Source organism: Eleutherodactylus coqui, chromosome 2 (assembly GCF_035609145.1).
Source record: "Eleutherodactylus coqui strain aEleCoq1 chromosome 2, aEleCoq1.hap1, whole genome shotgun sequence".
In the NCBI taxonomy this organism is placed as follows: Eukaryota; Metazoa; Chordata; class Amphibia; order Anura; family Eleutherodactylidae; genus Eleutherodactylus; species Eleutherodactylus coqui.
This window is the reverse complement of record NC_089838.1, coordinates 205,056,614-205,128,702: the sequence shown is the minus strand read 5'-3', so window position 1 is coordinate 205,128,702 and position 72,089 is coordinate 205,056,614. Positions and strand designations below refer to the sequence as shown.

Genomic DNA, 72,089 nt, shown 5'->3' with positions numbered 1-72,089 from the left:
GATCGCTGGGAGGGCACTGTCGGTTATCATTATAATGTAGGAGTTTAAAAATACTTTCAAAGCGTGTTCTCGACATCGCCATGCGGAACATAGGTGTGTGGTGCAAAATATCGATAGTCCAGTACGCCCTGATTGTTGGCTTCTTTATTAGCCCCATAGTTGGTATAAGCCCCCAACATTTGTTTAACTCAAGTGCATCCACTGGAGTCCATCTATCGGGTCTGGAATAACTGGAATTGGGATTTTCTTCTATAAAATTCTGGGTATACAAATTAGTCTGGGTGACAATGTGGGCAATAAACTCTTCTGAAAAAAAAAACTTGAAGAAGTCCTTCCCTGTGAGCCCTTCCGTATTAAATTGAATCCCTGAGTTCCCAATAAAGTCAGGGATCTGGGGATTGAAATCTTCAGGGGTACTCCAGTGAGCATCAGGTACATTAGGGTCAGTGGCAGGCCTTGGACGCCTTCTCGGGGGTACAGGGAGCTCAGACTCGCTTGATAATGATGATAATGAGGAGACGGAAAATGCCAGAAAAGTAGGGTCATCACCACTATCTGAGTCTGACTCTGATGCAATGATTGCATACGCTTCTTCTGCAGTGAACCTCCTGCGGGCCATAGTAATATAGAAGTTTATTGGGCACACGGAAAAAAGTTTTATTGGATAGGACACTGCAGGATCACTGGGAAGGGGTGACCACGGGACGGGGTCAGATTGACAGCGGAAACTTATGTGGTGTATTTGACACTGAACAATACGCCAATGCTGCACTGAGCACACGCAGCACTGATTGAGCACACGCTGTTGTTTTTTTACACTGACAGACTAAACGCTACACAGACTAACTACACGCAACGCACTAGACGGACTAACTACACGCTACACTGACTAATGACGGCATAGGTGACGAAATGGGAACAGGAACTTTTTTTGTATTTTTTTTTACACTGACGAAAACACTGACACTACACGGACTAACTACACGCTACACACTAGACAGACTAACTACACACTACACTGACTAATGACGGGATAGGTGACGGAATGGGAACAACAGGAACTTTTTTTTTTTTACACCAAGGGATACACTGACACTATACGCTGCGCTACACTACACTGCTGATCGCACACTACAGGTCACAGCTACACTACACTTCTGATCAAACACTAAACTACACTACAGATCACAGCTACACTACACTACAGAACACAGCTACACTATACTTCTGATCACTCACTCACTACACTACACTACACTACACTTTTGATCACTCACACCCTGCCTATTCTACACTCTAATCGCTCTTTTTTTTAACAGATTATACAGCAGGTGCTCTCTCTACAAGCACCGGAAACACACTGCAGTGCTTGCAGACAGAGCCTGTACTGTAAACAGCGCGAACTCCGTTGCCGCTCTGTGATTGGTCAGTGAGTTTTTCACTGACCAATCACAGCGATCGTGGGTGAGGGGGCGCTGTGATTGGTCCTCAGCCGGCAAGTAGTGATTGGCTGCTGTATATCTCAGCAGTCATCACTACTGTGTCACCGCGGCGACACTTTAATGACATGACGTAGGGGTACGTCATGTTGAGGGAAGTACCCCACTACCATGACGTACCCTTACGTCATGGCGAGGGAAGGGGTTAAAGAGGTGGTGAGTATTACTGCAAGCTACTCAACCATGAAGCATACTGGAAGTCTCTTTTTCCTTGAATCATAGAATGGTAGACTTGGAAGGGACCTCCAGGGTCATCGGGTCCAACCCCCTGCTCAGTCAGGATCACTAAATCATCCCAGACAGATGTCCGTCCGGCCTCTGTTTGAAGACTTCCATTGAAGGTGAACTCACCACCTCCCGTGGCAACCTGTTCCACTCATTAATCACTCTCACTGTCAAAAAGGTTTTTCTAGTATCTAATCTGTCTCTTCGCTTCCAGTTTCATCCCATTGCTTCTAGTCTTTCCTAGTGCAAATGAGAATAGAGCTGATCACTCTGCGCTGTGACAGCCCTTCAGATAATTGTAGGCAGCTATTAAGTCTCCTCTCAGCCTTCTTTTTTGCAAGCTAAACATACCAAATCCTTTAACTGTTCCTCATAGGACATAATTTGCAGACCGCTCACCATCCTTGTAGTTCTTCTCTTAACTTGCTCCAAGTTGTTGATGTCTTTTTTAAAACGAGGTGCCCAGAACTGGACACAGTATTCCAGATGAGGTTTGACAAAGGAAGAGTAGAGGGGAATAATCACATCATATTGTCAGGGTAATAAAATTCTAAGTACAGCACCAATCAGGCCCACCCCACTTGCCCGCTGCCGGCGGTAAAAAGAAAACACCACACACACAGAGGTCTGGTATAATTCCTCACACGGGACATGGCTGCGCTTTGCCGACGTGCTTTATTACAGATTACATGAGATCTTATACCCTTTGTCCCATCACCAACAAGGGGTGATGGGCTTATAACCATATATGGGCAGTCCGGATTTCCGGCCTTGCTACGGCGCCTCTGGCTTATGTACAGAAAATCACGTATTCAATTAACTCCAGTACAAAGAATCACCCACTCAATTCTAAGAAAACGGCCAAGCATGCATTCTCCATATATGGGAAGTCCGGATTTCCGGCCTGGGACAGTGAAAGTTATGTACATTTGAACATCTTGATATCTTGTTCCAGCGCTTCTGGGAAAACGGCCAAGTACACGCGGCCTTGTGTCTGGTTCCGTATCTTCTCTGAATTTCTAGAACATCTCTCTCAGCCTTGTAAAGCCTTGGAATATCTGATGTAAGGCGACATATAAGTTTTTTCTCGTTTGGAATTGAATAAAACTTGCATATAGGTATAAAAGTATAAAGAACATATGGCAATATATATATATATACCCTCACAAACCCCCCTAAAAAACTTAATATGGAGATCAAGCATCAGACTTTGCACTCTTCCTCGGTCGTCTCTCCCTTGCGTCAGGGTTTCTCCACTGCCCGTAAGTCCCTACTCCTAAAGGGGAGGGATCCCTACCTCACCTCAGAAGGAGGCCATGGATTCCCTGGGCTTATTTCCGGGTATCCATACCCTCTATCTGTACGAGTTAACACCCCACAGGGTGTGCCCTCGCCGGAACCTAAGGTCTTCTGCACTTTCCCTAGGCAAATGGGAATTCCACTGACAGTCCATCTTATGAGACCGGGGCAGGCGCAGTACTAGTCCATCTCTCCATTCTTCTGGTAACGTACGTGGTTGGCATTATCGGAACTGGCTCTTCATCTTTTTCAAACAAGGGAAATTTTGGTGTCATTATCCAGTCCCTTACTCATACTCTTTTTGATCAAAGGGATAATACACATACAGGAAATTACATACCCCACCTCTTTCTGCTAAAATCATATCCAGGGCTACTCTAGGGCCATGGATGCAGTGGGCCCTAACTGGTCAGCTAACCCTTGCAAAGCATCCCTAGTGTAGTTTACAAACCTCTGCTGATTGTAATAGATATAATTCATCCAATCTACATTATTATTAACAGTGACAATAGCAAATAAGGACTCAAAACCTGCTTTAACCTGATCTCTAGAATTAAATTAATCTGGCACCCCCCTTGGCACTCCTATTGCATCTATATATACATGTGGATCAAAGTTACCACCTGGAGCGTCAATGTCTCTCTTAGCACAATGCGGAGTTGGATTCTCACCCTTAGTGTACTCTTCATATTGCACATTTGATTGTATTTTGTTCTGATCTCTGAAACAGGGGGCTAGTGTACAGTAGTCAAAGGTGTGTGTTAGAGGAATTGTACCACATTATAGCATGTAAAGGATATGCAGGATCATTAGTTTTTTTCAGTGCGAAGTGTGGATCCAAGTGGGCTTTCCTTCGAGCTTGACTGCAGTTGGGGTGGTGAACAACATCTGATAAGGACATTCAAACCGGGTTTCTCTCTCAAACGTTTTGCATAGACCCTGTCACCTGGTTTTAGATTGTGACACTCATCTGTAGGACCTGGGAGAAAAGCAGAGACTGCAGAATGCATTATTGACAATTCCTTGGAGAAACCTAGGACAACATTAACAAGAAAATCATTTCCCAAACTCAGCTACTGAGGCATGTACCCTCCTGGAGAAAAAGAAAAACTAATAGAAGACACTCAATTCAAAATTTACCCATTTCCTCCATTGCCTTTTGTATCTACTTTCCCACTACTCCGCGGATGGTAGGGTGTGTGAAAAGCCTGGAATATACCCAAAACAGACAATGTGTTGCATTATTTCACCTGTGAAGTGTGTACCTTTGTTTGACTCAATCACTTCCGGTACCCCATATCTGCAGATTACCTCATTCATGAGCTTCTGTGCGGTTACCTGCTTATTTACTTTGGTAACAGGGGAGGTCTCCAACCTGAAAAGACATCAACAACAACAAGCACATATTCATGCTTCCCAACAAGTAGGAGCTGAGTGTAGCCAATTTGCAATCCCTGAAATGGGTAGAGTGGTCTAGGCAAGTGTGATGTGGCAAATTTACTTCTGCCCTGTTGCTTTACGGCAAAGATCATGCAAAATTGGACAAATGATGCAGCAGCTACAGAAAACCAAGGAGCCACCCGTCCTTGTTCAAGCATAGACATCATTGTTGCTTTGAGAGGTGCGTCTTTCCGTGCGTCAGCTGGGCCATCATGGGGCACAGGGACCGTGGTAGGCAAGTGCTGTTGACTGTTCACCATATGCCGTCCCTTTTTAGTCCATTTGTCTTTTCTTCCTTGCTGGCTCGTAACTGTAAAGTCTTTAGCATATCAAAGTTCAAATTTTTATCAAAGTCCAAGATTTTTATCAAAGTCCAAGATTTTTATCAAAGTCCAAGGTTTAGTCAAAGTCCAAATGTAGTCAAAGTCCAAAGTTATTATCAAATTCTTCTTTTCTTCTTTTCTTTCACGGCTTGAGGGCCGCTGCCTTTGCTGTGTGGCCTGTGATGGCGTTGCCTCTTGCTTCTTTGGTGTAGGAATTGGTGTGAGCTTTCCACCTTGTCAGGTAGAAGTAGGGCCTCCATGAGACTGCACCGCTGCATCATTCTTAATTGGCTGTCCTGCTGAGGTAAAAAACTGTCTGGCCTTCCATGTTGGGCCGTAATCATGAGCTATGCCAAATGCATACCGGGAGTCAGTGTAAATGTTTGCCGTCTTACCTTCCACCACTCTACACGCCTCAGCGAGTGCTTTTAATTCCGCTTCTTGTGCTGCGACATGCGGAGACATTCTGCTTTTAAGACATCTTGTTGTGTAACCACTGCATATCCAGTGTGGAGTCGTCCATCACCCTGGTACCATCTATAAAAAACAACTCAAAATATGCATTATTAACAAGGGCTTTCAGTAACTTTTTAAAACTTAAATTTTCTTGTTGCATCACTGCTAGACAATCAGGCTGGTATTCTATTTGAAAAAGATAAGAACCTTGTTGCAAAAAATTTTAAAAATTTAAAAATGGCTTGCAAAATTTTTTTAAAAATGGCTGAATTTAAAAATGGCTGACTTGCAATACCTAGATCACCTATGCCTTCTCCTCCCCCCCTTTAAACTAGGGTACTCAATTGGAACAATAGTACCCGGTTTAAGGTAGTACAACATTGTAAAAAGATTTGATGGATGCAGATAAGGCCTGTAAGATGTTCGCACCAATAACAGACATGAGTTACATCGGGGCAGAATAATCTACAAAACATCTACTAATATTGGAAATGTGATATCCCTTTAAGTGAATTCATTATTAGTCTGATCCTGCCTGCAATATCTTATAAAATCTGAGACAGGAGAAAAAAAAACCAAAACAAAAACTTTTACTAGCTGCTCAAGCTCCTCACCCCTCCCTTGGACAAGAAGGATGAAACATTACGTACTATTACATCATCTAGCTCCACCCCTTCGATATTGGCACATTGCGTCTGTCTTCCTAGCTCCATTTCAGCGTAACAGTCTACACGTCCACATCTCAACCAAGCAAAGTCCCATGCATGGGGAGGACTTTTATCCCCAGTCATTATCCACATCACACATTCCACCACAGCTTGAACACGGGTCACTAACTCTCATCCATCCATGCTCTCAAGTCTGCTCCGTCACCCCCTATTGAAGGTGTACCAGTACATACAGATGCACGGACAAAAAAGTTTGACAAACATACATCATCAGTTGAAAAACATTGAGGTGAGTGCTATCATTTTATAAAGTACATGATTCTATTGAGATGAGATTGTGAATGAGCGCTATCTTTGACAAATTATGTGAAAAAGTTTGCTGAGTGACTGAAATATTCTATATTTCTTATCTACTGAAGCTATTATATGCTGTATTAAACGCTGAAGTATTTTAGAATCTCTGGGTATTTTTCAACCCCCCTGCCTTTCTTTCTCTGTATTTCTCTGTATTTGACCCTGAACAAAAAATGAAGTCTGAAAGCCCCCACCTTTTCAAAACAAACTGTTATCTCTCCGCGAATATGAAACACAGACTGCACAGCCCTGCATTTGAACTCATAATTAACACATATGCTGGGACCTTGCAACATTCATTTTCAACCCCTGTATAAGTAAGAATATAACTTAGAAATTGCTATATTTCTTGCCTACTAAGACAGTATAATTAATTAAATTTATTTCAATTCATTTTAAGCAAGCAGAGATATTATCCAGGGTTATTATTGCATTCTTTCTCTCGCTTCGTTATCTCTTGACCTTGAAAAGCTTACACAGACTCGCAGCTACATGTCAACAAAACTCTTCTCCCCTAAAAGCAAGCTCAGTTAACTATTTGCACATACAGTATATACATATATACACATATATATCCATATCTATTATCTATCTTGTATTATACACATTTTTCTTCTTTCTTTGCCAACAAATCACATGCATTGTAACTTTCTTATCGACTTGCTTGTTTCTCATACTTCTCTCCCTTACCTAACTGCCAATATAACCTTTAATAGACACTCTCCTGACGCCCTCTTGATCACTTACTGTACTTTTCAACATTTCACTTACGGATACTTTCTTAAACAAATAATGTGTACATACAACTTTCTCTGACTGTCTCTCTGCTTCTAGCAAACCTTGGTCTTTCAAGGCACCTCTCGGTCCTAAAGACCTCCCTCCCAGACACCATTTTGTAATCTGCCGTGCGGGTCGGTGTCACACATTTTCATTAGAGTTTTCTTACATTTTACAGATTCATCCACACGGCGGCAGCCCTTGAGGGGCTCTATCTTCTTTAATAAGATCTTACGCATATTAGAACAACAACAACAATAATAATAATAACACGCTCCATAGAGTGCATCCTTCTGACCCGAATTGTCAGCCCCTTATATACCGGCAAGACAACCGAAGGCATCTTCTTCCATGGAACCAGTCCCAAAGAGTGCATCCCTCTCCTCAGCTAAACCATCAACAACTAAACTAAACTAAAACGGAGGGTTCCTTTGTCTATAGGACCTGTCTTACAGAGTGCTTCCCTCTCCTCTAAACCATTAACGACTAAATAAACTCAAACGGAGGGTTCCTTCGTCTGTGAGACCAAATGAAAAGTAAGAGAAAAAAAAACTTCTTCAGATAAAACAATCTCCACTATTATTAAAACTTCAAAGTACAAATAGACTACAGACTAGTTTCTGGGTGACCGATTGGTGTGCATATCACGGTCAGTGGTCCATGACGGCAAACCCGGAGCCCACACGAGTTACCGTGTAGAGCTCTTAACCCAACCCGTCCGGTCACAAACCACAGATAGTCAGTCCTGCTGCAAGACTTCGCAGTGTAAAACACAACATAAATATATGCTGGCCTTACCTGGAGTTCTGTGAGTTGATCAGGCTCGGTTTGCAGCAGGACGGCTTCCCCGTGGCGTGGATCCGGGTGGAATGCGTTGTAGGCTCTGGCTTTGTCGCCCCAGTTGGTTGCGCTATTTGTCAGGGTAATAAAATTCTAAGTACAGCACCAATCAGGCCCACCCCACTTGCCCGCTGCCGGCGGTAAGAAGAAAACACCACACACACAGAGGTCTGGTATAATTCCTCACACGGGACATGTCTGCGCTTTGCCGACGTGCTTTATTACAGATTACATGAGATCTTATACCCTTTGTCCCATCACCAACAAGGGGTGATGGGCTTATAACCATATATGGGCAGTCCGGATTTCCGGCCTTGCTACGGCGCCTCTGGCTTATGTACAGAAAATCACGTATTCAATTAACTCCAGTACAAAGAATCACCCACTCAATTCTAAGAAAACGGCCAAGCATGCATTCTCCATATATGGGAAGTCCGGATTTCCGGCCTGGGACAGTGAAAGTTATGTACATTTGAACATCTTGATATCTTGTTCCAGCGCTTCTGGGAAAACGGCCAAGTACACGCGGCCTTGTGTCTGGTTCCGTATCTTCTCTGAATTTCTAGAACATCTCTCTCAGCCTTGTAAAGCCTTGGAATATCTGATGTAAGGCGACATATAAGTTTTTTCTCATTTGGAATTGAATAAAACTTGCATATAGGTATAAAAGTATAAAGAACATATGGCAATATATATATATACCCTCACAAACCCCCCTAAAAAACTTAATATGGAGATCAAGCATCAGACTTTGCACTCTTCCTCGGTCGTCTCTCCCTTGCGTCAGGGTTTCTCCACTGCCCGTAAGTCCCTACTCCTAAAGGGGAGGGATCCCTACCTCACCTCAGAAGGAGGCCATGGATTCCCTGGGCTTATTTCCGGGTATCCATACCCTCTATCTGTACGAGTTAACACCCCACAGGGTGTGCCCTCGCCGGAACCTAAGGTCTTCTGCACTTTCCCTAGGCAAATGGGAATTCCACTGACAGTCCATCTTATGAGACCGGGGCAGGCGCAGTACTAGTCCATCTCTCCATTCTTCTGGTAACGTACGTGGTTGGCATTATCGGAACTGGCTCTTCATCTTTTTCAAACAAGGGAAATTTTGGTGTCATTATCCAGTCCCTTACTCATACTCTTTTTGATCAAAGGGATAATACACATACAGGAAATTACATACCCCACCTCTTTCTGCTAAAATCATATCCAGGGCTACTCTAGGGCCATGGATGCAGTGGGCCCTAACTGGTCAGCTAACCCTTGCAAAGCATCCCTAGTGTAGTTTACAAACCTCTGCTGATTGTAATAGATATAATTCATCCAATCTACATTATTATTAACAGTGACAATAGCAAATAAGGACTCAAAACCTGCTTTAACCTGATCTCTAGAATTAAATTAATCTGGCACCCCCCTTGGCACTCCTATTGCATCTATATATACATGTGGATCAAAGTTACCACCTGGAGCGTCAATGTCTCTCTTAGCACAATGCGGAGTTGGATTCTCACCCTTAGTGTACACTTCATATTGCACATTTGATTGTATTTTGTTCTGATCTCTGAAACAGGGGGCTAGTGTACAGTAGTCAAAGGTGTGTGTTAGAGGAATTGTACCACATTATAGCATGTAAAGGATATGCAGGATCATTAGTTTTTTTCAGTGCGAAGTGTGGATCCAAGTGGGCTTTCCTTCGAGCTTGACTGCAGTTGGGGTGGTGAACAACATCTGATAAGGACATTCAAACCGGGTTTCTCTCTCAAACGTTTTGCATAGACCCTGTCACCTGGTTTTAGATTGTGACACTCATCTGTAGGACCTGGGAGAAAAGCAGAGACTGCAGAATGCATTATTGACAATTCCTTGGAGAAACCTAGGACAACATTAACAAGAAAATCATTTCCCAAACTCAGCTACTGAGGCATGTACCCTCCTGGAGAAAAAGAAAAACTAATAGAAGACACTCAATTCAAAATTTACCCATTTCCTCCATTGCCTTTTGTATCTACTTTCCCACTACTCCGCGGATGGTAGGGTGTGTGAAAAGCCTGGAATATACCCAAAACAGACAATGTGTTGCATTATTTCACCTGTGAAGTGTGTACCTTTGTTTGACTCAATCACTTCCGGTACCCCATATCTGCAGATTACCTCATTCATGAGCTTCTGTGCGGTTACCTGCTTATTTACTTTGGTAACAGGGGAGGTCTCCAACCTGAAAAGACATCAACAACAACAAGCACATATTCATGCTTCCCAACAAGTAGGAGCTGAGTGTAGCCAATTTGCAATCCCTGAAATGGGTAGAGTGGTCTAGGCAAGTGTGATGTGGCAAATTTACTTCTGCCCTGTTGCTTTACGGCAAAGATCATGCAAAATTGGACAAATGATGCAGCAGCTACAGAAAACCAAGGAGCCACCCGTCCTTGTTCAAGCATAGACATCATTGTTGCTTTGAGAGGTGCGTCTTTCCGTGCGTCAGCTGGGCCATCATGGGGCACAGGGACCGTGGTAGGCAAGTGCTGTTGACTGTTCACCATATGCCGTCCCTTTTTAGTCCATTTGTCTTTTCTTCCTTGCTGGCTCGTAACTGTAAAGTCTTTAGCATATCCAAGTTCAAGTTTTTATCAAAGTCCAAGATTTTTATCAAAGTCCAAGATTTTTATCAAAGTCCAAGGTTTAGTCAAAGTCCAAATGTAGTCAAAGTCCAAAGTTATTATCAAATTCTTCTTTTCTTCTTTTCTTTCACGGCTTGAGGGCCGCTGCCTTTGCTGTGTGGCCTGTGATGGCGTTGCCTCTTGCTTCTTTGGTGTAGGAATTGGTGTGAGCTTTCCACCTTGTCAGGTAGAAGTAGGGCCTCCATGAGACTGCACCGCTGCATCATTCTTAATTGGCTGTCCTGCTGAGGTAAAAAACTGTCTGGCCTTCCATGTTGGGCCGTAATCATGAGCTATGCCAAATGCATACCGGGAGTCAGTGTAAATGTTTGCCGTCTTACCTTCCACCACTCTACACGCCTCAGCGAGTGCTTTTAATTCCGCTTCTTGTGCTGCGACATGCGGAGACATTCTGCTTTTAAGACATCTTGTTGTGTAACCACTGCATATCCAGTGTGGAGTCGTCCATCACCCTGGTACCATCTATAAAAAACAACTCAAAATATGCATTATTAACAAGGGCTTTCAGTAACTTTTTAAAACTTAAATTTTCTTGTTGCATCACTGCTAGACAATCAGGCTGGTATTCTATTTGAAAAAGATAAGAACCTTGTTGCAAAAAATTTTAAAAATTTAAAAATGGCTTGCAAAAATTTTTTAAAAATGGCTGAATTTAAAAATGGCTGACTTGCAATACCTAGATCACCTATGCCTTCTCCTCCCCCCCTTTAAACTAGGGTACTCAATTGGAACAATAGTACCCGGTTTAAGGTAGTACAACATTGTAAAAAGATTTGATGGATGCAGATAAGGCCTGTAAGATGTTCGCACCAATAACAGACATGAGTTACATCGGGGCAGAATAATCTACAAAACATCTACTAATATTGGAAATGTGATATCCCTTTAAGTGAATTCATTATTAGTCTGATCCTGCCTGCAATATCTTATAAAATCTGAGATAGGAGAAAAAAAAACCAAAACAAAAACTTTTACTAGCTGCTCAAGCTCCTCACCCCTCCCTTGGACAAGAAGGATGAAACATTACGTACTATTACATCATCTAGCTCCACCCCTTCGATATTGGCACATTGCGTCTGTCTTCCTAGCTCCATTTCAGCGTAACAGTCTACACGTCCACATCTCAACCAAGCAAAGTCCCATGCATGGGGAGGACTTTTATCCCCAGTCATTATCCACATCACACATTCCACCACAGCTTGAACACGGGTCACTAACTCTCATCCATCCATGCTCTCAAGTCTGCTCCGTCACCCCCTATTGAAGGTGTACCAGTACATACAGATGCACGGACAAAAAAGTTTGACAAACATACATCATCAGTTGAAAAACATTGAGGTGAGTGCTATCATTTTATAAAGTACATGATTCTATTGAGATGAGATTGTGAATGAGCGCTATCTTTGACAAATTATGTGAAAAAGTTTGCTGAGTGACTGAAATATTCTATATTTCTTATCTACTGAAGCTATTATATGCTGTATTAAACGCTGAAGTATTTTAGAATCTCTGGGTATTTTTCAACCCCCCTGCCTTTCTTTCTCTGTATTTCTCTGTATTTGACCCTGAACAAAAAATGAAGTCTGAAAGCCCCCACCTTTTCAAAACAAACTGTTATCTCTCCGCGAATATGAAACACAGACTGCACAGCCCTGCATTTGAACTCATAATTAACACATATGCTGGGACCTTGCAACATTCATTTTCAACCCCTGTATAAGTAAGAATATAACTTAGAAATTGCTATATTTCTTGCCTACTAAGACAGTATAATTAATTAAATTTATTTCAATTCATTTTAAGCAAGCAGAGATATTATCCAGGGTTATTATTGCATTCTTTCTCTCGCTTCGTTATCTCTTGACCTTGAAAAGCTTACACAGACTCGCAGCTACATGTCAACAAAACTCTTCTCCCCTAAAAGCAAGCTCAGTTAACTATTTGCACATACAGTATATACATATATACACATATATATCCATATCTATTATCTATCTTGTATTATACACATTTTTCTTCTTTCTTTGCCAACAAATCACATGCATTGTAACTTTCTTATCGACTTGCTTGTTTCTCATACTTCTCTCCCTTACCTAACTGCCAATATAACCTTTAATAGACACTCTCCTGACGCCCTCTTGATCACTTACTGTACTTTTCAACATTTCACTTACGGATACTTTCTTAAACAAATAATGTGTACATACAACTTTCTCTGACTGTCTCTCTGCTTCTAGCAAACCTTGGTCTTTCAAGGCACCTCTCGGTCCTAAAGACCTCCCTCCCAGACACCATTTTGTAATCTGCCGTGCGGGTCGGTGTCACACATTTTCATTAGAGTTTTCTTACATTTTACAGATTCATCCACACGGCGGCAGCCCTTGAGGGGCTCTATCTTCTTTAATAAGATCTTACGCATATTAGAACAACAACAACAATAATAATAATAACACGCTCCATAGAGTGCATCCTTCTGACCCGAATTGTCAGCCCCTTATATACCGGCAAGACAACCGAAGGCATCTTCTTCCATGGAACCAGTCCCAAAGAGTGCATCCCTCTCCTCAGCTAAACCATCAACAACTAAACTAAACTAAAACGGAGGGTTCCTTTGTCTATAGGACCTGTCTTACAGAGTGCTTCCCTCTCCTCTAAACCATTAACGACTAAATAAACTCAAACGGAGGGTTCCTTCGTCTGTGAGACCAAATGAAAAGTAAGAGAAAAAAAAACTTCTTCAGATAAAACAATCTCCACTATTATTAAAACTTCAAAGTACAAATAGACTACAGACTAGTTTCTGGGTGACCGATTGGTGCGCATATCACGGTCAGTGGTCCATGACGGCAAACCCGGAGCCCACACGAGTTACCGTGTAGAGCTCTTAACCCAACCCGTCCGGTCACAAACCACAGATAGTCAGTCCTGCTGCAAGACTTCGCAGTGTAAAACACAACATAAATATATGCTGGCCTTACCTGGAGTTCTGTGAGTTGATCAGGCTCGGTTTGCAGCAGGACGGCTTCCCCGTGGCGTGGATCCGGGTGGAATGCGTTGTAGGCTCTGGCTTTGTCGCCCCAGTTGGTTGCGCTATTTGTCAGGGTAATAAAATTCTAAGTACAGCACCAATCAGGCCCACCCCACTTGCCCGCTGCCGGCGGTAAGAAGAAAACACCACACACACAGAGGTCTGGTATAATTCCTCACACGGGACATGTCTGCGCTTTGCCGACGTGCTTTATTACAGATTACATGAGATCTTATACCCTTTGTCCCATCACCAACAAGGGGTGATGGGCTTATAACCATATATGGGCAGTCCGGATTTCCGGCCTTGCTACGGCGCCTCTGGCTTATGTACAGAAAATCACGTATTCAATTAACTCCAGTACAAAGAATCACCCACTCAATTCTAAGAAAACGGCCAAGCATGCATTCTCCATATATGGGAAGTCCGGATTTCCGGCCTGGGACAGTGAAAGTTATGTACATTTGAACATCTTGATATCTTGTTCCAGCGCTTCTGGGAAAACGGCCAAGTACACGCGGCCTTGTGTCTGGTTCCGTATCTTCTCTGAATTTCTAGAACATCTCTCTCAGCCTTGTAAAGCCTTGGAATATCTGATGTAAGGCGACATATAAGTTTTTTCTCATTTGGAATTGAATAAAACTTGCATATAGGTATAAAAGTATAAAGAACATATGGCAATATATATATATACCCTCACAATATGATCTAGAATCTATGCTTCTCTTAAAACATCCCAGAATTGCGTTTGCCTTTTTTGCTGCTTCATCACACTGTTGGCTCATGTTCAGTCTATGATCTATTAGTAAAGTCTTTTTCACATGTGCTACTGCTAAGCCCAATTCCTCCCATTCTACATGTGCTTTTTTGACCCTGACCTTCTGACCACTTTTTGAGTACGATCACTCAGCCAGTTGTGAATCTACCTAACAGTTACCTTGTCAATCCCATTTTAGGTCATTTTTTCAATAAAGATGGTATAAGACACTTTGTTTAATGCTTTATTAAAGTCAATATATATTACATCTACTACATTCCCCCATCAACCCAGTTGGAGATTATGTGATACAAGGAAATTAGATTTGTCTGGCATGACCTGTTTGTTACAAACCCATGCTAGCTCTGGTTAATTACTCCATTCTCATCTAAGTACTTGCATACATGCTGTTTGATAATTTGTTCAAAGATCTTTCCCAGTATGGAAGTCAGGCTCACTGGCCTGTAGTGAGTAGGTCCACCTTTTCCCCTTTTTAAAAAATAAGGACAGCATTTGCCCTTTTCCAATCTTCTGGGGCTTGTTCTGCTCTCCATGAATTTTCAAAGAGTAAGGTGAGAGGTTCAGCAATTACCTCTGCTGCTTCCTTTAGTATCCTAGAATGTAATTCATCTGGACCTGGAGATTTGAATTTATTTAGGTTAGGTAAGTGCTCCCTCACCATATCTGTGCTTATGAATAGCCTGCATTCTTTTATTCCTTCAATAGCACAAGGAAGATCAGCTGATGTTACATTTACTTTCTGAGAGAAAACAGATACAAAATAAGAATTTAAATTTCGGACTTTTCAATATCATTTTAACCTATTCACCATTTTCATCCTGTAAACATCCTATAGCATTTTGGACCTGTCTTTTGCTTTTGATATCACCTTAAAATCATTTTTATTGTTTTTGGTCTCTGTTGCAAACTTCAATTCATTATTAACTTTTCTGACACTTGCCCAACAGTTCCTACAGACTGCATTATATTTTTCCTTAGATGTGTCCCCCTCTTTTCATTTAATTAACATATTTTTCCTCCTTTTTGCATATATTCATCCATCCTGGTCTCTTTAAATGCTTCCCATTCTTCCTTCTTTTAGGGATTGTTAACGATTGTGCTTTGAGAATTTCATTTCCCAATATTTCCCAACCTTCTTGGACATTTCTATCCTTAAGAACATCCAGCCATTGAATCCTTCCTACCCTCTTTCTGCGTCCATTAAAATCTGCTTTTCTGAAATCCATCCTTGAGGTCTGAGTTTTCTCAGGTCTTCCTCCTCTTGTTATCCAAAATTCAAGGATAGCATTATCACTGCCGCCTAAGGTCCCAGCCCCCCATACTTCCTCAATTATTTCCTCCCTGTTGATAAGAGTTTGGTCCAAGATAGCAGATCCCCTTGTTTTCTATTCTACCTTTTGGAAGATAAAATTGTCAGCAAGAACGGCTAAGAATTTGTTAGACCTATAACTTTAGCCTGAGAGAGATTCCCAAGAAATGTTTGGATAGTTAAAATCTCCCATGATCACTATGTAATGCTTTTTTGAGAACTTGGCGATCTGATGTAGAAAAAGTTCATCAGTATCTTCTGCTTGTCCAGGTGGCCTATAGTAAATGCCTACAATGGGGTCCTTTCTGTTGTTCTCTCCTTGTATTTCTACCCAAACAGTTTCTATAGAACTACCATGCTCCGAAGCTTGAATCTCTGTGGCAATGTATGCTTTTCTAACACACAATGCAACACCTCCTCCCCTTTTATTAAGTTTGTTTCTTTTGAACAGCTTGTAGCCTTCAAGCCTTGCATTCCAATCATGTGTATCACCCCACCAAGTTTCCGTGATGCCTATGACATCATATTTCTCTTTCTATTTTAGGAGATCCCTGGTGTGTTTCCCATGCTCTGTGCATTTGTGTAGAAACATTTTAGTTTGTGATCAGTGTCTTTTACTCCTCTACTTTCCCTCAGAATTTTTTGTCTTTGTTCTTTCTTCCCACTTCTAATAGCAAGGTTCTCAAATGTATAAATTGGCTGTACATTTTACCTGGTCTTAAACTTCCTTTCCCATATAGTACTAGTTTAAAGCTCTCCTGATGAGTGTAATAAGGCGCCTGCCAAATATATGTGTATGCTTACCTGTCTTTGTAAGATGCAGCCCATCTCTAGCAAGGAGTCCATCATATAGGTAATTCACTCCATGGTCTAGAGATCCAAATCTTTGCATCGACGTAGGCAGTTGTTCACCTCTAGAATCCTATTCCATTTCCTTATTACATGGCCATCCACTAAGAGGATGGATGAGCAGACCACTTGTGAAAATTAGTTCCAGAACAAAACGCGCATGAGATTCACGCTCATGTGAATGTAGCATTAAAACTAGTGTTTGAAATGCTGGTCTTAATAAATTTCCCCATAGTGCTGGGAAATCCTCAAAGTAGAAAGAAATAAAAGCACTACATGTATATTAGGTATCTGTCTTTTTTAATTAAATCTGCAGCAGAGACTTCTACCAGAATCTCCAATACAGATGTGAACCTAGCCTAAAGAGGGCAAAAGAGAGTACAGAATGGAAATAATGTGAACAATATTTAACTTTTATTAATTACCAGTAAAATTATTACCTGCAGGAATTGGGGTATTAGGGTCTATTTATATCTGCTTTGGAGATTCTATTTGGAGCCTTCGTCACAGATCTGGTCCAATATCCCAAACAAAATAGCACTGTGCCCCCCACTAATTTATCTAGTGAAATTCTGGGTGACATGATCAAAGCCTGATGGACCCTATTACAATCAATGCATCTGTCAGATTCCATTCATTTTTATGATCTGCTAAATCTAGCACATCATGATTTTCATTGTCAGCTCCATAAGATGGAACTGATCAACAAACTCAACAGGCACAGATGTGAACAGAGCGTTATTATAAAATAACCCAAGAGACAAATCTAATGTGTATCCCCAATATTACTAACTAGTCCAGCAATGGTATATAATTTTTATATTCTTTTAGACACAATGATAATCGCTCAAAAGATGTCGCTCAAGCAGCTTTTGAGCGATCATCGTTGTGTCATTTACAGTGCAAGATGATCGCGCAAGATAAGCGATCACCTTGCGCTGCCAGCGGAGGCTGCAGAAGACAAGCGGGGTGTCTCTGCTTGTCTTCTGCATACAGCTGTTCTCCCACTCCAGCGCCCGGCTGTTATACAGCCGAGCGCTGGGAGCGGAGAATGCAGAAGACAAGTGGGGTGTAAGACAACGATAAGCGATGGCTTAACGAAATCTGCACGATGGGCGAACATTTACACACAATGATTATTGCTCAGAAGATGGCTTTTGAGCGAATTATGAGCGATAATCGTTGTGTCTAAATGGGCCTTAAATGGTTCAAATATGTTTTGGGTATCTCATGTATTAGTCATCTTCAGTGACTATAATAGGAGTTTGTTTGTTTTTCTTGAGAGTGGCACCATCTCACACTTTGTCTCAGGCAGCAGAAAGGCTAGGTACACCAAGGGCTGTGAGACAGCGAACACTATTAACTGTGGCAGTATTTGTGTAAGTCTTTCTGCTTTTCTTTCCCACCAGCAGTTCCCTCTTTACGATTTACTTCTATAGGAGACTTGAGACAAAAACAAGAATAGACCCCCCTACTTCTTGTAATCTATCTCAGTGTCTTTGTTGCTAGAGACTGACTTTACATGACAACAGGCAGTGGAAGTCAAATTAAAAACAAGCAAGACTCTTAGTAGCCAGCACTTTTTAAAGTCATTTTTCTGCAAATAAATATCATTTTAAGGAATGTGCCTTGCATCTCTGCTAATTATAACACTGTTTTTGTTCTAGGTGAATTAACTATTGTAGCAAGGTAGTACATAGGATGGCCTGCAGAGGGTGTAAAATGAGGCACAATGTGTGCTAATCAGCTAGGACAGCTGTGTGGGTGTGTCTGTAGAAGTTAAAACTTCTCAGTTTGGAGAGTTCTCTGCTGAAAGCCAGGGAAAGAGGCTGCGGAGGCAGCTTCAAAAGCTGCGAAGCCTGAGGTCTGGCACGGACCAGACTGTGTCTATCAGGAGTCTGATAGGATAAGACACCCCCTAGATGCCTTTGCTGGGTAGCATGACAAGGACACTGAGGGTTGAAATCCCTGAAGTTTGTGTTATATTCCAGTATGCTGATGCTGTAATACTTTTGCTATGTGTGTAACAAAGCTGGTGAAGCCAGAGTGTTGAAGCAAATCTGGTGGTCCTGAGTCTCTATGACAGTAGTGCTAACCATCTTAAAGGAAAAGATTGTGATCTCTAGGAGCGAATAACCCCTAGGTTGCCACAATTGGTGGAGGATGCGCTAGCAGGGAATAGCACACAAAGTCTACGGTTGATAAAGAGCCAGAAAGGCCAAATACAAAATTGTGGTTGCTGAGGGCAACGAAGATCCAATCAGAGGTCCGGATTGTGGTTGAGTGTGCACCAAAAATGTCAAGTGCAGATGTCAAGGGAGACTACCAGAAAGAGCCATGTTGGGCTTATCTACAGATGGACTACTGTATGTTGAGATGCCCAACATACATATGGATATACGAACATGAAAATCCCACTGGATTGTGAAGGAGTCCCTAAAGGCAACTGGGTTACAACGGACTGGTCTGAATTGTGTTCAAAGCGCTCCATGATCAAGAGGTGTCGCAGTTAAAGGAGAGCTTAGTTGAGAAAGCTAAAATACAGGAAGCTCAAAGCTGGGAACTTAAACAAGAGTCATGCTCAAGTTATGTCCAAACAGCTAGAGCAAACTAAACAGCCGCTGGAAAGGGAGCATTATGAGTTAAACAGTGAGATAAAGGTACTTTTGCAAGAAAAGAGTGAATCTGAACATAAGAGAAAAAGGGAAGAGACTCAACTGCAAGAGCTACAAGTTAAAATCACTCAAGATGACAGAGTACAGGCAGAGCTGTCTGAGAAGGTGAAAAGACTGCAGGTGGAATTGGAAGCTTAGATTGAAGATGCTCAGAAATTGTTGCAAGAAGAAGTTAGGCAGAATCTTGACCTTAGTACCAGAATAGAATAGAATGGAAGATGAGAGAAATGTGTTCCTCAAACAGTTAGAGGAAGATGCAGAAACCAAGAGAAACATGTCAAAGCAGATTTCAACACTTCAGGCCCAGGTGTCAGATATGGAAAATAAAATGGAGAAGAATACTGCATCTTTGGATTCTGCTGAAGAGCCGAAGAGGGAAATTCAAAGAGAATTAGAAGCTACAAATCAATGGTATGAGGAAAAAGCAGCTGCTTATGATAAACTTGAGGAGTTTAAAACAAGTCTTAAGCAGGAATTAGGTGGAGTTCACATGGAGCAGAACTGCCGCTTAATTTCTGTGTTGGCCCTCCACATAGAAATTCCTTGGCATTTACAGTAGCAGCAAAATGGACATGATTTTGAAAATCCCATCCACAAGCTGCGAAAATAACCTGCAGAAAATTTGTGTGGAAATTGACTTGTGGTGTGGAATTCAAGTCTTTGGCAAGTCAATTTTATTGCAGTCTCTGCTGAAGAATTCACCCCTTCTCAAGGAGAGGGGTGAGTGAGAGCACTTGAGCGACAGCATGAGAGAAATGAGTTCCAGCAAGAGATTCAAGGTTGAAAATTGTTAGATAGAACAGCCACACTCAAAGAGAGAGAGACAGATCCCCGAGCCTGGAGTTTTAACCCTGGATGGTCAAAGGCTGTAATTTGGCTTACTGCCTTTATCAAGGGGTGGAATATGTGGCAAATTAGTACATAGGATGGCCTGCAGAGGACATAAAATCAGGCATAATGTGTGCTAATCAGCTGTGTGGGTGTGTCTGGAGAAGTTAAAACTTCTCAGTCTGAAGAGTATCCTGATGAAAGCCAGGGGAAGAGGCTATGGAGGCAGCTTCAGGAGTTGTAAAGCCTGAAGTCCACATTGCATGAGTGAAAACATTGTAAATGTGAAGGAAACAATTGAAAAATCATTGGTTTCATAATTCTACATTTTCACTCACTCTCACATTGCTCAAACAATGTGCGATTTTCTCGCAAGTGTGATGGCACCCTAATACCACATCATTTCTGCTCCTCAGTAATGTACTATTCATCTATTAGATACCCGTTTAGTGTGAGTTGAACATCAGGGGTCACATGGCATGTTTGGTGGGTCACTTGACTGGCGGACATTACTATGGATTACCCAGTCCGTGGACTATTCCATTCTACTGTGTGGATAGGGGCCACTGCACTAATATAAGAATGTGAAGAGAGCAGAACTTTAAATAGACTCTTTGTTCAAAAAAATCAAGGACCTAAAAGTTGTCATTTTGCTGCAAAACTCAGTATTCAGTTACATCTCAGGCAGATATGCAAATGATTAGAATCGTGGCAGGATTAGATGAACGTCTTGCCACTGGATGCCCTGAAAGTGGTTCCAACCAAAATAACTGTTTTCTGTTCATCTTGCTTCTCCAAAACTGGAATAAAAAGTAATCAAAAAGTCCTAAATATCTCAAAATGGTACCAATAAAAACTAATGATCCTGTAAAAAACATGCCCTCACACAAGTCTGTCAATGGAAAAGTACGACTGCTCCAGTATTTGAACGATTCACTGGTTCTTAAGGCGAAAATTAAAGCCACGACATGGTTGTGTTATCAACAAAGCACAGCATTAGTAACACAGCTATGTGCCAGTCCCAAGCCTAGAAAAATGGTGAGGGGTGGAGAAAGACAGAGTTACCTATACCACTATATACAACCAAAAAACTTCATGGAGTCGCTCGAAAACACATTTAAAGATATGGTGCTGGAACGTAGGGCCCCTGGGCTTGAAAGCACCTACAATGTTACCAAGGAAGAGTAATGGCGTGTTTCAAATAACTTGGGAATATGTGATGCGGAGTGGGATAAGCCATCTTGCTGATTTTGCCTGGTGCGAAAGAGATCGCCTACACTTTACTTAAATGCATAAAATTGGAACATGGAACGTACATAACATAAACATTGGAAAATTAGACATTATAAAGGACGAAATGCAACGATTAAACATTGAACTTCTGGGAATCAGTGAACTTCACTGGACAGGGAACAGATACTTTACCAGCGGCGATTTCAGTTTACTACTCAGGAAATGAAAACATCTGAAGGAATGGTGTCGCCTTTATCACAAACAAAAAGATTAGCAAAGCTGTCCATGGTTTCTGTGCCATAATCGATAGAATCATGACCATCCGCATCAATTGAAAACCTTGTGCCATATTCGCAATACAAATTTATGTTCCTACCACTGATGTAACATATGAAGAAATCAAAACATTTTATGCTGACATCCAAGAAACCTTGTCGTAAATCCCAGAAAAGGACATTGTTTACATTATCGACAATTTAAATTTAAAAATTGGCGCAGATGAAGAAACACCAATAGTATGGAAATTCGGCTTAGGAAAATGAAAATATGTCGATGAGAAAAATTTCCCAAAATTTGCTAAGAAAAATGATTATGAACACTTTGTTCTCACAACCAAAATGTTGCTTGAACACCTGAACGTTCTCAAAATGGAGTTCACTGTAATCCAATTGATTACATCTTGTGCCCCCAAAAAGTGGAAAAGTTCAGTTCTAGCAGCAAAAGCGTTCCAAGGCACAGATTGTGGTTCTGACTACCAACTGCTTGTTGCCAAAATCAAACTACGTATCTGCAATCGCAGAAAAATAGCAGTAGCATGGAAGTTCAACACTGACTCGGTGTCTCTATGCAGTAGAAGTGTTTAAAATTGCTTATTATTACCTTTGAAAAGGAGCCACACGAACTATGGGAGGAAATTAAAAGTGTTACAATCGAAATAGCAAACAAAAATATACCATACAAAAAAGCAAGAAGAAAAACATCCTGGCTATAAGCAAACACCATGCAATTCGACGACATGTGACAACAACCAAAAGCTACTGGAAACGGGGACGATTTCCAGTAGCTATGAGTTTCAGCATGAAGTGAGGAAAGACAAAGAACAGTTTTGTAATGCACACTGCATGGAATTGCAAGGGGTAAACAAAAAAGGACATACCAGAAAGTTCTTCACTCATGTTTAAAAGGCTCATGCTCCTTTTGCATCACGCAATGCAACTTCAATTTTTCATCTAAATGGCAAGGAATTACACAATCCTGAACAAATCAAGCAGAGAATGTACAAAGAACTATATGCAAATGATTGTGGTAACCAACAACTGCAAACAGAAGAACAGAATTAGAACCTGATATCTTGGAGGATTAAGTTGAGTGGGCACTGAATCAGCTACCAAAGCAAAAAGCCCCCAAAATCGATTGCATACCTGCTGAGCTGCTGAAGCCCCTGCAAGTCCAAATGCTAACAGCACTCTGTCACAAGATTTGGAAACTAAGTCATGGCCGAAAGATTGAACCAGATGAATATCAAGAAAACTAAGATCATGACAACCTATTTAACCATTCCTTGAAAAATGTCAATGTTATTCTTCAAAGACAGACTCAATAACTTTGTCCGAGTAAGAGCAGCATGTCTTTCAGTTGGTTGATGCCTTCTTGCCTCAGCGTGGTCACCAGATTCTTGGGTTCTAGTAATTTTCGCAGCTCGAGCTCTGCTAGAGCTATGCACTAGATCTGACTTGTGTTTGCATGGCATATTAGCCCTTTCCAATCCAATTTGTATCCTGCTTTTCCTAGGAGACTTTTTCTGCCACTGTACTACGGCGCTATATGTTGGCTAAAGCCAGTACTGCATGAGGTGACACGTTGGATAGGCTCCAACAGCAGAAAGGCTGGCAATATACAGTAAGAGAACCCGGACGGACGTCTTCCAACATCAGAGCTGTACAGCCTTAAATCACAATGTCTTGAGACATCAGACAGTGGATTGGAAAGGGTTACAAGAAGACCAAAAAATGGATAGGAAACCATTTCTTACACAGCTGAGGTAAAATTAAAGCGTGCTGTGATTCGTTGGTATTTCTTACACTGCTGAAATAAAAAGAAAGCTGCGCTGTGATTGCTTGCTACAGGCAACACAGATTTTCTTTAGGCCTCATGCCCACGGGCAAAAGAAGAATTAAAATCCGCAGAGGATTTTAACTCTTCTTACGCACGCGGATCTGCACCCCATAGGGATGCATTGACCACCCGTGGGTAGATAAATACCCGTGGATGGTCAATAAGGGCGAGCACCCACTGGCGTTTTTTTACCTGCGTTTTGCGTTTTTCCTGCACAGGCATAGAGATAACATGTGTTCCTGTCCACTGGCGTTTTTTTTGCGTTGCGTTTGCGTTTTTAACATAGGAACTGTCAGTTGCATATGTGTCCTTATTTTTCTCCTAATGCACCCATGAAAGTCAATGGAAATTAATGGAAAAGCCGCGAAAACGCCGCAAAAAACGCGCGGAAAAATCACGGGAAACGCGGCGAAAACGCTGCGTTTTTTTCCCGCGGAAAACGCAAACGCCAGTGGGTGCTCGCCCTCAAAGTGAATTTAAAAAAAATGGAGCATGAAAAAATCTGGACCATGCTCCATTTTCGTGCGGGTCTCCCGCGGGGACGGCTCCCGCGGGCTTCTATTGAAGCCTATGGAAGCCGTCCAGATCCGCGGGAGACCTAAAATAAGAATTTAAAAGAATTAACTCACCCGCAGCGGACCGGGAAGGTCTTCTCTTCCTCACGGCCGGATCTTTCTTGCTTTGGCTTGGCGGATGTGCCAGGCGCATGCGCGCGGCACGTCGGCGACGTGCCGCCGGCGTGACAAGTTCATCCGCCGGCCGAAAAAGAAGATCCGGCCGTGAGGAAGAGAAGACCTTCCCGGTCCGCTGCGGGTGAGTTAATTCTTTTTAATTCCTATTTTAAGCGCTCATGTCCGCGGGGCAGGAGGGACCCGCTGCAGATTCTACATGTAGAATCCGTAGCGGGCCTGATTCTCCCCGTGGACATGAGGCCTTAGAATATCAATCCATATTAATCTGTCTTTGGTTCAAGTTTTAATCCCGGGCATAACCTGATATGACTGCTAGCTTAATAATCACATTTGTGCGGCAATGATGTCTGTCCTCACGTGTCTGCCAGTTTGTGTAAGCATAGCTTATGATGTGCCACCCCCCCTTTGCCTTGCCGCTTCTATCTTGTCACTCTTCCTAGAGAACTCTATAAATTTTTTGGATAAAACGCAGCCTATGTCCTTCCTCAATATGCAAGCTATCTCCCCGGAAAATGTCATCAAAATCGCTCCACCGGTTTAGTAGCCGTGAAAAGGTAACAGACAGAGTTACTATTGCATTTATAATATTAGTATGGATGTTCAAAAGTATGTTTATTCATTTGTGGGTTGTGCTTAAAATAAAATCTTCTCCTTTTGGTTTGCTAGAGCCACTCCCCAGTCCACCTCACCCTTGGGGCTCAAATTCTATGGATTTTGTAGTTAAACCATCTTCATTCAAAGAATTGAGCACTATACTGGTTGTCTACTAGAAAGATAGCACATTTTATTCTAACAAAGGGAATACCCACTGTGGAACAAACTGCTGAAATGATGATTCAGGAAGTATTCAAATTACTTGGAATCCCTGACAATGTGGTGTAAGGTCGAGGAGTACAATTCACTTCCAAATTCTGGAAAAGCTTTTGCTCTGCTCTTGGGATATGAATACATTTGTCATCTGCCTTTTATCCTAAATGAAATGGGCAGACTGAAAGTACTAAAGGTTCCTTCACACGGGATGTCTGTCCTGGCAATTATCACTCCTGTGCACAGGAATGATACAGTAGTTGTGCTGCGAATAGAGGCGGAGTGGCTGGAGATCTCTTCTGGTCACCGGCCTCCATTCCTAGTATTGAGCAACTCCTGTTTACATGGTCTGACAAATAAGGGATTTCTGGCTCAGCACTCTGTCAGCAGCCTCTTGCACATGGGATGACTATCACCCGAATTTGCGGTTTCCAGGTATTATTTAGACGATAATCGCTCGGTGTAAGGCTGAATGCACACGGACAGAAAATCCGCCTCGCGATTTCACGCAGAATTTTCGCCATTGCATGCTACCATAGGTTTGCATTCGTTTATGCAATCCTATGCAGACCAATGCGATTTGACAGCGTGAAAACTTGCGCAGTAACAAAACCGCGGCATGTGCACAACAGAAATCTTGGACTGAGATTTGAACCAAGATAACAAATACTTCTGCAGTAATGAGTCGTAAGTGAGATTGGCCTAAAAAAAAGTCTGCACTCTTAGTGACTTTCTGGGAATTAGCAGGCCTGCTATTAGTGTAGTGAGACAATGCCAGTTACTAGGGACATTTGTAGGAGAGGGAAGGCTTGGAAAAGTAGTAACGAACTGTGATTGGGACGTCCTATTACTATGAGCCTGAAAATGCTGAGATAACACCATAGACGTTTCTGTATACTACCTCCATTTCACACTTAGTGCTACTATCCACGAACTTTGTAAGTTAACTCGCAATTGACTGTTCTTTTATTCTGAGTTGAGAGAGATTTGCTGCACCACTGCTGTATGAATTTAACACAGTACTCGTCCTGTCGAAGCATAAAGTATTGTTGTTCTATAGTATGCATACAATAACCATTATTAGTCTTAGTGAGACATAATTAGTATTATTTACTGTACCGTGACGGGTTATTCGTGCCTGAATTGTTTCCTAAATTGCATAATCCTATTCCTTTCCAGTTCATTACTTCAAAATAAAACTTTCTCTTTTTGTAACTTCGTTATCTGCCTCGTATCCTGTAACCTGCGTTGCACGGCCTCACACACACAACACTTCTCTAGAGAAAAACAGAATATTTATTATTAAGAGAAAGTTATATAGGAAAGATGTGATTTGGTTTATTTATATCTACCATTAAAAGCTGGAATTGTAAGTTCTCCACTAGCAATTTGGTACACATGATGTATGATCTAAGTTATCATTACAGTGTAAATTATTTTGGCTGCATCTTATTTGGTGTATATTTTTCATAAAAGCCACAATGACAAATATATTTATAAACATACTATAACTAAGGGCAATAAGAGGTATAAGTAAAGTAACATAACACTACACTTATGTTGTGCCACCTTCTATTGGAAAAAGTCATGATAAACTCATTAGAGCACGCTTGCACCTTACACATTTGTAATTTATTATATCACAGCTGGTCAATGTGGCTTATTTACCATAACTTAGAAGATACAAAGAGTTAATAAAGTCAACACAGACATGTCTCCCTTTAAGCTAGTTTTCTTCTTCCATGAAAATGACCCCTTAACCCATTGTTGATGCGACTCTCAGCAGGAAACTCTGAATCTGGTAAAAAAAACGACATAGAAACAATAATGGGAGTGTCATATTATGCAGATTTATAGGAGTATATGTCATTATAGCCAGAAGGGACTTGGATTTATGACACCTTAATGTCTACATCTATGTCCCAAATGTCTCACACCCATATACCAGCTGGGACAGTCTATCAAACAAAATCTGCAGCTGTGACATACATTAACTGTTCCACTGCCTGAGGGAGGATGCTCAAACCAATTGTTTATAGTATGATAATTAAAAGACTTAACTATTGTGTTTCTCTACCTGACAACATTATACATCTTAGAAAAATAAGAAGAGCATATTTTTGTTTAAAGAGCACTTATAATAATTCACATCCCACGAAGAAGCTGGGAATACACATATAAAAGTTCAGCTGGTATCAGTGTTGCTTTTATCTCTGAATTGTGAATCCAATTGAGATGTTTCATCTGCTGTTTTACACAGGATTGCAGGTAGACCTAGCAGCATAATCCTTACTCATTGAGTTATACCAGTACACTAATTGCACAGTGAATTAATACCAGCACCACTTTATACATTAAAAGAAACACTTAATGACTCCCGAATCAGAAAGATTCTATTACTCCTCTTATTTATTACAGAAAGTAATGGCTTTAGGTAGTGGACAAGAGTGGATAAGATATCCAGAGCATTAGTTATTAGGAAATTGCTACAGAACAAAAATCTAGATTTCTTTATACAAATGGAAGGATACTTGAAGTAATCATTTCGACTGGTAATAATAAAAACCACTCTGACTGTTCATCCATTAGACCTGAGCAGGAAGCAGAATCCTATACAGTATTTCTCTATTGTGGAAAGGTCCTTGTAAGGTGCTTATATTCCTAATGAAAATCTGACATTTCAGAGAGGGGGGCAGAGGAGAGGGCAGAAGGAGGGGCACCCACTCTCTCCTCCATCACGATGACACACATGAGAGAATAAGACAGGACTCATTTAGATGTCTGGCTGGAATCAGAACGTCCGCTTAGGGTGAACCTTCCTGAGTTCCTTCATTTCTACCCTGCTCACTGCCAACGCCTGCTTGGAACTAGCACATACATCATGCCAAATTTTGCAGGAATTTGGAAAATGAAAAGCAGTGAGAATTTTGACGAACTTCTTAAAGCTCTTGGTAAGATTGGCAAATAATTACATGGGTTATCAAGATTCATGACAGATCTTTACATCATATATTTATTTGATATATTTTCATTGGGGTCCTTAATTTATATATATATATATATATATATATATGTATGATTTGGTATATATATATATATATATATATATATATATGATTTGGTGTATATATATATATATGATTTGGTATATTGATTACAGGAAAGTATTGTATTAGCAAGCAATTGAAGAAGAGACCATTTTTTCCTTTTTTTCCTTTATGCAATTATAATTTTACACACTGTAGCACCAATTCATTAAGAATTGCAATCAATACAGAAGCAATGCTATGCTATCATTAGTACTGTTTAAATATGCATGACCTTCCTTTCTTTTATGCTTTTTAACATAAATACATATGTAGCAGAGCTGAACTTGTCATTTTACTCACTGTGGTATAACATTTTTTGTGTATGTTACTATGTTTTTTTACTAGACTGCGGGTAAATCTGCTGAGGGAGTTGTGAGATTAAATACTTCAAGCTACCAAATTGATGTCTTACATATCTGCATATCTAATATCCACAATATAATGTACACATGGAAAGTTGATTGAAAATAACGAGTTGATTCCAAGTGATTTGGCAATAAGGTGACATCCACAGGTAGATTATAAAATCAATAGACGAAACAAAAAAAAATCACTAGAGATAGTGGTAGAATACTGATTGGTTGTAATAATAATTCATTATCATATGCCATTATATTGGGATGGTGAATCTTTAAAAGTGGAATTATACTATAAGTAGTGAAGGTAGACATCCTGCATTAACTATAGAAAGTTTAGTGTATAAAGGTCCATTTATCAAACCATGGAAGTATGGATCTTCCTGAAAATGTTTGATTAAACATATATTATGGGCATATTTGGTTATAATTGCATATTTGTCAAATTCTTAATAATCATTTTTGCATTCAGAATAAAATACAAGGCATTGGCTAAGTTAAGCAGTACAAACAACATTACTAATACATATACACAAGTATATGTCAGTAGTGATTGAAATTTCCATACAATTAGAGACAAAAAAATATGCGACATAAAGTGTGTAAGAGAAGTGTATATACAATATACTGAATATTTTGACACTATATTTTTAATCAGTGTATTCTGAGATGTGACCATAGGGGAGCACATGATTCTGGTAACATTCTGATTTTGTAAGACCTACTTTAGACTGACGTAGGTATTCCCCAAGAGAATTAATCCTGTGCCTATGACTAAGCTCTTGTCAGACTGCGTGTATTTCATGCCCTGTCACTTTGACAATACATTCAGCTGGGGATATGTAAGATTTCAAACATTTTCAACAAAAAGAGATGTTTTCCTATCAATTGCACCTTTTTTTGCAAGTAATGTGAATTTTGTAGCAAGCAATATCAATATACATCATTCTAGACAAGGTAATACAGTACTAAAGTTGAGTACTGAAGAATTATCTTCTCCTGGTACACAGTACATTTAATCATTGTCACTGCATTTTATGAGTGAAGACTAGGCAAAATGTAAAGTATATCCCCAATGTGCTTTGTCCAGGGACATGTACCCATCCATTGGGATCAATCATTCTGGCAGCATACATACAAGAGGTCACCAACCTTGTGAGCCGTATCCAACTTTGAGTGATGGTTGGGAGCCACATAAAATGTAAAAACCAAGAAGAACCATATTCAGTGTAGGAAAAACAAGAAACAGTGAATTTGCAAACATTTAATGCTCAAAATTTATGACTTACATTATGCCATCTAATTTGACATTGTTCGATGCTTAGAACATGTCTGTAATAATGTAAACTGCCAATGCACATAGTTATAACCCAAGTCTCCCATGAAGAGCCATACAGGGTGGAGTCTCAAGCCACATGTGGCTGCTGAACCACTGGTTGGGGACTACTAATGATAATCATTAATTCTATTCTATTCTGGCTGTCTCATTAACAATTATAATTATGTGTGTGGGATCCACAAAGTCATTTTTACCATGCCCAGGGAGTACACTCTTTTTGGTACTGTAGAGATTATTCAGAAATGCCAAAAATTATATCCTACACCAGCATCCTAATGTGCTTTATAGCTACTATTATTGGTCAGTGAGTAGGACCTATTGTCATGGAATGCATCCACTAAACCCACTAGTTTATGAAAAGACATTGGACTATAACAAAACATGTGTCAAAAAAGTTGATGTTTCCTTGTGATAAGAATTACCAGCAACAAATTGGAAACTTTGTGCATATCAGCAGATGATTTTTGTGTTATATACATTGGGTATATACATTGGGTACATGTTATATACATTGGGTACATGTTGTGACAAAGATTTATATAAGGGCTGGAAAGAAGGTAACAAATGCTTTTAGAAACTTTCTAAATATTATTGCACCATTCTGACTCCACTATGTACTAACAGGCCCATTCATGGTCATTATAAAAAATCTACGAGATGGATCAAACGACTATGTAATAATTTTTGCACATTCTGTAACCAATTATGGTTATAAATCTAGCAGTGCTGATCAATATTACTTCAATATACAGTAAGCTTTCTTGAAATTTTTTACATTTCACCAAAAATCTGTTAGAGCAAATAATGTAAGATTTCTTATGGTTAACAGCTTATTGAATAAACTATGTGAAAACGTCATGATTTCTAACGAGAATAGTGTGATACTTACATGTGTATTTGCTGTTGTGTGATGATATAGGTGTGAATGCAATGCTCAGGAAAGTAGCAGTGGCTGCAGCTTCAAAGCCTCACGTAGAGATCCGTCAGAATGGAGACAAGTTTTATATTAAAACATCTACCACAGTCAGAACCACAGAGATCCAATTCACAGTTGGAGAAGAATTTGATGAGGAGACTGTGGATGGCAGGAAATGCAAGGTAGATTCTCCTGTCTCAAATTATTAAGAATTATTGCAACATCAACAATTACTGTAAATGCTCTAGATCTTTATAAACCCGATATAAAATATGCTAGTAGAAAATGTTGAATGACGATAAAATAGACTGATGATCTCCAGGCAGATAGAGGATCTAACTACTTGGATTGAGTAACAGTAGAGAATTAATGTTGTAGGTATTATATTTACTAGATCTTTATGCTACGCGTTGATGACAGCATTCATTAAGTGGAATATCCACCAAGGGATTTCTTAGCTCTTACTGCCAACACATGTGCAATCAACACAACTTGTCCCTAGCCTGGAAAAAGAGATGAATCATGTTTATGCAGAGCACTTCCATCCTCTTTATTTTCCCTGCACTTGTTACTGGGGGAAGGAGACAGAATGCTAAGAATATACATCAGAACATCTTGTACTCTACCTGGTTCATCTACAATAAGTTAAAACAAAAAAAAAAAGAATACTAAGTTTTGTCTGAATACAGCACCACCATCCAAATCCCCTAATTTCCTAGATATGCCAGCTCGGTTCTCCACTTCATTTAAAGAGAAGCTGTTTTTCCTACATCAGAGTACTGCAATTCACCAAATCGAGCTTCATACAGCAATAAATGTTACACAGTGAGCAAGCAATGCTCTGAGGTTTCTGATAAGCTATCTGTAATTTGGGGAATGCAGCTGTGAATGGATTATAAGGCCATGTTCACATGGGTGGAGACAGACTGCTTAGGTGAAATGCACACCAGATAGTCATAAAGGTTGAATGTCAATTCTACTTTCTGGCAAAGAGTTAAGTGATACAATTCTGAATTCCTGCAACCACTGCATTTATCCTGCTTCCATTGGGTTTAAAACTGTATGAAGCCATAAACCAAAAGCTCCCCCAAGTGTTGCCTACAAGCAGTCAAAAAGTTTTGGGTGTATAATGGATAGCAGGTTACAGTGTGTTTTATAGTCTTGCAAAAATGGAGGTCCAACCCCTTTATAGATTTGGATATACAAAATCCCTACAAAGCCTGTAAAATACCATCAAAATTCCTCGGCAGTCCGCCATTGTTCTGTCGAGGCCACATTAACACTATGTCTACAGTAAGGCCATATCAGTTGGCTATGCTGTCCATTGGCTGTAGGCAGTGGTGACATTTTTCACAATAATATTTCATTCATATGTGTGTAACGTGACCATTGAATGATGGGGCCATGTGACATGTTGTCACAGCATCTGAAGGCCACTACAATACAGATGACTGTACCAGTAAGGAATTTTGATCATAAGAATTTTTTTACTTTCTTTGTTCCAATAGTAAATATGCCATTGCCAAAGGTATTCAGCAGTGGTTAATTCCCCTCTCCCCAATGAAGCAAGCATATCCTGTAGCATGTTTATGGTGGGGTTGGTAGAAATAGATGTCTGCCAAACTCAGATAAGAGCTATCTCAGATGTATGGCTGGCATTATAGGGTTAAGCATAAGTAGGATTTTTTTTGAATTTGGAGGAGCTGCATGTTTGGACCCAGGAGAGTACTAAACAATATGTACAATGCAGATGTCCTGGTTGTACTTGTACTGCATTCATCACCAACTGCAGCTCTCCTCTTTTCCACAGAAATCTCTGCTGCATAGGACATATACATTGTAAAAGCTGATTCCCTTACATTTTGGGAATCACAAACAAATATGAATAACTGAACAAATGTAGTATTTCTGTGAATGCAGGGCGCTAGGTGAAATCCTTGTGCTTTTCATTATTTCACTGCATTTTGCTGGCCTACAGAACCTGATTGCTAGAACATCAGTCGGTATTGATGGACCAGGGACTACAGATAAACAGTTACCACATTAAAGTCTATTGGGGCACTATATATGGGTACATGAAGAAAAAGTATTCTGCTAAAGTGCAAGTGGTATAATTCAATATTTTCAGAATGTGATTGGTCTCAGTAAGTAATCTTATAGATATGATACCTTGTAATGCCTAACAAAAAGACATGGTCTTACAGCAAGCTTTCAAATCGACTTAGGAGTATTCACCAGGCATAATAGGATATAGTTGGAGAAGCATATTATATATAATGTGTATGTATGTAGGTGTATGTATGTGTAACTCAAAAGATTTTATGGCTTGATGAACTATCTGAGAAATTTGGTGCAAAGATAATACACAGGCCTGGTGGCCCCTTAACACCAATTTTGAAACCATAAAATGTTCAGATCCTTATCATTGGACTAATTAAGTTATCACTCTTCCTGTTCTTTAATTGTTGTAAGGGCAAATTAATCACATCATGTCCTTTTATTTGTCTGTGTGTATGTATGTATATATGCATGTGTGTATGTATATATATATATATATATACCGTATATACCGGCGTATAAGGCGACGGGGCGTATAAGACGACCCCCCAACTGTCACCTTATACGCCGGTATACAGTGGAGAGAAAAAAAAAAATTCATTACTCACCTCCCACGGCGTTCTGTCGCGCTCCGGCAGGATGTCGCTCGCTCCTCGTCCCCGGCGCAGCATAGCTTTCTGAATGCGGGGCTTGAAATCCCCGCTTCCAGAAAGCTAATACACACGCCGGCAGCCATGACATCATTGAATGGCTGTGATTGGCTAAAGCACACGTGGCTTCAGCCAATCACACTATTCAATGACATCATTGAATGGGTGTGATTGCTAACACGTGCGCCTTCAGCCAATCACAGCCATTCAATGATGTCATTGAATAGTGTGATTGGCTGAAGCCACGTGTGTTTTAGCCAATCACAGCCATTCAATGCTGTCATGGCTGCCGGCGTGTGTATTAGCTTTCTGGAAGCGGGGATTTCAAGCCCCGCATTCAGAAAGCTATGCTGCGCCGGGGACGAGGAGCGAGCGACAGCCTGCCGGAGCGAGCGACATCCTGCCGGAGCGCGACAGAACGCCGTGGGAGGTGAGTAATGAATTTTTTTTTTTTACACTTTTTTTTTTTTGTATTACCGGCGCATAAGACGACCCCCGACTGCAGAGCAGATTTTTCGGGGTTCAAAAGTCGTCTTATACGCCGGTATATACGGTATATATACACATATATACACACACACACATACAAAGACAAATAAAAGGACATGGTCATGATGTGATTAATACATACATACACACACACAGACAAATAAAAGGACATAGTCATGATGTGATTAATTTGCCCTTACAACAATTAAAGAACAGGAGGAGTGATAACTTAATTAGTCCAATGATAAGGACCTGAACATTTTATGGTTTCGAAATTGGTGTTTAGGGGCCACCAGGCCTGTGTATTATCTTCGCACCAGATTTCTCAGATAGTTCATCAAGCCATAAAATCTTTTGAGTTACACTCTTTGTCAAAAAAATCAAGCCCCTAGAAGAAGTTGTCATTTTGCTGTAAAACTCAGCATGCAGTTACATTTCAGGCAGATATACAAATGATTAGAGTTGTGGTGTGATTAGATGAACGGTCTTTCCACCTGAGGCATTTAAAGTGGTTCCACGTTTGGCCTATAAAAAGACTCTCAGAGGCTACTTGTCTGTAGTGGACCTTTTTTTGCACTTGTGTAGAGCTTGTTGACCACTAGACATGTCTCTATGATGTAATTGAAAAGATTTTTCCCAGTCAACAGAGTTTTAGAGGGGGTGCATTGGAATGTGAGAAGTTTGATGGTCGTATTGTCGAATTGCCTTCCACCTGGGTTGATCTGTCCAGACTGTTACAAGGTGTTGGGATCAGTGGATGCATGAAGGCAAGCACACAAGGTAACCAAGCTCAAGATGGTCTCAAGAGACTCCCAGTAGAGGATTTCCTGATCATCTGATAAGCACAAGCAGCTCTAACCGTTTCGTTGTCCTCCAGCCAGAGACAGGTGGCACCATCATTACAGGCCCCTGTGTCTATCAAAAACAATTCCAGTTGCTTGCCTGAAGGACATTTAGTGTAACAGTGCCCATTACATGTACTGCCTCTGACACCCACCAACCGCTGCTTCTGTTTGCAGTGAAGTTGTGAACGACGAAACTGGACTACTATGGAGTCGAACGGGTTGTCTTCAGCAATGAATCTAGGTTTAGTTTGGGCCCTGATGACAATCATGTTTGTGCCTGGAGACTTAGAGGTGAGAGCTTCAATTCTGCCTTTGCTATGGATTGGCACACTGCCCCACTGCTGGTATGATTGTCTGGGTTGCCATTGCATAAAACAGTCACTGGACAATGACAGGACATCCTGCAGCTGCATGTGTTGCCTCTCATGGCAGGGCTTCCAAGAGGCATTTTCGAGCAGGATAATGCTTGGCCGCACACAGCAAGGGTGACACACTAATGCCTCCACAACATTGCCACACTTTCGTGGCCTGCCCGGTCACCAGATTTATTGCCAATAGAACATGTATGAGACCACCTGGGACACCAATCTTGACAGCCTACGATCTTGCACGAACTAGAGGCTCAGTTACAGCAAATATGAACCGATGTATTGCAGGATACCATATGGAACCTGTATGCCTCCATGCCCCCCGTATCACACCTTGCATCCAAGCTAGAAAGTGGCCCAATAGGGTATTAGAGCCTCCCTTCAAGTGTTCAGGTTTCCGCAATAAGTTATTCTTTTGCTCTGATATTGCAATCAGTTAGTTATATCAACATTACAATAGAAAGTTTCATTTGACCTCGACAACTCCTTATAGGTGCTTGATTTTTTTGACAATGAGTGTATTCATGCCTTTATTGAGTGTATCAAAGATGGTTATACATTTGCATTTCTAAATTCTTCTGTGATATTGGGATTTGAAGTTGCTTTGTAATATAATAATTGCATGGTGCTGCGCCAGCATATATCGCCTCCCTCCTGTCAGTACACCGCCCAGCCCGCTCACTCCCATTGGCTAACACACTCAGACTAAACACCCCTGTAATACGAACCTCACATGCTCGCCTAGAGGACTTCACCAGAGCAGCACCCATCCTCTGGAACGCTCTACCCCAAGGCATCCGGACAATTCCCGATGCACGAAATTTCAGACGTACCTCAAAAACGTACCTCTTCAGGGAAGCATACTAAATCTCCTAACCTAGTCCCCTGCCCCTGCCTATGGCACCCCACCCCGCTTGCTTTCTAATAATTGATCTCCACATGAAATCCCCTATTGCTTGTGTTCCCCATGCCTTGCTCCTCACACCCACCCCTTGCACCTCCTCTACCACCCCCAACCCATTTGTGTCAAACCGAATGTACCTCATATTGTAATTGTTGTATTCTTTTGCATTTATCCACGCCTGAAAGCGCTGAGGAATAAGTTGGCGCCATTTAAATAAAGATTATTATTATAATAACCTTCATATGTTGCATGTTATGTCCTTGGCTATCAAAATGTTCAGCCACAGGTAACTTGGTTTTCTTTTTTTTTTTAAACTTTGTCTTTATTGAACAAGTTATGACAAACACTTGGCATTACAGTGAATTTGTTGGATATCTTCTTTTTGCATGGATGTGTTGTCACAGCCTGTCTTTTTTATCTTATTTATATCAAACATCACAGACAAAACATTAAAACAGGTAATTTACCTACATTAATTCAAACTCTCGACCCATTATGACTACAGACATATTTTTGGTCTACTGACCTGTATCTTGGAGATCTTCAAAATCGTGGAGTCCCCACATGGCTACGGCACGACCTGGATGTGTCACCCTAGATGGGTGTGTCCCCTATTATCATTTGTTCCTGGAACCAGCAAGTGTAATAGAAGCAGTCTCTCAGTTTGTCTTTTACCCTTTGTGGTAGTAATTGGATAAAGCTCCCCCAAGTTTCAAAAAAGGCTTGTGCCATCTTTTCCTTGAAAAGTGATGTCTCCGCCCAGTCCATCTGGAACAGGAACGCTAGTTTATCCAGGAACAGCCTGAGTGGGGGCCCTGTTGGTTGGATCCATGTTTGTAGAATAGCTTTTTGACCTGCCGCTGCTATGAAATGTAGTAATTTTCTAACTCCTCTTGAGCACCGATATGTTTCAGGATCTAAGTACCCAAATATTGCCCATATTGGCTCTTGTGGGCAGAAATTCGTCAGGTGTGTTTTTGTATATTCGCTTATTCGTGTCCAGAAAGCCTGTATTACGGGGCATGTCCACAAGCTGTGATACAGGTTTGCATGAGGTGCCTGACATTTGAGGCATTTTGGAGTGTCATAAATTCCTATATGGAATCCCCTGCTTGGGGTTATGTATGACCTGTGGGCAATTTGTAGCCTCATCTCCAGAAACCTTGCCGACGGTAGGTATCTGTGTGCCGAGGTCAGTGATTGCATTATCAGTGTTGGGGTGAAGTCTGGGTTATCCAGGGCCCATTTTCCAATCCCCAGGTCTATGTCATCTTGCTCTCTCATGTTTCTTATCGCCCTGTACAGCTTGGAGATCATGCCCCGTGGCCCTGTTTTTTTAGTTATCCATGTGTGTCCTGTCTCTGTCCAATCGAATTCTCTGAGTTTTGGTATAAGTTCCGTGGTGTAATGCCTAACTTGTAGGTATGAGAACAGCGGAATTTGGAGTTCAGGGTATTTTTGTTTCAGTTCATCGTATGTCATTATACGTCGTTCCCCTATGTGTAGTAGTTTTTCTATTGAATCTATTCCCTGAGCCTCCCATTCGGCAAAGATGTTGTGAGGGTTGCCCTCCTGAAAGTTGGGGTTATTTATTAGTGACAGGTGTAACGATACTTGTGGTGAGGCTTGACTGTCCTTACGTAACTTGTTCCATGATTTCCAGGCCGTTAATATCAGGGGGTTCTTTTTGATTTTTCCTGAGAGTTCTGTATATGGGCTATGGAGTATATTCTGGAGTCTTATTGGGCCGGCCATTTCCTGCTCGAGAAATTTGTTTGTAAAGTATGACTTGGAGTGAATCCAATCATGTATGATTCGCGCCTGTGCTGCTAGGTTGTAGTCTCGGATATTAGGTAGGTTGATTCCTCCGTTTTCTCTATGTTTGTTCAATGTTTTGAATGCGATACGCGGTCTTTTTCCCCCCCAGATGAATTTCCTGTATAGATAATTTATTTTTTTTACATCTTTTGACTTTAGCAGTATGGGTAGTGAGTGTAATATATATAATAGGCGTGGGAATTCTATCATCTTTATGAGGCTCGCCCTCCCCAGAAAAGAGATCGTGAAGTTTTTCCATGTATTCAGGGTTGTCTCTAGCTTTTTAATGTGGGGTTCTATGTTCTTGTTATATAGTTTGGAAGGGTTTCTTGTGATTTGTATTCCCAGGTATTTTATGGCGTGTTTTTCCCATTTAAATGGATATTTAGTCGCCCATGAGGGTTTGGCTGGTCCTCTGAGGAGTAGGGCTTCTGTTTTGTCTAGGTTTATAGTGTATCCCGAGAGTTTGCCAATTCTCTCGATATTTTGTATTAAAGGTGTTAGTGTTTCCCTGGGGCTGTTTACCACCAAGAGCAGATCGTCCGCAAATGCTTCTGTCTTTATTTTTATGTCTCCGCAGTTTGCTCCTGTGAAGAGCGGTGTCTGTGCTAAGTATCTGAGTAATGGGTCTATCGATAGATTAAATAATAGCGGAGAGAGCGGGCAGCCCTGTCTAGCCCCTCTAAATAGGTCTATTCTGGGGGTGTTGAGTCCGTTAATTGTGAGGGTCGTGGTAGCGTTTGTGTGTGTTGTGTCTATGTAGGTCATAAATGTCTGTCCGAAACCCCGTCTTTCTAGCAGTGTATTTAAAAATGGCCAGGCCATTTTATCAAAAGCTTTTTCTGCGTCCAGACTCAGCAGCATCGTAGTTTGGCTTTCAGGGTTTTGTGCTGCGACCGTCGCCGCTATGGCAGCTCTGATGTTTTTTATAGCACTTCGCCCTTGTGTAAAGCCTTTTTGTGCCGGGTCTAGTATGGACGGAAGAATTTGCTGAAGTCTGTCTGCTAATATCTTGGATAGGAATTTGTAGTCACAGTTTAGTAACGCTATTGGCCTGTAGGACTTTGGGTCTGTTGTGTCCTTGTTTGGTTTGGGGAGCAAGATCGTTCTAGAGTTTCCAAAATCTTCTGTTTGTGTGTCGTTTGTGTATATTGTGTTGTAGAGTTGAGTCAGTATTGGCACGATATCTGTTGTTAATATTTTGTAGTATTCTGTCGTGAATCCGTCGGGGCCCGGTGTTTTTCCCCCTGGTGCCTTCGCTATTGCCTCCCGTACTTCTTCTTCCTGTATGTCAGCGTCTAGTAAGGATTTTTGTTCTTCAGTTAGTTTTGGTAAGTTTACGGAGTCCAGGAAGTTGTTTATGTCTTGTATGTCCGTTGGCTCTGCTCTATATAGGTCTTCGAAATATTCTTGTAATATTTGGGCTATCTCGTCCTGTCGCGTTGTGAGGTTGTCTCCGTTGTTGTGTCTTAAAGTCAATATCGGTTTGTGTGGTTGTCTTTCTTTTGTCAGGTTAGCTAGCAGACGTCCTGTCTTGTTTCCCCATCTATAAAATTTGTTTTTTGTTAATTGGGTTTGCCAGTGCGCGTGGGTATGTACGAACGTGTTTAGTAAGTGTTTTGCTGTGGTGAAAGTTTGATACGAGTTATCGTCTCGTGAGTTCATATGTTCTTTTTGTGCTGTCAGAAGGGAGTGGTGTAGTGTATCGAATTCGGTTTGGAACTTTTTCCTTCTGTGAGATAAGTAACTTATGATGTGTCCCCTCATTACTGCCTTTGAGGCTTGCCAAAATAGGTTTATGTTGTCTATATGTGCCCTATTGTCATCTGCATAGTTGTTCCAGTTAATTTTTGTGTATGTTCTAAAATCTTCTGACTCCCACAGATATGAGGGGAAGCGCCATATTTTTGTTAGTCTTCGCGGTGCGATCAGTTGCAGTCTCATTGCTATTGGTGCGTGATCACTGAGGGATATTGGATGTATTACCGATTGGTGGTGATTTTGAAAGATGTTGTTTGAGATTAAAAAGAAATCTATACGTGAGAATGAGTGGTAGGTGTTAGAGCAACATGTGTATTCCTTGTTGGTAGGGTTCATGAGACGCCATGGATCACATACACTGAGTTGTTCTTTTAGTGTTAATAATGCATGTGTGGTTGATAGTGTTTGGGTGGATGGCCCTGTTCTGTCCAGTGTTTCATCTTGTGTACTATTGAAATCTCCTCCCATGATTATTCTATCGTTAAGGTATGGCTGTAACTGTTCTATTAATGTGGTGTAGAATGTTGATTGATTTGTGTTGGGGGCGTAAATGTTCACCAGGGCGTAAATTTGTTCCTCCAGGTTTATTCTTGTTATCAGATATCTGCCCTGCGGATCAGCTACGTTTTGTAGTATTGTGTGTGGTATATTTTTCCTGATCAGGGTGGCTACTCCTCGTGACGCCGATGTGTGTGAGGCCGTATAGCATGCTTCTATCCATGGTGCTCTTAGTTCACCCCTTCCCTCCTTTTTCCAGTGTGTTTCTTGTAGAAACACTATGTCGGGTTTGTATCGTTTCAGGTGCGCTAATACTTTTTTCCGTTTGATTGGCGTGTTTAGTCCATCTACGTTCCAGGATAGTGTTTGTATCGTGGTGGGTGTTTGATAGTCGGTTTCTTCTATGTCTATAGGCATGTTAGTGTGTTTATGTTGGTTATAATTACCGTTACTTTTGCCTCTTTATCGTTGTCACATCCCTCGGTCCCAGCGAGCCGTGGATGCGACTGAGTGCTGGTCGTGCTGTGCCTGCGGGGTCCTCCGATCTTCCTATTGGTCTTATTTCTGGAGGTCAAATGGGTCGAGAAAAAAAACATCATAAAAAACATATAAAACTTAATGATAAACATGTAAACATTCAACATTAGATTCGCCTTTCACGTGGCAAGTGCCACATCCACGGTGTTTGGATCAGGGTTGTTGTAAAAAGCAAACTTGGTTTTCTTTAATTGTGTAACGATTAGATTGCATCCTTCTGTTAAGTTTTTGTCCCATTTCTCAAAAATATAGCCCTCCAATCTCACATTTAGTGTACAGAATCAGGCACACAACATTGGACATATAACTTGTGAATGTTCCAGGGATCAGTATATGTGAGCATGTTTTTTTGCTCCACTTACATTGCAGGGATATATTAACCTATTTCCGCCACATTGATGATATCATAATCATCTAGACTGACTCTAAACAAGAACTGATAAAATTTCATGAGAGATGTAATGCATTTCACCCCACCACAAACCTGACATTGAGCTACTCAGATATAGAAATCAACTTTTTGGACACCACCATAAAGATTTTAAACAATTTAATACAGACATCCCTCTACCAAAAACCCATTGATCGGCCCATGTACCTCAGACAGCTTCCAGCCCAAGCACATTAAAAGTCCATTCTCTACAGTCAGGCCATCAGATACAACTGGATTTGTTCTAGCCCATGAGACAAGTATGAACATTTACAGCATCTTAAAAGGACATTTTTAAGTCAGGACTATAATCTCACTTCAGTTAATGATCAGATGACCAGGATACCCAGAAATCAACTACTTCAGTACAGAGAAAAGGAAGAAAATAATCATGTACCTCTAGTAGTTAGTTGTTATCTCGCTTGGACGACGAGGGTCTGTAGCGCAGATCCAGAATGATCACGACCGAGAGCATTGTTCCATTCTACCTCTAGTAGTGACCTACAATCTACAGCTAGAAGTACTAAGGAAAACTGCACAGAAACTTTATCATACCCTAAGGCCACCTGCAGACGGGCGGAATTTCCACCCCTGGAAGCTGCCATAGGATTGCGTTAACAAACGCAGTCCTATGCAGACGGCCGCGATTTGGCCGCGTGAAATCTCGTGCGGCAAAAAAATCACGGCATGCTCTATTTCTGTGCGGGGCTTGCAGGGCCCCGTACAGAAACGTCACTCACCAGCCGCCGGCTCCGCTCTGCGCATGTGCCGGCTGCCCAGCAGCCGACACATGAAAGAGCCGGGGCCGCGGGAGCAGGTGAGTGACACGCTGCTCTCTGCAGACGCTCGGGTCGGGTCCCACTGCGAGAATTCTCACAGCCGGATCTGACCCGGCCATCTGCAGGCGGCCTAAACAAGAATGACCGCCTGAAAACCATATTTCCAAACCCTCCCCTGTTATGTTACAGGCAACCTATAAATTTGAGGAACTTTATAATCAGGAGTGCATTACCCTCGGACACACAAAAAGTAACTTATCCATGTAAGGTAAGGAGCTGTAAGACCTGCTCACATGTCCTGACTGCGGACAGGATACAGATCCCCAACACAGAGCAGGACTATAAGATCCCAGGGACATTCACATGTTCCACGTTCAATGTTGTGTATCTGATCCTGTGTAGTAAATATACAAAAGGGGGGGCTTTATGTTGGAGAAACAGGACAAAAACTTAAATCAAGGATGAGATGATATCTCATTGCCGCACAATCAAAGAAAGAAAGACAGAATTGCCTGTGGCTGAGCATTTTGCTTTTCAAGAACATAACATAGAATATATGAAGGTTATTATATTAAAAGAGAAATTCCCTAAGTAGATTTGAAAGCTTAATGTAACATCATGTATTTTCGTTACCCATTAAGAGATATCATATCTACAAGATTCCTTTGTTTCTCTTGTTGAGAACAGTCACATTTTGCTCTACTGGCTAACACCGTACCAAACTTTTGTCTTTTTACCAAATATTTTCAGACTGTTTCTGATTAAAGTCAATTGTATTTACTAGCTATACAAACTAAATGAATAACAAATATCTGTTACTGCCCACCTTGTTGTATATAGTGCTTTAATAATTTACCCCTCTTAGAATGGAGATAAGTCCCATAAAATAAAGATAAAATAATGCATTATCCACTTAATGTAAGACAGTAAGTAGTTGGTATAAGTGCATTAATATAACACACAAAGAGTGGTAGCGTGTGAGTGAATTAGCTAGATATGACGCAGCTGTCAATGGAAGTACATTAGTATAACAAATGATACATATAATGGGTTACCGTGAGGTGTATATATCTTTGGCTGTCACATTGAACGTGAATTGGCTACAAAATTACATCCTAGACATTACACAGCGCACACAGGGCATATTAAATCTGACACAGCAAAGCATGACGACATGATTTATATGGCTGCTTCCCATCTGCCTCCTTGTGCTGTTCATGCGAGAAGATGAGGTGGATTTAATGGATCACCAAGCATGCAAGAATGGCTAGGCACTAATGATGCAATAGAGCAAGTTATTGATCAAGGCTCTTTGGTAATGGAAACTATCAGCTAAACTGTAGCTTGTGGTATAGTGAATACATAAAATTCATCATTTTTTGGGACTCTATTACGTAAAAGAAATATAGAATAAAACAATTCTAATTAGTCAATTTTCAGATTTATCTTGATTGATAACCCAATAGTTATAAAAAATGTGGAGTACACTCAAAGAAATCTACAGGTATATTATGCTATTCAAATTATGCCGACTGACACTACTTAGAAGCATTACTGTAGTGTTCGAAAAGATTGCAGACATAACTGGTATCCACCCGTGAGGGGCTCGTAAGCCCATATACAACATAAGATAACAGCAGTTCTAGTAGTATAAACATTGTGGGCTTCAAATACCTTTCTGGTTATAAAGCCGGCCCAGGTCTAATTTTTGCACTGGGCTCCACAAATCTTTGGACCCTGTAATTTCATGAGCACTTGGTACTTCTGAATTAAAGGGCTCCTATACAGAACAACTGGTCATTTTTGGCTATTAGTTGTTCAATTAAAATTAACGTTAATAATAGAGATGAGCGAGCACCAAAATGCTCGGGTGCTCGTTACTCGGGACGAAATTTTCGCGATGCTCGAGGGTTCGTTTCGAGTAACGAATCCCATTGAAGTCAATGGGCGACTCGAGCATTTTAGTATATCACCGATGCTCGCTAAGGTTTTCATTTGTGAAAATCTGGGCAATTCAAGAAAGTGATGGGAACGACACAGCAACGGATAGGGCAGGCGATGGGCTACATGTTAGGCTGCATCTCAAGTTCCCAGGTCCCACTATTAAGCGACAATAGCGGCAAGAGTGGGCCCCCCCCCCCCCAACAACTTTTACTTCTGAAAAGCCCTCATTAGCAATGCATACCTTAGCTAAGCATCACACTACCTCCAACAAAGCACAATCACTGCCTGCATGACACTCAGCTGCCACTTCTCCTGGGTTACATGCTGCCAAACCCCCCCCCCCCCCCCCGCACGATGCAGTGTCCACAGCGCACACCAAAGTGTCCATGCGCAGCCTTCAGCTGCACTCATGCCACACGCTGGCCTCATAGCCACACCACCCTCATGTCTATTTATAAGTGCGTCTGCCATGAGGAGGAACCGCAGGCACACACTGCAGAGGGTTGGCACGGCTAGGCAGCGACCCTCTTTAAAAGGGGCGGGGCGATAGCCCACAATGCTGTACAGAAGCAATGAGAAATATAATCCTGTGCCACCGCCATCAGGAGCTGCACACGTGGGCATAGCAATGGGGAACCTATGTGCCACACACTATTCATTCTGTCAAGGTGTCTGCATGCCCCAGTCAGACCGCGGTTTTTTATAAATAGTCACAGGCAGGTACAACTCCGCAATGGGAATTCCGTGTGCACCCACAGCATGGGTGGCTCCCTGGAACCCACCGGCTGTACATAAATGTATCCCATTGCAGTGCCCATCACAGCTGAGGTAACGTCCGATTAAATGCAGGTGGGCTTCGGCCCACACTGCATGCCCCAACCGGACCGGGGTTTTTAATTCATAGACACAGGCAGGTACAACTCCCTATTGTGAAGTCCCTGTGGACCGACAGCATGGGTGGGTGCCAGGAAGCCACCGGCAGTACATAAATATATCCCATTGCATTGCCCATCACAGCTGAGGTAATGTCATGTTTAATGCAGGTGGGCTTCGGCCCACACTGCATGCCCCAGTCAGACTGGGGTTCTTTAGAAGTGGACACATGCAGTTACAACTCCGTGTGGACCCACAGCATGGGTGGCTCCTTGGAACCCACCGGCTGTACATAAATGTATCCCATTGCAGTGCCCATCACAGCTGATGTAACGTCAGCTTTAATGCAGGTGGGCAAAAATTAATTGGATTACACTGTAGGCGAGGGCCCCCAAAAATTGGTGTACCAACAGTACTAATGTACGTCAAAAAAATTGCCCATGCCCAACCAAGAGGGCAGGTGAAACCCATTAATCGCTTTGGTTAATGTGGCTTAATTTGTAACTAGGCCTGGAGACAGCCCAGTTAAAATAAAAATTGGTTCAGGTGCAAGTTTCAACGCTTTAATGAGCATTGAAACGTATAAAAATTGTTTACAAAAATTATATGACTGAGCATTGTGGGCCTAAGAAAAATTGCCCGTTCGGCGTGATTACGTCAGGTTTCAGGAGGAGGAGCAGGAGGAGGAGGATGAATATTATACACAGATTGATGAAGCTAAAAGGTCCACGTTTTTGATGGTGATAGAGAACAATGCTTCCATCCACGGGTGCAGCCTACGTATTGTTTAGGTATCGCTGCTATCCGCTGGTGGAGAAGAGAAGTCTGGGGAAATCCAGGCTTTGTTCATCTTGATGAGTGTAAGCCTATCGGCACTGTCGGTTGACAGGCGGGTACGCTTATGTGTTGATGATTCCCCCAGCCGCACTAAACACCCTCTCTGACAAGACGCTAGCCGCAGGACAAGCAAGCACCTCCAGGGCATACAGCGCGAGTTCAGGCCACGTGTCCAGCTTCGACACCCAGTAGTTGTAGGGGGCAGAGGCGTCACGGAGGACGGTCGTGCGATCGGCTACGTACTCCCTCACCATCCTTTTACAGTGCTCCCGCCGACTCAGCCTTGACTGGGGAGCAGTGACACAGTCTTGCTGGGGAGCCAGAAAGCTGTCAAAGGCCTTAATGAGTGTTCCTCTGCCTGTGCTGTACATGCTGCCTGATCTCCGTGCCTCCCCTGCTACCTGGCCCTCGGAACTGCGCCTTCAGCCACTAGCGCTGTCGGATGGGAATTTTACCATCAGTTTTTCCGCCAGGGTCCTGTGGTATAGCATCACTCTCAAAACCCTTTCCTCTTCGGGTATGAGAGTGGAAAGGTTCTCCTTATACCGTGGGTCGAGCAGTGTGTACACCCAGTGATCCGTAGTGGCCAGAATGCATGTAACGCGAGGGTCACGAGAAAGGCATCCTAACATGAAGTTAGCCATGTGTGCCAGGGTACCTGTACGCAACACATGGCTGTCCTCACTAGGAAGATCACTTTCAGGATCCTCCTCCTCCTCTTCCTCCTCAGGCCATACACGCTGAAAGGATGACAGGCAAGCAGCATGGGTACCCTCAGCAGTGGGCCAAGCTGTCTCTTCCCCCTCCTCCTCATCCTCCTCATGCTCCTCCTCCTCCTCCTCAACGCGCTGAGATATAGACAGGAGGGTGCTCTGACTATCCAGCGACATACTGTCTTCCCCCGCCTCTGTTTCCGAGCGCAAAGCGTCTGCCTTTATGCTTTGCAGGGAACTTCTCAAGAGGCATAGCAGAGGAATGGTGACGCTAATGATTGCAGCATCGCCGCTCACCATCTGGGTAGACTCCTCAAAGTTTCCAAGGACCTGGCAGATGTCTGCCAACCAGGCCCACTCTTCTGTAAAGAATTGAGGAGGCTGACTCCCACTGCACCGCCCATGTTGGAGTTGGTATTCCACTATAGCTCTACGCTGCTCATAGAGCCTGGCCAACATGTGGAGCGTAGTATTCCACCGTGTGGGCACGTCGCACAGCAGTCGGTGCACTGGCAGATGAAACCGATGTTGCAGGGTGCGCAGGGTGGCAGCGTCCGTGTGGGACTTGCGGAAATGTGCGCAGAGCCGGCGCACCTTTCCGAGCAGGTCTGACAAGCATGGGTAGCTTTTCAGAAAGCGCTGAACCACCAAATTAAAGACGTGGGCCAGGCATGGCACGTGCGTGAGGCTGCCGAGCTGCAGAGCCGCCACCAGGTTACGGCCGTTGTCACACACGACCATGCCCGGTTGGAGGCTCAGCAGCGCAAGCCAGCGGTCGGTCTGCTCTGTCAGACCCTGCAGCAGTTCGTGGGCCGTGTGCCTCTTCTCTCCTAAGCTGAGTAGTTTCAGCACGGCCTGCTGACGCTTGCCCATCGCTGTGCTGCCATGACGCGCGACACCGACTGCTGGCGACGTGCTGCTGCTGACACATCTTGATTGCGAGACAGAGGTTGCGTAGGAGGAGGAGGAGGAGGAGGAGGAGGGTGGTTTAGTGGAGGAAGCATACACCGCCGCAGATACCACCACCGAGCTGGGACCCGCAATTCTGGGGGTGGGTAGGACGTGAGCGGTCCCAGGCTCTGACTCTGTCCCAGCCTCCACTAAATTCACCCAATGTGCCGTCAGGGAGATATAGTGGCCCTGCCCGCCTGTGCTTGTCCACGTGTCCGTTGTTAAGTGGACCTTGCCGGTAACCGCGTTGGTGAGGGCGCGTACAATGTTGCGGGAGACGTGGTCGTGCAGGGCTGGGACGGCACATCGGGAAAAGTAGTGGCGACTAGGAACTAAGTAACGCGGGGCCGCCGCCGCCTTCATACCTTTGAAAGCCTCCGTTTCCACAACCCTATACGGCAGCATCTCCAGGCTGATAAATTTGGCTATGTGCACGTTTAACGCTTGAGCGTGCGGGTGCGTGGCGGCGTACTTGCGCTTGCGCTCCAACACTTGCGCTAGCGACGGCTGAACGGTGCGCTGAGAGACATTGGTGGATGGGGCCGAGCACAGCGCAGGTGAGGGTGTGGGTGCAGGCCAGGAGACGGTAGTGCCTGTGTCCTGAGAGGGGGGTTGGATCTCAGTGGCAGGTTGGGGCACAGGGGAGAGGCAGTGGTGCAAACCAGAGGCGGTGAACGGCCTTCGTCCCACCTTGTGGGGTGCTTGGCCATCATATGTCTGCGCATGCTGGTGGTGGTGAGGCTGGTGGTGGTGGCTCCCCGGCTGATCTTGGCGCGACAAAGGTTGCACACCACTTTTCGTCGGTCGCCTGCACTCTCAGTAAAAAACTGCCAGACCTTTGAGCACCTCGGCCTCTGCAGGGTGGCATGGCGCGAGGGGGCGCTTTGGGAAACAGTTGGTGGATTATTCGGTCTGGCCCTGCCTCTACCCCTGGCCACCGCACTGCCTCTTCCAACCTGCCCTGCTGCTGCACTTGCCTCCCCCTCTGAAGACCTGTCCTCAGTAGGCGTAGCAAACCAGGTGGGGTCAGTCACCTCATCGTCCTGCTGCTCTTCCTCCGAATCCTCTGTGCGCTCCTCCCTCGGACTTACTCCAATTACTACTACCTGAGTGATAGACAACTTTGTCTCATCGTCACCCACTGAAAGCTCTTGAGACAGTTGCCGGAAGTCCCCAGCCTCATCCCCCGGACCCCGGGAACTTTCCAAAGGTTGGGCATCGGTCACGACAAATCGGCCTCTACCCCTGGCCACCGCACTGCCTCTTCCAACCTGCCCTGCTGCTGCACTTGCCTCCCCCTCTGAAGACCTGTCCTCAGTAGGCGTAGCAAACCAGGTGGGGTCAGTCACCTCATCGTCCTGCTGCTCTTCCTCCGAATCCTCTGTGCGCTCCTCCCTCGGACTTACTCCAATTACTACTACCTGAGTGATAGACAACTTTGTCTCATCGTCACCCACTGAAAGCTCTTGAGACAGTTGCCGGAAGTCCCCAGCCTCATCCCCCGGACCCCGGGAACTTTCCAAAGGTTGGGCATCGGTCACGACAAACTCCTCCGGTGGGAGAGGAACCATTGCTGGCCATTCTGGGCAGGGGCCCGAGAACAGTTCCTGGGAGTCTGCCTGCTCCTCAGAATGTGTCATTGTAATGGAGTGAGGAGGCTGGGAGGAAGGAGGAGCAGCAGCCAAAGGATTCAGAGTTGCAGCAGTGGACAGCGCAGAATTCTGGGTGGTCGATAGATTGCTGGATGCACTTTCTGCCATCCACGACAGGACCTGCTCACACTGCTCATTTTCTAATAAAGGTCTACCGCGTGGACCCATTAATTGTGAGATGAATGTGGGGACGCCAGAAACGTGCCTCTCTCCTAATCCCGCAGCAGGCGGCTGCGATACACCTGGATCAGGAGCTTGGCCTGTGCCCACACCCTGACTTGGGCCTCCGCGTCCTTGCCCGCGTCCACGTCCTCTAGGCCTACCCCTACCCCTCAGCATGCTGTATTACCAGTAGTGCAGAAACAGAATGCTGTAATTAAATGTGCCGCTTATTGGCCTGTGGTTGGAGGCTGACTTCCCTTACGGAACGCACAGCAGATCCAGGAAACAATTTTGCGCAAGGCTGCTGTAACGCTTAGCTGCGTATTAATTAGGACTACTACCCCCAGCAGATAGATACTGTAGGCAGCGTATAATATTATGTATACTGTTTCCCTCTGGCGGGATGACGGCGCTGATGTAACAGAGACAGCAGATCCAGGAAACAATTTTGCGCAAGGCTGCTGTAACGCTTAGCTGCGTATTAATTAGGACTACTACCCCCAGCAGATAGATACTGTAGGCAGCGTATAATATTATGTATACTGTTTCCCTCTGGCGGGATGACGGCGCTGATGTAACAGAGACAGCAGATCCAGGAAACAATTTTGCGCAAGCCTGCTGTAACGCTTAGCTGCATATTAATTAGGACTACTACCCCCAGCAGATAGATACTGTAGGCAGCGTATAATATTATGTATACTGTTTCCCTCTGGCAGGATGACGGCGCTGATGTAACAGAGACAGCAGATCCAGGAAACAATTTTGCGCAAGCCTGCTGTAACGCTTAGCTGCGTAATAATTAGGACTACTACCCCCAGCAGATAGATACTGTAGGCAGCGTATAATATTATGTATACTGTTTCCCTCTGGCGGGATGACGGCGCTGATGTAACAGAGACAGCAGATCCAGGAAACAATTTTGCGCAAGCCTGCTGTAACGCTTAGCTGCGTATTTATTAGGACTACTACCCCCAGCAGACACGCAGTAAACTGAAGACGGTCACAGGCAGCCCAAATATAGTATTTTTCCCCAATTTTTTGGAAAAAGCCCACTGCCTATATAGCCTGAATATCTCTTTCCCTGCCTCACCAGTACTGGCCCTATACTCTGTACAATGACTGCAGACTGCGGCGGCAATGCTCTGCACGGCCGATATACAAAAAGAAAAAATTGTGCAACACTGCTAAAAGCAGCCTCAACAGTACTGCACACGGTCAGATGTGGCCCTAAGAAGGACCGTTGGGGTTCTTGAAGCCTAAAATCACTCCTAACGCTCTCCCTATAGCAGCTCCGGCACCAGCAGCACTTTCCCTGATCTCTGTCAGAATGCATCTGTGGCGAGCCGCGAGAGGGGCCGATTTATATACTCGGTTGACACCTGATCTCGCCAGCCACTCACTGCAGGGGGGTGGTATAGGGCTTGAACGTCGCAGGGGGAAGTTGTAATGCCTTCCCTGTCTTTCTATTGGCCAGAAAAGCGCGCTAACGTCTCAGAGATGAAAGTGAAAGTAAGTCGAACATCGCGTGGTGCTCGCCTCTAGTAACGAGCATCTCGAACACGCTAATGCTCGAACGAGTATTAAGCTCGGACGAGTACGTTCACTCATCTCTAGTTAATAATAATCTTTATGTATTTTCAAAATATTCTGCAGCTCTTTACAATTCAGATGGTACATGCACAAACAAAGTTAGATATTACAGACTAAAAAAAATAATTAACAATTCAAACAAGACGATTGAAGGCCTAGTCGTAAGAACCTACATTCTGCTCTATAAAGAAATGGATAACACAAAAGGTAGAAGTGCTTCTTCTATACAATGGTCCAGCCATCTTATACAGAATAGGGTAGTATACATAAGGGCTCCTTCACACGGGCACTGCAATTTTTGGCCGCCAGCATCACAACTGAAAATCACATAAATGAGAGGCAGCTGCAACCAAATAGCGGCTGCATCTTCCGTTTTCACACCCATTCAGACGGCCAGGATGCAGTCTATATACGCCGCAGGCTGGAATACTGTTGGTTGGGGGGAGAAAGTTTAGCCCTGCTAAACTCCCTCCCCCTTCCCTTCCCCTCTCTGCCCCTTGCCAGCTGACGGCAAAGGGGAGGGGCGGGAGCTAGTGTGGTAGACTCCCGCTCCCTCTCTGCCCCTTGTCAGCTGCCGGTAAAGAGAGGGGGAAGGACGGGACAAGAGCTTAGCAGAACTAGTGTGCTAGTCTTGCACCCAATCCTGCCCCCTTCCTTTGTCGGCAAGGCCGGAGAGGGGGAGGGAAGGGTGAGGGAATTTAGCAGAGCCACCGCTAAACTCCCTCCCACCCCCTTTTCTGGCAGCTCTCATAGGTTCCCATAGTAGTCTATGGGACCAGTCGGCGTATTCCGGCAAAATATAGGTCCAGACCTATCTTTTTCGTCAGCGTAAAAGTAGCCGGCTGGAATGTGCATTGTGTACGCTATCTTTTCTGGACAGCCAATTTTACACACCAAAAAAATTGCCCATCTGAACAAGTGCATTGGAATCCACTGCTTTATATGGTTGGGATTTTCAGCCTGTGTTTTATCACGGTAAAATAGCTGCGATAAAACGCTTGTGAAGGAGCCCTAAAGCTGTATGAGCCAGTCATCCAGCCAGTATCTGTGTATGTGCAGCCATGAAGTGCATTAGGGTGCAAGGACTGGGGGATACTGTTGAATGAAGGGATCAGGTTCTGAGGACTGATGTAGAATGTGGAAGGAGTAAAGAGAAAGGACTCAGCTTAGAGAATGTGATAGGCCTTCCTAAAAGTATCTGTTTTTAAGATGTGGAAATTACGTTTTCCACCTTGTCCGTCGATGCACCCGACCATTTAAAAAAGGCTTCAATATGACAGATCAGAATTGTTAATTTATGAGACAAGATTGGATAAATGGATTATGTGACTAGATTTTCAGGTTTATATTGAAATGGTGGGGTGCATCTACAATTTCTGAAGTGCAATACATTTGTCCGGCCGCTTCCACGCTGCTGTTCTGTGTTACTATCCAACATTATTTATACAAAATGAGACCCAGAACAGAGAGGGGTCTTTATCAAATGATATGTGAATTACTCAGCCATAACATTATAACCACTGACAGGTGAAGTGAATAACATAGATTATATTGTGTCAATGGCCTGTGGAGAGCGAAGGCTACATTCAATGATGCGCATGGGGGATTAAAGGTTAGACCATCTGGTCTGACCCACAACTGGGCTACTGTAGCACAAATGGCTGAAAAAGTTAAAGCGACCCTCCGGGCCTGGAGAAGGTTCTAAGATGGCCACACCAGCTTTTTTGACTTCCTGATATACACTGTGCATTAGTATACATCATTAGTCTAAGCCATTACATCTGCTTCGATGTCCAGTGCTGTCCATGTGAGCAGCGCTGGCCAGTCAGAGCAGCATGTTGTGCATACTAGTCAGAGAGATGATTCGGCCATCTTTACTTCTCCAGATTCAGAGGGCTGCTTTAATCCCAGCTATGAAAGAAAGTGGCAGAACACAAAGTGTATCACAGCTTGTTGCATATGCAGCTTCATAGCTCAAAAACTATTAAAGTGCCCATGCTGAGCCCCGCCTACCTCCAAAAGTGCCTATGATAGTCAGGCAAGCATCTGAAGTGGACCATAGATCAATGGAATAACATGACCTTCACCTTTTAAATTACATTATGTGAATAGTCAAGTATGTATAGCTCACTTACCAGGGGAAGCCATGGTACCAGGATGCACCACGGCAAAAAAGCAAGCCAGCAGAGACAGTATGATGCTGTGGACAATGTTTTTTCAGGAAACTTTGGCTCTTGGCATTTATGAGGATGTTACTTTGACATGGACCATTTACTGGAACATTGTTGCTGGCCACATATAACCCTGCAGTGGTATTCCCTAATGGCAGTGGCTTACTTCAGTGGGATAATGCACATTGCCACACTGCAAAAAATTGTACAGGAACGGTTTTAGCATCAAGACAAAGAGTTCAAGGCAAGATATTGGCTTGGTCTCCAGATTTCCCATATCTGATTCCAAACAAGCATCTGTGGGATGCCCCACATAGAGGATGCAAAGCATCTACTGCTAATGTCTTGGTGCCAGATACAACTGGGCACTTTCAAAGATTTTTGTGGAGACCGTGTCTTGATAGGTCTGAGCTGTTTTGGTGGCATGCGAGGGACCGACACAATGTCAGGCAGGTGGTTGTAATATTATGGCTGATTAATATATGTTAGGTCTTTTGCACATGGCTATATTATGGAGCCCTAATATGACCAACAAAACTTGCTATGAGCCCATTCTATGCCTCTGTCTGTATCTTTACATAATCTGTCAGAAAAAAAAATAGCGACATCATGCTGTATAAATCTTATTTGTATAGCGCCAACTTATTCCGCAGCGCTTTCAGGTAATTTATTTATTACCCACCCAAGCTGGGTACTCATTTTACCGACCTCGGAATGAGTCAACTTTGAGCGGGCTACCTGAACCACGTGGGGATTGAACTTGCAACCTTCAGGTCGTGAGCGAGAGCTTAGGACTGCATTTCTGCTGCCTAAGCACTCTGCCCCATAGTTTTGCTTACTATGCTGGCAATGCAGAAAAATAAAACAGACTATACTCACTCGTCCTTGCTCTGTGCAGCTCCAGGGTCTCCTCTCCATCCACATTGCTGGTGCTCTAAATACAAGCTAGAGTCAGTCTGTGGATGAGTCACCATGGGCTGCTGCAACCAGTCACAAACCTCAGCTATCAACCGCTGAGGTCTATGATTGGCTGCAGCAGCCTGTGATGTTCCATTTACAAACTGACTCTGCAGCTTGCATACAGAATGGAAAGGTGAATGGAAAGGTGGCGCCGAAAGGGAGCGAGGACGAATGAGTATAGTCTGTTTTATTTTTCTCTTTGCATGGCCAGCATATTAAACAAAAATATTAATAATTTAGAAAAACATTCTGAAAGCACTATATGGCACAATACAGAGATACTATGGGTCCGCAATAAGGATGGGCTGTCATGCAGATTCCACTCATGTGGCAATTACATGTGCATGAGCACCTACTGGCAAAGTTGAGTAAGATGCAATGTGTCTACAATCACAAATCTCATGGATTGTTGTGTTAACCATTATGTTTTTGCATTCCTCAATAATAAGGTAATTTGGCAAGAGTTATAGAAAATTGAAGTAAATGTTCTGCAAGAATTGCAATGGAAGCCATTAGTTGATTCCTGCTTTTCCCCTCAAGATTATGTTTATTTTACACAGAAATGATCCTTGTTTCTATATAATTATAAAGAGCCTTCTTACATTCTTATCTACAATGTTACAAACAATGTTTCTTTTGCTTATTAAACACCTACCTTTTCATAACATACATTAATTTTTTTCCCCCATTTACCAGAGTTTTCCAATTTGGGAAAAAGAAAATAAGATCTACTGTAAGCAGAATCTGGTAGATGGGACAGGGCCCAAGACTCACTGGACTCGAGAGCTTGTAGGAGATGAACTGATACTGGTGAGGCAATATAATAATCTATGTATTTAATTGTATATTTTCTATGAGTTAATTGGACAGCAATTCCAGACCACTAATGACTGAACAGAACTCTTATTACCTGCTTCCCATATTTATCTTACAGAGGATTGTCTGCACTAATACATAGTAAGAAAACCTCAGCTGTGAGCACGACAAGGTCGAGACAGGTTATAGCCTCTGAACATACATAAAGCGTACCTGCACTTTCAGGTGACTTTTCAACATAAGCAGCCATGTGTGCATTCACAAGCAATAACACAATATCTGGCCAATATATGACTTGTATCCTGCATTTTCAACAGTTTTTCCCTCTGAAGGCTCCATCTCTAACTTTCAGTTGTCACTGAGCTGGTGGGGGGAGACTAGCTGCTATGAGTTTTCTATACACTGCATATGGATGAAACTACAGATTTTGCTCCACAATGCTCTGTAGCACACACAAGAAATGACAGTCTCATGGAGCTCATTATACAGCAGCACTGAGTAGTGTAGATGTGAATTCAGTAGCTGTGAGACACTAAAAACTTTGGCCCATTTGGACAGCTATTTTGTCTGTCTGTGTCCTGTCCATGTATTTCAGAGACAGCACATGGGCCAATTATAGCCAATTACGCTATTCCTATGAGTATTTATTTCACATGAATGGATAGTCCGTGTAAAAATAAATAAATAAAAATCGCTGCATTGATGTCTGGTCCATGTCACAGACAAGAGTAGGCCATGCAATTGACACTACTGCCATCACTCAGACAGCACACAGATGCAAGTTGTGCCCAAGATGCTCAGGTGCAACTCGCAAACGGCCATCTGAATGTGGCCTTACTACTAGTTGCAACTATATATTTGTGTGAATCTCTCTGCCTCTATCTCCCTCTGCGGAAGCTGTTTCCTCCCCCTCTCCTATGTATAGACTTCTATAGAAAGCATGAGACAACACTCACTCCCAATTTCTGTGTTCTGTTTTGGGGTCTGCAGTGGATAGCAAGTTACAAGGAAGAGAAACCCAGTGCTTTAGAGTGATTTTTGAGCACAAAAATGTAATTTTAGGTACCGTATTTTCCGGTGTATAAGACGACTGGGCGTATAAGACGACCCCCAACTGTCAACTTATACGCCGGGATTACGCTGTAGAAAATAAAAATCAGTACTCACCTCCCGCGGCGTTGCTGCAGGCTGTCTCTCCCTCCCTCGTACTGGCAGAGCATTGCTTTCTGGAAGCAGGGCTTGAATGCCCCACCTCCAGAAAGCTAATGCTCTGACTGGCTAACTCAGCGCGGTTCAATGACATCATTGAATGGCCGTGATTGGTTAACGCATTCATTGGCTGATGCTGCGCTGAGTTAGCCAATTAGCTGATGCTGCGCTGAGTTAGCCAATTAGAGCATTAGCTTTCTGGAGGTTGGGCATTCAAGCCCCGCATCCAGAAAGCAATCCTGTTCCGGCATGAAGGAGGGAGCAACAGCCTGCAGCAGCACCACGGGAGGTGAGTATTGATTTTTTTTCTACAGCATATTGCCGGCGTATAAGACGACCCCCGACTTTGGAGAAGATTTTCCAGGATTAAAAAGTCTCCTTATACGTTGGAAAATACGGTATTTAAAGTGATTTGTAATTGTGCTAGTTATCACATTGGCTATAATTGGTTATAATAAGCATAAATTGTCAAAGGGCGGCTTTACACAGGCATATTTGTATGTATTTTAGCACACGTAAAATTTACGCACACAATACACCGGGAATAGAATTCAATGGCTTCATTCTCATTTTCTGATTTAAAAATATATATCCTGCTTTATTTTTGGGCGAAGTTGTGCACCAAGGTTCCCCATGGAAGGTCATGGGAGGTGCGCAAATGCGCAGGAAATGTGTACACAGATGCAACACATTGGGACCTCATTAGGTTAAATTAAACTAGGGCGAGTTCATCTGCCGTGCACAAATGAACATGCACTGTGTGTACAAAAAGTATAGTAAAATGTGCCGATACATGCACGAAATAGCCTCATCCATAACGCAAATAGGTTGCGCTGAGACGTGTGCGAACACGTATATGCCGGTGTGACATCAAGGAGAAATCTTGAATGAGTGAGAAACTGAAAAAATAAAATAAAATAAGAAAACCATATAACTTTTGTTTATACTATATATTAACATTATTTATATAAATCTGGACAGCAATTTTATTTTCTATAACGAAAAAACACGATTCTAATAATTATCTCTACATCTGGCATATAGAGGAGTCTATTAGGTGCTTTAAGTGTAAAATTCACATGGATAATATAGATCTATTGCAATGTATTATACTGTAGAAGAGATCATAGGATCTCTATTGATCTACCTATTCAAGTCCTTTACTGGAACTGAAGCAAAAAAAAAATTTTCAAAAATGTCAAATTACAAAGACCTTTATTTTGGGGGGAAAAAACTGTATATAATTGGTATCGTTTATCATTTTAAAAAAATCTAACAAATTACACAATAGCTCTTTTTATATATCTGCCTCCCAATGGCTGAGTACAAAGAAATCCAAAAATTGGAATGTACCCCAAAATGACAGCAGTAAAAACAAAAATGCAAGGCTTCTCACAAATAACGAGCGCTCATACAACTCAACTAAAGGAAAAATAAAAATGTTAAGAGTCTTAGGCTTCTTCCCCATGAGCGTATTTTGGACACCGTTTTCACGGTCGGCCGATATACGCTACCATCTGGGGCGTTAAAGCTCCTGAACAGGCGCACAAATCTAACGTTTGTGCGCCCGTTCCCACAGCATGGGCCCCGGCGCATATACACCGAGGCTACCATGCCATCGCCCCTTTCCCCTCGCAGGCTCATCTCTGCTCTCCTCCCTGCAATGGGAGGGGGCGCAGCTAAGCACTGCCCCATTCCGCCCCCTCCCATTGCAAAGAGCGAGCGGGGAGGAGAGCAGAGGTGAGCCTGCGAGCGGGGAGGAGAGCAGAGGGAGAGAGTTTAGCAGCCATGCTGCTAAACTCCCTTCCACCTGCGGCCGCTGCCATGGGCTCCCATAGGGCCAACATATTCCGGCCCAAAAGCTAGTTCCAGGACTATCTTTTGGGCCTGACATAAAAATGCCCGGTGCTATATTGGGGCTTTTACGTCACGAGAATACGGGCATGTGATCTGATGCATTGGAATCCAATGCATCAGATCACAGCGTATATCGTCTGGCTGTGAAAACGTGTAGCACTGTTTTGCACACACATACACGCATGCAAAACAACGCTCATGTGAACGAGGCCTAACGGAAGAAAGGGGGGCTTTTGAGTTATTTTTTATACTATTTAATAAACTTTTCACCTCTTACTTTTATCCCACTTGGGGACTTGAAATTCAATAGAACAATCATTCATGTAAAAAACATTGACCATGTACTACATAAGACTATTAGACCCTTTTACTGGATGGGCCTAATATACCTCTGTAAATGGCAGACCTGAAGGCCATTATTGGGGCTCCAGTTGTCACAGCAACCTATCAGCACCCTGCAATTGCGAGGGAATGATGGACAGCAAAAGGAGCCTCTTCTCTCTGTCAACCAGTTACATGCTGCGGTAGCATTGACAGTGACAACTAAGAGGTTAAACATCTAGGATCAGAGGTATCCTCAATCTCAGGCATTAGAGCTGGAGCCTGGTTGTCATCAGACAAAAAAAACACCTACTCCCTCTGGCACTAGATGTCCATACCGGCCTTATTCCTATGCACCATTACATTTTTTAGTTTAGGAGCCATTAGCTCCTAGGTAATTTTTTTTAGTCTGTAGTCTGTTGCATCAAAATAAGGTCCCTTAGTGCCCACCGTAAAAAAGTGTATTGGCAGTCACTAAGGGGTTAAAGAGTTGTCTCAAGAACACAACCCTGTCCTTATGCCCTATTGGGACATAAGAATATCATAGAGACGGTTTCATTGCTTGGGCGTTTAATGCTGTAGATGCCGCTGTCAATGTCAAACCACAGTGTCTAAGTGGTTTAGAATCCCTTCCCGCATCCTAGTGCCCCCCGTCATGCAATCCTGAGGTACAGATGATTGCCATGGCAGTCAGAAGCCAAATAATGGCCTCAAAGTCTGCCATATACTGTGGCTTACCATTGCTAATTGTGATCACCCCATCTATTTCCCCTCATGAAAATGAAAATATTTGGGCCTACATGTTCGAATTCTAAAACACCTATGGGGTCAAAACCATCTCAATACCCCTGGATGATTTCCATGAGGGATGTAGTTTCCAAAAGGGCAGTTTTCAGGGGTGTTTCTTATGTCATAGCACCTGAAAACTTGAAATGGTAAAATAGATCCAAGGAAACAGCTTACCCATCAGAAGTAGAATGCATTCGCTGCTGGTAATAGGTATAATGGTAGCGCACGGATTGCTCGTGGATCAGCAAATATAGGGCAACATCCAATAATTCCTATTTTACTGACTTTTAACAGGCTAATAAAGCCTATCATTTTATATTCAAACCTATGTTGCTAGACTTTTATTGGTAGTCTTGGATGTTAACCTTGAAATGATCCTTAGAAAAATAAAATTTTGAAAATTGCACATTTTTCTAAATTTTTTGAAAATTTTGGATTTTTAAAAAATAATTGCAAAACATTGACCAAAATTTACCAGATTAGTATAGTATAATATGTCCCAAAAAAAATATTCTTTTTGTGGACTAGTGCCAGGCATGTACTAATATGAAATGTGTGGTTTGTAATACTACATTTCTCAGCAGCCACTCCATAAAAAACATTCAGATACGCAAATATCACTGTTGAAATTTCTGTCTCACTGAAGACATTAATTTTAAGAGAAAGCAAACAGCAATATGTGTTAACATATTTCCTAGTGAAAGGTTGTACTTTATTCTACTAATGAGTCTATGTAAAGAAGTGGCAGAGTACAAAGTGCTATATCTGGCACCCATTGTTGTGTATGACAGAGGAATCGTTAAATGACATTGTACACAGGCTGCATTGACACTCAGCGATACTAATGCACCTCATTAGTTTATACTGATGAGCTGACCAAACACTGAGGTCAATAGGAACATCATATTAACACAAGCAGGTCTTTGTTTCCTGACCAAACTCTCATTATCGTTATCTATATACAAAGAGGTCATTGTGCTTTTGCTCATTAAGACCCTAGTCTAAAATATTGTTTCATCTTCAAAATTGCCTTTATTATCATTTTTCCCTAATTATAAAATTCACTTTCACATTTTTCATTTATCACCAAACCTGACTCACTTGCACTTCTGCCAAAAGTCACCCAATAATTTGTCCTCAGAAAAGACCTACAAAGATTTAGCAATTTGTCAATTGAAAAGGGAACAGGACACTTTTTTACCATAACCTTTACTCATTTGACATTAAATCAACATTGTATCTACATCAAGAAGAAACTTTGTAACTTCAATCCAATATTTTACTGCACTCCAGATCACCCTCAAAGGAGACCAGGAAGTTGACATATTAGGAGTAGATTTCGGAAGGTTGGTGGTCATTCTATAACAAAAGAGTAGCTTTCCACTTTTACTCCTTAAAGCCTCATTCAGACAAGCGTGTTTATGTGTGTACATAGGTGCGCACAAAACCATGCGTCCATGTACGTGCAAAAACACACGAATGGCTGAGCGCTGCCTGTGATTAGCTGAGCTCTCAGCCAATCAGACACAGCCCTTTCAGCAGGCGGGGATTTAAAATTTTAGAGCTTCAAAGCAGTGCAGGGAGACAGACCCAACAGCGGCGGAGAGGTGAGTAGATATTTTTTTTTATTTTTTACACATGCTAGGGATGATTTTCGGGCAAGGCCTTATATTTAAAGCCCTTCTCCGAAAATCACTGCAGGGGTTGCTGGCAGCCCATCGCTTTCAATGGGGACTTGGTCAGCAGCGGTGAGGACTTGTCACAGTGTTCAGAGACAAGGGGACTCCCCGCAGGGAATATTTACACGCACCATGGACCTATGTGGTGCACGTATATCCTATGTTTTGCAGGTGCACGCATTTGCATGCCTGTAAAACATGGACATGAACACATCATAGGAAAACACAGTGTTCAAATAGACGAGCGGTTTTGTGCGCACCTATGTACGCACATAAACACGCTCGTCTGAATGAGCCCTAAGGCCGCTCTCACATAGATATTTTATTTCCGCAATTACCACAGCGTTCAAAATATTACCGCGGTAATTACGGTATAACGCTCTCATTGATTTTAATGGAGCCTCTTAGAAATGTGCTTCAAGGTGGCGCTTTCCAGTTTTATTCAGAGGAGTGTTTTATTTTTTGCGTTTAGCACAGCTCATCAATGATGGGGTGTGCTAAAGCCGCTGTCGGAGGCAGGAATGTTGGCTTCGAAAACGAAAGTAAAATCATCACACTTTGCCGGGGCCATGTGTGTGAGTGGCCTAGGGCTACTTGGGTACATACCTGCAACACATGCAATGTGGCCAGTCTGAAATTTAAATCTATAACCTTGCAAATTAATAGAAGTTGTGATCATGACCTACCACTAGTTTATCATTCTGTCGGATGTCTGTCCATGGTTCAACCAGTCTTGGTACACTCTTTATACCATGGTTTAGGAACAGCCAACAAGTGCAACTGTTTCAGAAATACTGGCACCACACCAACAATCTCCTTGCAGTCAAAGTCTCACAAGTCATCATGTTTACCCATGACTGCCAAATGTTGCATTCTGGTATGCAGAAAAGAGGTCAGCTTATTATCTGAGAGCAGATCATGACACAGCCATCGTGTGGTACCCCATTACTAATCACAAGATGTCAATTGCCAGCTGTTCCTATAGTTTGGACATGTTCAATCTGACAGGTTCCCTTTAATGTAGTAATATTCTTTAATAGTGGTGTCTGTTGCATTTGTGAAATACAGAAGTTTGGACTTCCCACTGCTTGTGCAGCTCAAGTTTTGAAAGCCTCTGCACAGTCTCATGAAGTCCTTAATGGGGGCATGGCTGTGTGGTGCCTATTACAATGAATAGAGCTGTCTAGCATAGACTATTTTTAACATGGGATGTTAGGAAACAATGTCCGGCTCTGAGCTTTATGTTCTTGCTCATACTGCAATTTACAAAATCCCTCTACACAATAAATCTGATCTGATTCAGGTAGGCCGTTTTAGGTATACATAGCACAGGGTCCATACCATATAAATACTGAAAAGGTGACAGTTATTACATATGTGCCCCATGGTGTATTTGAGCGACTGTGCAATTTATCACAATGAAATTATAATATTGTTTTGCTGAAAGGAATTCTACATCCTTGGTAATAATTGAGTCTAACTTGTGATTGGTTCCCAGCAAGAGAAACCAAGTAATCTTGTAGATATGATACCTATTAATGGCTAACAAAAATACATGGTGTAAGAGCATGCTTCCGAACCAACGCAGGGTTCTTCTTCAGGCTTAAATGAAATAGATCCAAAGAGGCATGCATATTTATACACACAATCATATCTACAAGAGTACGTGGTTTCTCTTGCTGGGAACAATCACATAATATACCTCTTTGGATCTATTTCATTTAAACCCGAGGAAGGATCCTGAGAGGTCCAAAAGCTCGCTATAACATCATGTATTTTTGTTAGCCATTAAAAGCTATCATATCTACAAGATTACGTGGTTTCTCTTGCTGGGAACAATCATATTTTGCTCTACTGGATAACACGGTACCAAACCTTTGTTTACATTATTGAGTCTAACTGAAATGCTCGCTGTTACAGGTCTTTGGAGCTGATGACGTAGTCTGCACGAGGATATATGTGAGAGCTTGAGAAGCAATTTTGTCTGGCCTCTGAGAATCTTCCTGTGTCTTTCAGTAACATATGGATCATCTTCTTGTCACACATAACCCGTTGTATATTTTGAGGTTTTAAATAGTGTTGTCATCCACCAGCAAAATCAGATTGCGTTCTTACAAAATGCAGTTATCAATAGAAAGTATAAAACTCCAAAGATGTGAAGGTTATCACAGTATTCTGGTCTGGTGCTATCTAATTCTATAGATCCTGTCAAGCACACTTCTGCATTTACATATACCACTATGTTCTACCAGTAGTCATGATACACCCCTGATTCCAATTCTGTACATTTCAAGATTAGCATTAGAGAGAACTGACCCTTATGGATTGCTACATTTATGCTATAGAATTTTAAACCCACTCAGCACATGAATACTTATAGCTAGACAATTGACCTATCCCTCTCTAGTGCGCAAATAACTAAGCATACCATTCACAATATATAGCACCTTTAATACATGGAACAGGACTTAAAACTGCAGTGCCATTTGTAAAATGCAGCCATTTAGAATGGTGAATAATGCCTTAATGACACACGTCTAAGTGACCAAACCTAAAGTTGTCAGACAGCATTAGCAAATGTGACCAAGGCGCTCACATTGTTGTTTTGGGGGATACACCGTGTGAAGCCATAACATTGCCCTCTGACCTTCTGCAACTATGGGATTAGAGGTTCATTCATTCATCATTACGGTATGTTTAGAAGTTACTTTTTTTAACCAATTTCTCAGTAGCCACAATGTTTGCGTAGATTTAATGATCATCTCTATTAGATACACATATTTTCATATGATTAGACACATTTTATACTTATTAGTTAATAATAATACAGTGCTTGCAGGTTGCCTTTGCTGTGTAAAATACTTGCCTTTGTTCACAAGAAGTAATTCTGAGCCACAAGGTGGGCAGCAGAATGAAGATACAGGAATCACATATACCACTTATTTTACATTTAGGACCTGCTATGCATGCTTGGCTTTAGCTTCTAATGCTGAAATATAGGCGTTCACTCTTTTACTTTCAATATTTTTTCATTCAGATTTTTAAAACAAATTACACATTTTGTTCACTCCTCCAAATGCTTCATTTAGTCTATAGATAGAGATGAGCGTACTCGCTAAGGCAAATTACTCGAGCAAGTATTGCCATTTTCGAGTACATGCCCGCTCGTGCCAAAAGATTCGGGGGCTGGCGGGGGGGGGGGGGGGGGGAGAGGTGAGTTGCGGGAGTGAGCATGGGGAAGTAGGGGGGGGGGAGGGAGATATCCCCCTCCCCCTGTTCCTCCCTGCTCTCCCCCGCCACCCCCGAATCTTTTGGCACGGGCGGGCATGTACTCGAAAATGGCAATACTCGCTCGAGTAATTTACCTTAGCAAGTTTGCTCGCTCATCTCTATCTACAGAGCCTTCACTTACAGAAGAACTACCAAAACTGTATAAAAGTCACATGAAAAAGCAAATGAAGGGTTTTTGTTGCTTACCTTTATTGGGCTAGAGTGTGCAGTAACCAGGCTCCTGTGACAACCCTTACTTGTCTGTGCTCTGGCCTACTTCAGTCTAGTCTGAGGCCGACTTACCATCCATACTAATATTCACATCTTATCTTATTGGAATAGGCTGGTTTTATGTGTATATTGGTGCAAACTGATGCGGATGGCAAAATGGTCCTAAACCATCTAAAACAAAAATGCAGCAAAGCAGCTCTTTTTGTGGGGAAAAATGCCAGTCAACACAGCCTGGAATTAACAGGTAAAAAATAGTCCAGAAAAACTGTAAGACTAAAGATGATTTTTGATGTACCCAGGATGCTGTCTTTGGAAGTTTTTTGGGTTCCAAAGAATGTTTGTAGGGACTCATTTACTTGGGTGCACGTGGCCCACGTTTTTTTCTCGCAAATAATATGCAATGCTAAAAGTCCATTGATTTTAATTGGGCTACCCCAGGGGTGGATTCACATGGCCGTAGGCGCAACTATGCTTGGCAGCACTGAGCATAGCTGCGCCTAAATGAGGAAAATTTGTTCTCCCTCGCTTACAATTCAAACTCTGTGCTAGAGCACAGGAATTTGAAAAAAAGAGGCGGGAAGATAGCGGCTGCCTGATCTCCCCTGCACAAGGTTTTTAAAGAGGTGGTGAGAACGAAACCACCGAAATCACACAGAGATCAGTGGTTTCGTTTTGATTATTATGGAAGAAAATTATGCTCTACTGGATCCACCCTAAACCTGCGTTTTTGTTACGCGCATGGAAAAAAATGCAGCATGTCCAATTTTGGTGTTCAATACATGCCAATATAGGCTATGGGGATGTAACAAATGCTGAAAGCATGCATCTTACATGCGTATTTACTACGTACTCTTATCACACAACCCACATACGCCCGTATGAGTGAGCCCTAAAGGTACCTTTACATGGTACTGCTATAGGGCACCTAAGCACCCAACAAGTATTCCAGCAACTATCACCCCGGGGCTTCTATTGTGGAGTGATAGTCTACCAGATAGTGGAGGCAGAGTGGCCAGAGATCCTTTCCGACCGACTGATTCCATTCAGATCAAAATGGAATAGTTCAAAGATTGAGAGACTGTTTACACTGAGCGAAAAATTGCTCAGTAGTTGAGCTGAAATGGAAAGACTAGCAACTATTGGGCAACTTGTCGCTCATTTTCCTGTTGGGGGCCGTATGTACATGGGCTGGCAGTCACCCGTAATCACTCTTTTGAGCGATTATTTGGGAGCGATTATTTCGGCCCATGTAAAGGTACCTTAGGATAATGCTGAACTTGCCAGAGCACAGACAGAGAAAGCTGTTGTAGGGATACAAGAGATTATATAGGCTTCAGGCATATAACTTTATGCATTATTTCCTATAAGGCCAGTTGTTGGCAGAGCCATGACAACTTTGACAGATTTGTTTTGAAACAGATCTCAGTGTATTTTGACGGTTCCCATTGACCTGTGAAGGGTCTGTCAAGTTTTCTCGGGCTTCTGTTATTTGTCATTGTAAGAATAGCAATGCAGACTTTGTCTTCTTGCACCAAAAAAAAAAAAAAAATTCTAAGAATAAAATAAAATAAAAGCTTATGATTCAAGTGGCAAACACTCAGGTATGTTTATTGCACATATAGCAGTATTAAAGTTCTTCTGATTCATTAAATCTAGTCATATCTCCTTTGGCTGCATGAAAGTTAAAACAATTTATTTGCAAATGGAACTTCTAAAAAATAAAATTCTGCAATAATTGACTTTGTACATTACCCTAAATGGAAGTATTGTTGTGGGAGATGCCATTCTACACTTTGGATGCCATAATGCATTACTTTTCTGTATAGATTGTTACATTCTGCTTAACAATATACATTATGCAACTTTGCTAGTGACTGTCAAAATGCTGAATAGAACCAGCATGAGAGACACTTCTTCTGATATGAGGTTTAAAAAGGTCTGAACATGCAAACCAAGGCTGCATTTCATAAGGACACAGTCTGTATTTAATCCTTTACTGCTGAAGGGGCTTCAATGCCCTTACATTCTGCAATGTTTTTGTATTGTGTACCGTGCCTTTGATCGGTGTCTCATTTCATGTCATCTCTTGTTACTTTGTGATTTAATAAAGTTATTTCAATAAAAAAAATTGTGTTTCAATGATATCTGCTTGCTGAGAGCGACGCTGGATCACACAGAGATGATAGCCTTCATCAACCATTAAATAGTTTATGTAAATAAAGCTCAGTGACTTCATCATTGAAAAGTTCTACAACTAATATAGAATATGCTTTTGGGCTCATTTATTAATATTATAATAAGTTTAGACCACCTAGCAGTTGGCTTAGTTTATGCCTGAAATGGTGCTATTATTTTAGAGCAATCGGACACAATTTAAGCCACAGCTCCTTTGGACAACTTGGAAAGACTGTCCGAAAGTGTCTAAAAACAAAGCATGTAAGATAGTGTTATGGTGTAATTTGCACCAGAACTGTCATATTTTGAATAGTAAATAGACCCCATTGTGTTTCAATTCTTCATCAAGATATTAGTTTGCTGTCAGTGAATGAGAACACTCTTGTTTCCATTCACATTAATTCTGTACATCCTGTAAATCCAGCTGTCAGTTGAGAATTGGATAGAGTTGTATTTAGTCTAGGCCAGTGTTTCCCAACAGGTCATATTTTGAAGATATCCTATAGAGATAACAGTTGTGCTGATGTCTGAAGCACTGAAAATAACTACATCACCTGTGGAATACTATGGGAATCCTGAAAACCTGACCTGTTGGGTCAGTTGGCTGCAGCAAACAGAGGGCACAAGAAAGACTCAAGTGGAGCTAACCCTGTGCGGGATGTATAAGGCCTACTGGCCAGAATGCAAAGTAATGGTAGTCAAGTGATTCTGGAAGTGTTGCCAGACCAGAAACATAAGCCACATCCACCTTGGGAGGGCTTGTGGAAAACACCTAACTTCCAATCATGCAATTCATGGCAAATGTTTTTTTAGTCCAGTTACACTTTTATTGATTATTGCCCAGCAGATAGAACATGTTTGGAAGTGAAAACCTTTTCCTCAACATAGCTGGGAGGCATACTATACGCGGTGAATGTACAAGAACTGATAAAGGTATACAAGAACAATAGAATAAAGAGACAAGTAAAAATAGAATGCAGGAAGATGGGGAAGGGTAACAAAAAAAATCAAGAAGCTGCTATAAAAAATGATGGTTGAAACAAATGAAGAAATTGATACAAGAAACAATATGAGTAAAGTAAACATGGGTGAACATTCACATGTGCTGTACACAGGAGCATATAAAACTCATGCAAAAATCAAATAAAAGAGGGATGAAAGTCCTAAAAACTATTTTAAAATATGTATAAGCTTTATTGAATTAGTCATAAAAGTACTTTTAAAAAAGGATTTGAAAAAATAAAAGGACACACCATAGGGGATAAAAGGATGGGCTGGAGGGTAGGATATACCGTATATACTCGAGTATTAGCCGACCCGAGTATAAGCCGAGACAATAAGTTTCACCACAAAAAAACTGGTAAAACTTATTGACTCGAGTATAAGCCGAACTATATTTGAGTATATACTAGGTAAAAAAAAAAACCTCCGTACTTACCTCCCAGCTAGCGTCTGTGTCTGTGTGACAAGCTGCTTGAATTCTTCCCGCTGTCATCCCCCGCCGTCCTCTCTACTTGGCTCTGTCAGTGCTGTGTAAGTAATTAGCAAAAAAGAACCACGGCACTCACTCGACCCCGCCAGAAAAGAAAACTTGGGGGGGGGGGGGGGAAGGGACAGAGAGAAATTCAAAAAAAGTTTCCTTCTCTGTAGCAAAAAAATGTTCATGCAAAGCCAGCAACGGGGCTATGGACTTTGCTATAGTAGTGCTGTGTAAGTAAGCGCTGTGATTGGATTAAGCACCAGCCAATCACAGCTGGCATTCCATCCAATCACAGCGCTTACTTACACAGCACTGACGGCAAGGGATTTGAAAGCCGAGCAGGGAGATGACAGCAGGGAGAATTCTAAAGCAGCTTTATGGGCTGTGAATGATCGAGCGTTAGCTGTGATTGGCTGAATCTCGATTCAATCACAGCTCTTACTTACACAGCGCTGACGGCGGGGGATGACAGAGCGGAGCAAAGAGGACAGCAGGGCATGACAGCGGAGAGAATTCAAGCAGCCTGCTGCACCGCCGCCGGAGACACAGATTCCGGCTGGGAGGTGAGTATGGAGTTTTTTTTAAGCCTTCCCTGACTCGAGTATAAGCCGAGGGGGGCTTTTTCAGCACAAAAAAATGTGCTGAAAAACTAGGCTTATACTCGAGTATATACAGTAATTATGTTGCATGTGCAATTTATGTGCCTGGAAGATCCTATTATAATGTGGTATCTCTAAGAATCATCGTGTAGTTCAGCCAATATGTATTCTGCATACAATGAAAAAAACACATGACTTGATAAATGTAAGTTTATAAACCAGTATGGATATTCATAAATTGGAGGTTTTAAAGTAGATACAAAACAATCAATAGATAAAAAACAATTCATCAGCCAGTAGTGGAAATAGAGTGGTATGTGGAGGTTTGTATATGTAAAATATAGAGCATGCTACACTAAATACAAAAAAATATATATATATATATAAAAATGATAAAAACAGTGAAAATGTGTGAAATGCAGCATTAAAAAAATAAATAAAAATTGCTAAAACATTTTTAATGGTTGAAAGGACATATAACAAGTTAGTGATAGTCAGAATTATATTTGGTAAATGACACTTCTGTTGAACAATCTATCTGAAAGAAACAGTTCAGAGCCGCAATGGGTAGAAGGGCAAACTCCAATTGTTTTGAGCTAGACCAGAGACTGCTCACCTGTTGCTGAGGATGAATCAAATGACAATGCTGCCGTCTAAGGTTTAGTGGACCCTATCCAGTGCAGTTCGCTGTGCTATTAGATAGGATCATTGTCTGATTGACGCAAGTTGGATGGGTTGAGACCTGGGGAAAGCTCAGGGATCACCCCTAATGCTGTTAAGGAAATAAAAAAACACATCAGGCACATGCACACTCCAGCAGAAGGGACGTGGGCTGTCATGGCTAGGGAAAGTTCACAGCCATGAAAGCACCCACTTTACCTGAAGAACAGAGCATGTTTAGTATTGCGAGTACCTTTTTTGTTTCAGTCTATATTGGTTTTCCATTTATGATAATTGGAGATTCTGAAATCCAAAAGGCTGTCTTTGGGTTTGAAATCGGTCTTGAAATCAGTTGTTAGAGATGGGGTTACCACTAGAGGCGCCGTGGTCCGGTTGGTGCGGGCTGCTCGTCCTGGCATGGCAGGGGCCAGGGCTGTCGGCTCTGTCTGGAGTTCCCCCACTCTGGTGGTTGGTCGTGGCGGCCGGCTGCGCGTCCCATGTCGTGCACGCCTTACCACTGGTCGGCCGCGAGGCTCTCAGGCTGGTGCGCACCGCCGGGGGGGGGGGGGGGTGAGGAGGCTTTATGTTTCCCTTTGGGCGTCATGTGACTTCTCCCCGCTCCTCTGGTCGGGGAGTCCTGCATATATACTATGATGGCCCAGACACTGGTTGCCAGTGTTTGGTTTTGACCTAGTCTGCCTGCACCTGCAATATATCTGACCTGACTTCTTTGTGTTTATGACCTCAGCTGTGCATTTGACTCTAACTCTGTTTTTCCCTCCTGTACTGCATACGTTTGTTCCCGGTTGGACCTGGCTTGTGCTTGGCTACTCATTGGTTTGTTGATTGTTGTGCCCTGTCAACTACTCGCTGCTCACCTGTAATCTCCCTGTCCCTCTTTCCTTGGGGTTCCTGTCATTAGAGCAGCGCAGGGACCGTCGCCCTGAGGCTTAGCCTAGGGGAACAAGTACATAGGGACACGGGAAAGGGCTAGCATAGGGATTCCCTGACCATCTGCCCCGCCAGTCCCTAACATCAGTCTGGCTTGTTTTTCCTATTCCTAGACTTGTTAAAGAGTCGTACATTATAAAATAATTGTTGGTTCGAGAATGAAAGACCGAATCCTGTCACTATACCATAACCCCACCGCCCTGTTGGATGCCTTTCAAATCTCTAATGGAACTAAACAGGGCTGTCCCTTATCCATATTTCTATATGTCCTAACAATGGAAGCATTGGCAAACACGATCCGCCAGAATTGATCAATTAGGGGTTTTCAGACAAGGGACACTGAACACAAAATGGCACTTTCTGCAAACGACCTTCTACTGTATTTGTCCAACCAGCGCATTGGACTTCCTGTGGTCTTACAGGAGTTCAGGCGTTTTGGCAGAATAAGTAACTATAAGGTAAACACACAGAAGTCGGAGGTCCTGAATGTGACGTTGCCGCAGACTGAGATATCACAACTAAAGAGCCCCTGGTTTCCAATCTGCAGTTTGAGGCATCGCTGAGGGGACCCCCTATACTAGAAATGCATTCCTCCCCCTTACCAAGGATACGGGATGTAATGCTGACGGAGATCATGGGAGAAGGTGGACTGCGTCCCGGCTCGTGGTTGCAATATTTCCATTTGAGGGGTTTCGTGGGCTCTCTGGTCCCTCAGGTGAATCTTACACCATTTGAGCAGATATCTATGTCCACGACCATGCAGAGGCACAGGATTTCAATTTTGTACAAGATGATGTTGAATCGGGAGGCGGAGGTCCAGAGGCCGCCATATGTGGAGGCTTGGGAGAGAGAAATTGGGCAGATCATCCCACAAGAGGATTGGGAGAGAGCATGGATCCTTTTCCACAATATATCATCTGCCTGCAAAGCTCAGGACCTCAGTTTCAAAATCTTATCCCAGTGGTATAGGACGCCAGACCAACTACACAAAATTTTCCCTGAGACTTCCCCCACTTGTTGACGCTGTAACTCAGACAGGCGGAGCATGTCCCACATATGGTGGAGTTGCCCTGCTGTGGCGGTCTTGTTGAGGGAAGTGATGGAAGTTGGGGGGAAATAGCTCGGTAGCGTGCGGGTTTCGCGATATTCAGGAACGGAACACCAGCGGATGCAGTCCAAAAGCAGGCTTGACCTGCGTTTATTTTTATAACAGTAAAACAAAAGTCCAGCCTTAGCTTCAGGCAAACAAAATTATCATCCAACATACGGCTATCAGACCGTCCCGGCCTGATCAGGTCACACTTTGCAGGTGCAACGCACAGCAGGGCTTCTATCTCCAAGCCGGTGACACAGGCTGCCAGGGTCCAGCAGCCATCTTAGCTCCCTCTGTGTCCGTGCACCCGCTATTTATGGGCACCCTTAGTCTAGCACAGCCTCAGCACATGGGCTGATTGGCCTCGCCCACACCCTGGAGTGGAGGAGGTGGAATGAACAGCCCCACTACCAACCTGCCATCCATTCCAAAAAAAAACAGCCCCGGATATTTTAAAGAACAGATCTCCAGCAACTACTTGCTGGAGACCACATTACACTCCTGGTTTCCTACGTCTCCAATAGCAGGACGTGACCTTCCTCCAGTTCCTTTATGTATAATACCGGAACCGAGGGGCGACGTAGCGACCATCCATCACTACGCCCCTCAGTACCCCCCAAAGTATATAATTGCATCTGTATGACACAGATAAAACTAACATTAGAGATGGCTCTGCTCTAGAGATGAGCGAGCACCAAAATGCTCGGGTGCTCGTTACTCGAGACGAACTTTTCGTGATGCTCGAGGGTTCGTTTCGAGTAACGAACCCCATTGAAGTCAATGGGCGACCCGAGCATTTTTGTATATCGCCGATGCTCGCTAAGGTTTTCATTTGTGAAAATCTGGGCAATTCAAGAAAGTGATGGGAACGACACAGCAACGGATAGGGCAGGCGAGGGGCTACATGTTGGGCTGCATCTCAAGTTCCCAGGTCCCACTATTAAGCCACAATAGCGGCAAGAGTGGGCCCCCCCCCCCCTCAACAACTTTTCCTTCTGAAAAGCCCTCATTAGCAATGGATACCTTAGCTAAGCACCACACTACCTCCAACAAAGCACAATCACTGCCTGCATGACACTCCGCTGCCACTTCTCCTGGGTTACATGCTGCCCAACCCCCCCCTGCACGACCCAGTGTCCACAGCGCACCCCAAACTGTCCCTGCCCAGCCTTCAGCTGCCCTCATGCCACGCCACCCTCATGTCTATTTATAAGTGCGTCTGCCAGAGGAAAAGCAGGCACACACTGCAGAGGGTTGGCACGGCTAGGCAGCGACCCTCTTTAAAAGGGGCGGGGCGATAGTCCACAATGCTGTACAGAAGCAATGAGAAATCCAATCCTGTGCCACCTCCATCTGGAGCTGGACACATGGGCATAGCAATGGGGAACCTATGTGC

At 42.7% G+C, this 72,089-nt stretch overlaps 1 protein-coding gene across 1 annotated transcript; it reads left to right on the top strand.

The window, feature by feature from the left end:
• Positions 1-27,664: 27,664 nt before the first annotated feature.
• CRABP1 (cellular retinoic acid binding protein 1) lies at positions 27,665-63,336 on the top strand. Its single transcript, XM_066589939.1, has 4 exons — positions 27,665-27,824; positions 30,577-30,755; positions 54,260-54,373; positions 62,155-63,336. Exons 1-4 carry the CDS (start codon positions 27,755-27,757, stop codon positions 62,203-62,205), a joined length of 414 nt encoding a protein of 137 aa, XP_066446036.1. The 5' UTR covers positions 27,665-27,754; the 3' UTR covers positions 62,206-63,336.
• The last annotated feature ends 8,753 nt before the right edge of the window (positions 63,337-72,089 follow it).

What these genes read in the sequence shown, in the direction of transcription:
- CRABP1 (XM_066589939.1), top strand. Translation starts at nt 27,755, where the DNA reads ATGCCAAATTTTGCAGGAATTTGGAAAATGAAAAGCAGTGAGAATTTT. An exon ending in TGGATGGCAGGAAATGCAAG is followed by an intron (nt 30,756 to 54,259) that starts GTAGATTCTCCT and finishes CCCATTTACCAG; the next exon opens with AGTTTTCCAATTTGGGAAAA. An exon ending in TAGGAGATGAACTGATACTG is followed by an intron (nt 54,374 to 62,154) that starts GTGAGGCAATAT and finishes TCGCTGTTACAG; the next exon opens with GTCTTTGGAGCTGATGACGT.